Here is a 72089-nt window from a genome sequence, read left to right as displayed (position 1 = left end):
CATTCAGTCGCACAGAGTAAATCTGCAGCCCAAATTACTCTGAAGTGGCTGCCTAGCAGGAGGGACATTTATGTCCATTACACTTTCTTATCCAAGTAATGGCTAAGCACAACTAGGGGATGTGGCACAGTTTTATAGCTTTAGCCTTTAGGAAGGTCATTAGACTGATCAAGGAACACAAAGATGACGAAGAGGGGAGTGTTGGATCCCTTTCAAGCTCATCAAAATATGGCTAATACTGTTATTTCCAGCGGAAACCCCACAAACTGCACAACACCAAGCATTCATAAGCCAGGTGCTAGGAAGGGCTGAGACACCCATGATCGAACTTATAAACAATATTTCCTTCTCAATGCTATTGTCTTGGTCATTGCGTGCATGAGACTTTTAATCTGCTTGCCAGCATATGCTTAATGCAAAACAATCTGAAGGGCTATTTAACCTTGTTGTTTTGCATGCAAATGGAGATTTATGTCTGCAGAACAGGAAATTTGGTATAATGGCAAATGTCTTATGCCATTAAATGTTCTGCTGAACATTACTAAACTTACTTGGAAGGAGGTAAAATCCCTCTGTTGATCACTATGATTTGTTATAATGATTGCTTCCTTCTTGTTTGAATTATTTATTTATTTATTTATTTACCAGAAGAGGGTATTTAGACCTAAAAACCAACAGGTGATGGAAGCTGGAAGTCAGATAATCAAAACAAAGTTGATCCTGATATGCAGAAAATGATTGTGTTTGTAAGTCTGACTTATCCTCAGCAGTAATCTCTAGCTCTAAACCCAAGTACAAAATGCTAGCTGAATGCAAGTACAATTAAATTGAGAGTGAATCATGCATTAAAAGCTAGCCACGTGCTTAAGTATTTGAGTACTGAAGCCGGCAAAACTGGAATGAACACTTCTAGTGGAATTCAGCTTGTATTTGCAACACACACAACCGTCTGAGAGCAGCGCACACACTTGCAATCTGCACTTTCTGAATTCCCCCAGCTGCAAGCGAACAAATGTCATCAGTTTCAACAGACGGCAAATCAGGTAGGCACAACACAGAAACCTTTTTGAAAATCTGCCAAAACAGAATCATCTCGAGATCTAGCTGCCATTTAGCGCACAGACTATTTTGTGTGACAAGGATGCAGACAAAACCATGAAAAGTGAACAGCTTCATCTGGATATATTTCTAATCAATTCATCTGAATCCTCAATTGTAGGTGAAACAATGGTTAGCACAGTTGTCTACAAAACTAAATGTAGATCAATGAACACCTCATAAATTGGTGAAATAAATCTTGCCAGGCAAGATAGATTTATGCTAATCTGGGAGGGCTCCTTATCAAGGATGCTTTCATATTCAGTGCTTCTTTTTTAAGAGTACCTTTTCATAACATGCCTGAGAGGGAAAACTAAGGTTTGCACAGGAGACCTTTTTGTGGGCAGAGTCCTTCCCCTTTGCTCATCCCGCAGGAAGACCTGAGTTACCTTTGCTCCAGCACTTCAGAGCTAAACAATATTTAGAAATGTCACACGCAGTTTCCAAAACCTGTTGACCTTAAGCCCACTGTCTTATTTGGAGATTTGTCCTTTGAAAAGTGTCTCATATATTGACAGCTATGGGTATGTCTAGACAAGAGTTCAGTGTGCCTTCAAAAATATCTTTAGAATATCATTTTAAACCTCTGGTCTAAGCTGAGTAAGTTACCTTTTGATGTGATCATTACGCATACATATTGCACCCTATAAATGATGCCATATAAACAGTAAATACACACAGAAGTAACATATATATTTATAAATATATACATTTTATAGATATGCGATACAGAGAGAGAGAGAGAATATCAATCATTAAAAACAAACCGAAAGCTCTATCAGTTTGGTGCAAGACTTTACAGACACTTTGTGTTTGAAATGCTGCTCAGAGGTTTGAAACTTTGTCACCGTGATTTATTTGAGAAGTAAAACCACACAAATACATAGGGTCAAAACCGTTGTTCATCTCATCCAGCGGGATTTTTCCCTGCTCTACCCCCTCCTCAGTGCTGCCTCTAACCCCAGATAGTCCAGACACAATTTTACAGATCCCTTAACCTTCAAAGCCTAAGTTTATTATGATAATTTCCTTCCTGGCTCACTGCCCTATTCTATGTGCAGCTGAAGAGCCATATTTCATCGATGCTTCTGAGAGTTGTTTTGCAGACAGGGGCACTGGAGAACCCCCATACAGTGTTTTTTTCTTAGTTTTCATCCAGCAGCAGAACATCTGAAATTCCAGCACCTAATCTCAAACCTAGAAATTTCCAGTTCTAAAAGCTGACTGTTTTTTTTTGTTCTCCTTATAGCTGTTGCTAGATGCCTCAATGGGAAGGGAGGAGGAAGTCCTTAATGTTTAACCCAGCCTCTGCGGAGATGTCAGTTCAGCAGTTCAAGCCATGAGACCCTAAAGCTTTATGTTCCTTCCTGGCAGCATTAACTTTAAGTATAACCTCTCTGGATATCCTTTTGCATATGAATGTGCAGTCCCTATCTGAAATTTGCTGCATTCTTGACCTTTGTGATCTTCTCCGGTAACCAAGGTTTTACACTCTGTTTAAGGAGAAAAACACTTTAACCACAATTGTATTAGCACCCCTTGATTTCAATGACTATTTCATAATTTTTATTTTATCAGACAGGGAAGAAATGTTCCTATTCAACTTTATTATTATTATTTATTTTTATGCTATTCATTCTTGCATAGACTGTGATCTTGAGACCTCTTTTTTTTTTCCTCCTTCCAAGCAAACAACCTCAAGCTTTTCAAATTCAAGCATGTAAAGTTACGTTATATAGCCTAAGACCAGCATCTATCTAAACAGTCAAAGACAGAAAATATGAAAAGGAATCCTGAATTTGAGCATACAGCCTGTACCATCTGCCATAAATTGTACAAAGTCAATTAAGAAGTTCTTTAGCCAGTATCAGTAATGTGTAATGGGAGCATTCACTTGATTGCTAATGGCTGGGTTTACATGATGTCTCAAAGCATCAGTTGTAGGAGTTGGCAATAGCACAAAGTTAGGACCGTGATTATCACTATAAATTAAGTTTATGTTGACATAATCATCAGTAGAACGCTAAAGTAATATTCACATTGATCCTAACAAAATCGATGCTGCACCAGTGAAAACATACTTTAAAAGTTAGTACGATGTGTGTCATGGGATTCCAGATGTATGTTTGTTCCAAAAGGTGGAAAAGACCAGATGTTGAGATGGCCCTGGGGCTTCTGTGGGGGCAAAATCTGCTCCTTTGAGTAACTTCTTTAGGTGTGGGAATGGGAAGAGCCCTGGGGAAATCTGACCCTGAAGAGCAGGGTACGATGTTGATGTGTGCTTGCTCTAGTTCTTTGACGTGCTTTTACACAGTGTCAACTACATTGATTTTGGTGTACTAAGGCACAGCCTGTTGTTCACTCTAAGCCTGTTACACAAGGATTGGGAAGATGGGAGCCTGCAGCATTGCCACTGGCTCGGAGCACACAGGAGAAGACAGGATGGCCACGCTCCTGTATCTGGCTCACACCTGTGTTTAATTAGCTTGTCTCCTGAGACAGCTACTTCTTGAAATTGGAGAGCTTGCTATCTGGATTTCTTTACCTCTCCCAGAAAGCCTTCTCTTTGTTCAGCAGGCATCCAAAAATTTGTGCTTTTGGCTCTCTAAAACATCTCGCAAGGCGTCCTTTCACTTTGGTTCATCACCTAATGCTGGCAGCAGTTTACATTTAACTTTAGTTTAATTGCACTGTATAAATAACATTCATACTGCAGGAATACCTGCAAGCCCCGGCTAAGCGGTACAAAGAGCAAGTTAATAATAGCCCTCAGAGCAAACAGCTCCGTGTCTCCATGCCAGTTACCTCAGCTACAAAACCTGGCCAGACAAGTCTCGAGGTACATTTCTCCTGCTCTTTGTAGGACTGAGATGCGCATTATGGGGGAGCTGCAGTGTTGGTAGAAAACCCAGCTGAGCATGCACAGAGCCTCCTGAGCTGCACACTCATCCCTCAGTCCATCAGCTGAAGCACATGCCAGAGCTGCAGGTTGTCTGAGCCACAGGCTGCCCGGGAGGTGTCTGTCCTTTGGATGAGACACCAAGTTTCCTAACTTGAGTACAAAGGAGAGTTGCTAGAGTTGCTATGTAGCAACAGCATCATTTAATTTTTATTTATTTATTTTTGTTTCGGACTGCTATAAACAAGGTGACGTATCAAGAAGAAATTAAAAAAAAAAATAAAAAGACTCACAACACGTACTTATTTTACATTAAAACAGCTAAAAAGCAAAACAACAACAACAACCAGGCTGAGCAAACCCTCCGAATTGGAACAAAAACAGGAAGCTCAGCTCCCTTCTGGCAGGACTCCACTGAAAGCAATGTTTTGCCAGTGAAGAGTTTGGCTCTGAGTTTCCCAACAGCAATAATAAAGCAATAGATTTATTGCCTAAGTAAAAGAGCAGACGCTGCTTTATGTATTCCAGTGTCATGCTCCCAAAGCTTTCCTCCAGGTGAACCAGAGCAGTCACGAGAATTTGCTGCTATTTCCTAAGTAATGTGCCGATGGTGGAGTGAACCAAACCAGCAAAGTAAACTTGAGGCAAAGCAGAAAAGAAATCTGCGAATAAAGTTCCAGGTAATTACATGGCTGTGGAAGTGAGAAAGCTTAGCGTTCCCACTTCTTTTTACTGCATGCAGCACAAGGAAGAGCGTGATTTGGGTGAAGGGACGCCATCCACCACTACCTAACCAGGCCAGAAATAACCACCTTTTCCACAATGTGATAGCACAAAGGCAGTTCAGGTCACACGCAGAGAGGACATGCTAAGCAGAGCGCAGCTCCCATGTTGCACGTTGCTCTGCACATCCTACAGAACGCAATTTCTCTGCCTGCATCTGCTCTTCCACTTGGCTAATAAGCCTGCTGCTTCACTGCTACGCCGCTGCTTGGGGAGCTGGAGGTTCAATCTGGTGCCTCAAGGGTCTTGTGTGGGGGGTGAACTGCCAGCACGTGGGAGAGATCTTTGGAAAAAACAAAGCTTATCCACTCTCGTTTTGCACACTGGGATGATAAGAACCGAGAGAGAGCACAGAGCACGGCTGCCTGTGGGTGCAGGAGGCACAACAAATGCTGATGCACGCCATTGCGACGACCCCAGAGAAGCCCCCCAGCTTCTCAGGGACAGTGAAGGTGGGGTGAGCACGCACCCATGGGATGCGTGGTGCTGGCGGGGGCTGAGATGAGAGCAGACGAGGCACCAGGGGAGGCTGGCTCGGGGCTGTCCTCCCCCAGCTCGTGGCAGCCGCCAGCTTGTCAGAGCAATGAGGCTGCCGGTAACGTTGGGAAATGACGATTTTGGCTGTTTCGAGATCCATAGCGTTTTATTCTCTCTGTTAAAACATAACCAGGGGAGCAATTCTGAGCCTTGTTAATCAGAGAGTGCCTTTTAAAGAGTCGCACTGTCAATATAAAACTTTATGAAACTGCATTATAAATGCCAGCTTTAGACAACTAGCACATTTTAATAATGCTTTAAAGCGTAATCTTACTTTTACCATTGCTAATGAGAGGCAGACCACTGAGGACAGGCAAAGCCATAAACAGATGCAAAGAAGTGACCCCTTTATTTACAGGGGGATGGAGATCCTCCTGCACCAGTGCCCTACCTGTAGCAGGAGGGCTGGCTTTTCACTGGCTGCCAGCCTCTGTGGCTCCTTCAAGAGCAAGACGGGGTAAAGGACTACTTAATGAGCGTATAATCTTCCTGCAAGCAGAGGGATTTGCCAGCATTTAAGAGGGGCTTTTAGATGTTATGGTCAATGCAACTGTTTCTAGGTGGTTCAGGATCCCATGCTGCAATAACTAAGGACATTTCGGATCCCCAGCTAGCAGCTGTCCTCCAGAGCTGGCTGTCACTGGGGCTTTGCCCACCAATATCTGCAGCATTCCCCCAAATCCTGACCCTTACCCGAACTACAATTCAGAAGTCACTGCGCTTCACACAGGGAAACACCACTGAGTGGAAGCATAGGTCCCCAGTGTTTACCTAATTATTTGTACACAATAAATACATGATAAAAGCATTGTGCTGATATGAAAAAATGAGGCTAATCACAAAACACTTCCTGCTTAAGAAGAAGTTGGAAGGAAGTCTGTAAACAGAGACTAATGTGACCCTGGCATCCTCCGCTCTCTGTGCATATCTCAGAGGTGAGATGTGATATGTTCCAGAGATCGAAAATGAGGAGAAGACACAGACAAGGACACACACACACACATGCGTTAATCATGAAGAGAACTGCTGGCATATAGTGTTTTCTACCATTAAAGCGTGGAGGCTAAAATAGGTAAATTTAGGGTTTCTAAATAAGATGCAGCTGAGAAAACTCCCAGCCATGTGCTAAGAATGGGTTCCTGCCTAAATAGGGCTGAACAGAAACCATAGACCGTGCCAAGAAGCTCATCTATGGGGCCACACTTCACGTTTCAGGCTCATCTTTCTTTCCACACATCATCATATGGATGAACAGGGGCCAAAGCAGGAGGAAGGCGCCACGTGAGATCAGGAGGAGTGAATGGTCACATCAGCTCTGCAGTTTAAGGCTCAAAGGGGCAAACCACTGACTGCTTCACGTGGTGCCCCTTTCCTGCAGTTGGAAGGAGGCTCTTGCTGCAGCACAAGTATCTAAGAAGAGGATGTCCATGAATACCTCTCAGGGTTGGTTTGCATCTGGAAACTGACATTGTTCAACTCTGGATTAATTTGACCTTGCGTGGGGACAAGAAAGCCTTTTCCTTCCAAATTACAAATAGGCTACTTTTTTTTAAAAAAAATTTCTCAGACGATCTGGCAGCCTCAGCCTGCTGGAGCTAGCTCTTGGAAACAGAATCATTTCAGACTAGAACAAGTTCTTCTGCAACAGGCTCAAGATGGACACCACTCTATTTTCTGTGAACAGCTTTGCTCCAGACAGGCATCCTTCCACAACTGCAGGCTGCATGGCCATCCTTCAGCCAGTTACCTGACTGTTTCCAAGTTGGGGGACGAGCAGAGGGGCTGCAAGGAGGCTGAAGGGAAGGGCTGGAGGGCTCATATGGGTTTTGCCATCAGTATTTCCACCCCACATCTACCTTTATACAACCCCCCCACACTTCCCAGGAGGGTGAGAGGGCATTTTATAAATACAATTACGAACCTGTTGGGATCAATATCAGGAGGCAGATGGGTAGCTCAGCAGAAACAGATAGATTAGATGGTGAGATAAAATAGGTTAGTCAAATTGATCAGGGGCCAGTGAGACCAGGCCCTGGCGGAGCGGGCGGCGGTGGCGTGTGGGAAGCACACCTCCCTGACCCCACTGCCCACCGTCACCGCTTCACACCATGCTGAGCCACAAGAACAAAACCCAGCAGAAGGAAACACTGCTGGGAGACTCAAAGCTCCCTCCTCTCCACCCCCCTGCCACCAGTAGCAGGAGTTTTTGTTTTTTATTTTTTTCCCCCTAAGTTGCAACCCCAAAGTTTGCGGCTGACAAGAGGAACAAAAGAAGGAGCTGGGAGCTGCAGCTCTGAGCCTGAACAGAACGGTGCTGGATGCCGAGCACTCCGCTTGCCGAGAGGAAGCCTGCTACTAAAATACTGGTTTGAATCATATACTACATCTAGGAGAGTTACACAAATCCCTGTTTTACTCCGAGGCTCGTCGGGGAGGTATGCATTGCGTACACGTATTGCAGGCACACTGATCCTTCATTGTCGTCACAACATGACTGCCCACACGTTCCTCTGCCGAGGTTGTCAATAATGAGCAGTCTACCCCAAACTGCACCTGTCCATCAAAGCCCAAGGAAATAATAGAAAATACTTCTTGCTTATCACATAGCCAATTTACCGTTGCAGAAGGAATCTTACCTTTTGGAACACTTTTGAGTGCTGAATTTCACAATCTCTGTAGATTTATTTTTAAATTCCTCCCACTTCTTTCTTTTCCCCCAAGGAAAAAAGAAGAGAAAATGAAAAATCCAGAGACACACTGTTTTTATAAATGCAGTTCCATCAGCAGCGCTTGTAAATTCTTTTACCCTTGGCTATTTGGCTCACATGACCGACGTGCTGCATGTTACAAAAAAAGCCACTCTTGAGAACAAACACGCTACTTTTTTCCATCCCATACTGCCTCTGCCCTACAGCTTGCACCACCATCAAGGAATAAATGGATGGGTATTTAGTGAGGCCAGAGGGGGAACTGAGCCTTGCTTTATGCCCTCAAGGACTCAGACCTTTGTGTGCAGATCTGGCCAAATGGTCAGGGCCCAATTTATCTATCAGAGTTAATGAAGTGCCCTGTGCTACCCAGCAGTGTTGTTCTACATCAGTCTGGGGAGAGGATGCTGTGGAGAGGGGCAGCTGCATCCCCCCTCCTTCCTCCTCGCTGCTTGTGTCTGCAGGCTGCTGCCTCTTCTCTCTTCTGACCTTCTGGTTTCAGGGGCTCAGCTGGGAGTCAACTAGCTCTGCCCAGAAAGGTGAGGTTTTGCATGCTAGTTTAGCCCTCTGAGATGGCTTGCTGCAGGCTCAGACAGAGCCAGATGGGAAGGAAGGGCAGCTGGGGACAGGAGAGGGAGAAGCAGCAGCAGCAGCAGCAGCAGCGACATTAGCATTGCCCCTCTGAGCAGCTCATGGATGATTAGTTCGGCTTAGCTGTGGCCCTAAACGACACCCTAAGCCTTAAAAAGCCCAAACCAGGCGTCTGGCACAAGGAGATGATAAACTCAATCTTTGGTCTTGCAATGAGGTCTGCTCTGAGAGATCTATCATTGTTCCCTTCTAAAAGAGCACATTCAGATAAAAAGGAAAAGAAAAACCACAACACTAAAGTTTTCTTATGGCTCATTTCTTTACAAAGAAAGATTGAATTTATCAAAGTTTTCCTTTGAAAGGAAATATTGGGCAAGAAATTTCCAAATCAAAATACTTCTATCCAGAAATCTTAGAGCTGCAGAATTTCATGGAGCCCAAGAGTCCCTCGCCCAGAGCCCTGCCCAAGACAGGATCAGCTGTGCTCACAGTCTGCCCCGATAAACATTTATCTGGCCTCCAATACTGAAGATTTTGCCTTAGGAAAGGTAAGCCTTGTGCTTCCTTTTTCCCCCCATAACTTCGATTTCCTGCCCAGACCACATCTCCCTAAATGTATATAGTTTCTGTGAGTAGGGAGAGGAGCTGGTTTCATGACAAACTATCGGTGATGAGCATTACAGCAGACCTAGTACCTAGGGAGAGTTGATGTCCTTCACAGAGAGATTCTCCCTGCAGCAGAGCAGCCCTGCTGAAGTGTATTCAGACTAACGCTGGTCTAAATACTTTTGGATTTTGACACCCAGTTCCAGTTTTCCAGTGTTAGCTGTTTCAGCTGTAGCTGACAGGTAGGCACATGTAGGAAGCCCGTGGCTATCACATGCTGTTACACATACGGATTGCCACAGTCTCCTGCTGGTGGAAGAGTTAATGCAGCGCTCATTTTGGTTGCTGGCTGACGTGAGCAGACGGTAGCCCAGAAGGTATGGAAAGTGGCTCTCGCCCTCGGGCAGAGCAGAAATATGCAACGAGTCTGCACATGACTAGCGGAGGAGCTTCTTGGCTTATGTACACCAGCACAGCAGCATTTTGTTCTCCAAAATTTAAGGCCCATGATATTAAAAATATTATTCATTTCTGGTTATATAATAAATTGAAAGCCTTTCCCCTATACGAATATGTTTTCTGTCTGGTTCAGAGTGGTTAATATATAGAAAAAGTTATGTTAGGAAAAAAAAAAAAAAGAAAGGCTCGTCAGCTGTTTAAAGGTGTGACATCTATGAAAAAAGCCAACTCAGAGAAGTGTAAGTGATTAAAGCAGCCAAGTCAAACAAGATACAATTAAAGCCACTGCTTCCCCACCAGCTCCCCAAAACTTCCAAGTAAGGCTTTATGAATCCTCGGGGACCAAGTTAGCCCTAATTGTATCTTGTTTGACTTGGCCAATTAAACAGTAAACTCTTTTCTGAATTGGCCCTGTCTGCAGATATCACACCTTTTTTGCTTCTGACTTCTTTTCTTCACTTTTTTGAAGCATATATGCTGTATATTTTTATTAGCTCTTGGGAACGTGTTTCCAAAAATGCCCTTTGGTTAATACTGATCACGGCTACATGAACAGTACTTTCAAATGTATGCTGTTTCACTGGAAAAGTGGGAACTGTGACTGTGACCTGTGACACCCTCGCCTGAAGCCTCTTTAAACAGAGGACATTGATGGACTTTTCAGCATGATTTGGGAAAAGACCTGGAACACCTCTTGCCTGAAGTCAACTTTCCCACCAGGATGGGATTGAGTTGAATGCAAGGAAAGCAGGCTGGTGCCACATACATTTAGGACAGACAGAGCAGATACTTTGCAGAGGAGAAAAAGTCTAATACCTGAATAGAAGAAGAGAGGACCTCATTTCCTCTGAGATAAGGGAACAAGAGAGAGACAAATGGCCTCTTCTCCCTATAAATTACTAAAAGATGAAAGGGAAATGAGGAATTTGTTACTGCTTTTAAATAATTAAACTCATCATTTGGAATTTTATATACCTTTACTAATTAATAAAACACACACAATGTGTTTTTAGAGGACAAGCTTGTCCTGTCCATGCAGTAGGATTTTTTGGCTTGTTTTGATCTGTTTTGAAGTGGAGGAAGTGGTCATTGATATATGAATATTTCAGAAAATGATCTGAAGCTTCAGAAGCTCATACAGTGCTTGGTTTTGTTACCAGCCACTCTGTATTTGCATGAGGATTACATGTTGTGCAAAAGACCAGCCTCAAAAAGCCCCCAGGTCAAGTGAAACCCTTACCTGTCTTAAACAAAATAATATACAAAGACAGAGGAACAAAATATCTTTCCTCCTACTTTGGAGAGTAGGGAAATAGGCAAAGTGACTAGAAAAGTCAATGACAGAGGCATGCCAAGTCCCACAGCTGCGTCATATCACCACTATACACTGCAATCCAGCCCACCTTGAGCAACAGGGTCAACATGTCCTGCTCTCAGGCAGGAGGAGAAAAGAAATGGGCGTTCAGGGCTCTAACCCCAGCTCTGCTCAAGACTCATCTCAAACAACTTCTCAAACTTGTTTTCCTGTAAGTGATATGGGGATAAGTTTTCCATACCTCAATGAGGAGTGGCAGCTGATGTTGGCTGATAATGTTGGCTTGCCACCTTGAGAAAGCCAGGTGCCACACATGCATACGGGATGCCAAAAACATAGCAATTTCACTCTCTCAGTACAAAGAAGAGTGTGTGCCTTTGTACAGGGGTGCAGCACCAGCACCGTCAGGCTCCTTGTGAATTATGAGTGATTAGGAAACGCTCTCTTTAGTACTGCTTTGCCTTCCATTTCTTAAAAATCAAACTGCTACTGATAAACTTGATTAAGAGCACATTTGGAAAATGTTTTGATTGCTGTTTGTTGAAGTTTCCTACACATTAGAATGCTAAAGAGTTTTTTTTTTTTTAAATCGCTCATGACAAGATGCCTAAGAAAGTATGCTAAGAAATGCAGAACAATAATAGTGCTCCCAGAGTGCCTGATGAGAGAGCTTTACCCACTTGTACAGGGGAATCACCAGATGGCACTGTAACACACAGTTTTCCAAATTCTTTCTCTAACTAGGCAAGAACTGCTCAGTTAATGAAGAAACAATACCTTCTTGTTGTTATTGTGGATCAGTAGTTTTGGGGATGGTGGTGAGAGGGGTACCTGTGACAGCTGGTTGCTGCTTCTGGTCTATCTTGACCTGAAAACTTGGGTTGACTCATGGTTGGGAACTCATTACCTGCCTGGAGGTTGCTTGGGTATCTCTGGCTTATGTGTACAGTTGGAAAAAGAAGATAGATTAACAAGCAGAGTCTCTAAGTCATCTTATTTTTTTTTTTTTTTTGTGTGTGTGTGTGTGATTTTGAAACCCTCTGTTAGCATAGAGTGGGCATATATACCTATGTACATATGCACATCATTCGAGTTAATCAAAACACAGAGCCTTCCCTAAGGTTACGGAGTGAGACAGTGGCAGAGCAAGAAATGGAAGCCAGGAGAACTCTCTAATAAACAGCTGTAACAGAAGTACCTTATTCGTGCATGAGTCACTAACACATACTTACTCAGATAACAAATAACTCATTCTTGGAGAGATCCTCAGGTTTGATTTATCACAGTTTCAGTAAATATGGAAGAGCTGCCAAATTTGCCTATATAAATCCCAGTGATCTCATATATTTAAATCAGAAGTTTTGGAAAAATAAGAAAAAAGGAGCTTTTTTTTTAGCTTATTAATACAGTGCTCTGGCAAAATGTTGTGTTTTGAACTCTGCTGGAGGAGCGAGCAGTTTAGAGGCCTGCGTATGACAAGATATAATTAATACCAGGGAAGAATTAAAGGAGATTTAGAGAAAAAATATTGTACACATTTGGAGTTAAATAACAATTTGGCCTCATTAAAACAGGTTTCCACTTGTGACTAATTTTATTCCTGGTTACAAAGGCCATCGTTTGTCTGAGCAAAGATGAAAAAGTAGCTGTTAACACAGTGCAAATGAGAGTGAAATTGGAAGGGACATGTATGTTAATGAGCATCTGAGTGTTCTATAGTGTGCAAAAGCAAGCAGAAAAAAAATTCCCCTGATATTGTTGAAAAACTAATGATTATTTGGCATGGCAAGGAATGCCCTGAACCCCCAACATTCTCTACATGAAGATGTAGCTGTTTGCAGGATCAGGGTCTACCTTAGAGCACTTTGAGCATAAGACTAATTTCTTGGGTTACTATTAATAATTCATTTGCAATTTTGGAAATAATTTCATTTCCTTGCAGGGGAAGATCTGGCAAGGAGTGGCCATTAATTGTGCACTTAGAAGCTACCCTGGATCTGCAAGCTCTGGTGCCTGTATATGGCAATGTACTTAGCTAAATCCCTGGATGTATATGCAAGCTGTTGACTCTTTCCCTCAATGCAGCATGTATCACTGAGCTTGTGAACACAGCAGAGAGAGACAGGCACATTGCATGCAGATTTATGCAGTGTGCACACTCGTCAAAACCAGAGGGATCACATCATCCTAAAGCCTGAGCAGAATTTGGCCTAGCAGATTCACACTAAAACTGTATGGTGTTGTTTTGTGTACAGGACTCCAAAATGATTACTGAAACTCTCCATAGACTGAAGAAATCCCACTGAAAGCTCAAACCTCATGTTGCCAACACCCCAAACATTTGGACTTGAAAAAGACCAGAGGAGCTCTGTCTCCCTGACAGTGACTTGAACAGTGAAAGATATGTCCCTTTTGAAAGGACAGCCCATGAACAGGAGGGCAGGAAGGTTTGCAGGCAGGACATCATTTGCTCATCCCAGCAACAAATGGATTTGTTCGGCAAGCACCCAGAGCTCTGCTACGTGTCCCCAGGTGCCACCTGCTGGCACCTGAGCTGGTCCGTGGGCAGGCCTGTGGGTGCCTTACACACCCAGATGAACGAGCTGAGCACTTCAAACACTTCTCTGCCCATAGCAAAGAACAAAACCTCTCAATCGTCTTGGAAAATGCCACAGAAAGTGTGCCTCAAATTGCTGGTAAAGCATGTTTGTGACAGCCTGAATTTGCAATGGATCTCTTGTCTGTCTGCTGCCTGGGCCACAAGCAGAAAGAGCTCTTGGACACACAGCCAACCTACAAAGCACTATTATCTCTAAAGCAATAGTTTTGCCTGGTTGTAGAAAAATCGAGATGGTAATGTCTCAATCCAAACTGCTCTATTGTTTTAAATGTTGCTGTGTTTATTTTACCCCTTCACATTCGTTATGCAAAGAAACACTGTGAGATAAACAAGAAGCATGAACAGTTGTGTGGAGTCTGCCAGAATTCCCAAATATTTCATATTTTGGCCCCCAGGATGAATTCAGTCTCCAGACCACCTAACTAGAGAATGAGCTGGACGTTGTAAATGCTTTTGGCCAAGAACACAAAAACTTTTTGAGCTAAATCATTTCGCACTGCTCTGCTAACAAAATTTCCTCAGCATTCTCCTGCTTTTTTATATCACACCTTGCCAGGGGGTGGTCTTGTGCTTGCACATCAGCCAGCAGCAGAAATCCTGTGGAAATACTGATGTGGTGATGCCTTTTGCAGCCGCATCTGCCAGACGTGGAGCCTGTGGAGAGATCTCCTGCGTACAATGGGAGATAACTGGCAGCCTGTCACCCTGGCAAAGGGCTTGCAGATAGGGAGCCAGGCTCAACAAGGGGTTTAACTAACACCACTCACAAGCCCTTGTGCAACCCAAAGACCTTTCTTTGAGCTTTATCAGCTATCACATGCAATTGTTGAGCAGATAAACATGGCACTGGGAACTGATCTACACAGCAGGGCCCAGGTGACCTGGCCATGTGTTGAGACATGTAGCTCAGCCATGCTAAGTATGAAATAATTGTCCCGAGGACCACATCCGTGGGGTATCTATCTTACCACTGTGGCATTAGATACACTGCCCTGCTGAGATAGATTTTTTTTCCACTTCTTTTTGTATTGTTTCTGATCAGTCTCTAATGCTGCCACCTCCTCTGTACTCTGTGCAGGTGTAGTTTGCCAGGCTGCTTCATCCTTTCCCTGGTGGGAAATAAATTTTTTCAGCAGAGCCAACAGCCTGGTCCCATGCCCGTGAGTTTTTTTTCGCTTTTCTAATTCACTCCTCTCTCCCTTCCCCATCTACTCTTAACAGGCCTGTTTTGGAAAAAGTTTATTCTTTTTGTTTTTGTGTCAGACTTCTTGCACTGGCTAGGAAGAAATACTAGCCACATATTATGAATTTACTCCACATTTTCTGAATTTATGGTGTTTTCTCATATTTTCCCCAGATTTTTTGTGTATGCCAAGGCAATAGACTGCTAAAGTTGATATGCTTAAACACATCGGTTCGTCTTTCTTCCATTCAACTGTCTGCCTGGACACACAGCTCCCCACATCAATAAAGGATTTAAAGTGATGCTGTCAGTCAAATGTCGATGACACATCCTCACAGCAATTGTTTTACTGCGACCAAAGCTGTTGTACACGGTGCCCATTCACAGATGTCGGCATTCACAGATGTTCCACTTCTGTCTCTGCATCGATGTGTGGTTGTTCATCCTTCCTGGCTGGAAAGTGAGAGGAAAGGCTGTGGCCATGCTCCTGCATCAAGCTGCACGAGCACAGCATTTCAAGAGAGCGGAGAGGGAGCCTGCGGCTCCATCCTGGGGAAGGAAGGCGCAAAGATGAACCTCTCACATATTCACTGCTTTTAGCTCTGATTTACCAGCAGCTGGCAAAGGAAGACAAGTCACAGTAGAGGAGTTCAGTAGAAAATAAACTCTTTCATGTGAAGACATTCTTTTCTTCACTGTGAAAATAGTCACTGATACCTCCTCCTGTGGCAGACAGGGACGGCTGTACATCTCAGCAAAGCAGCACCATGCTAGTAGATCTACAAAAGACTTCAGAGAACCTGACCTGTACATCAGCAAGCCTGCAGCCTATAAACTAAACAAAGAGCTGGGTGGAAAAGCAATATAAAGCCTTAAGGAAGAGAGGCAGTGTGATCAGAGGCCATGCTTCCTACCCATCCCGTCTCTGAGAAGCTGAAGCCCCCTCAGTTGCTTCTCATCCAAAGTATTGGAAATCACATCAGGTGTTCCTCTATGCATTAATTGTTGCCTTTCAACTTAGCTTTTTAAGGATAAATATCTGCAGTGCAACTCCTCCTGTGTGCACCTTCACCATCACTGCACGTACAGCAGCTGGAGAGCCCAGCAGGCTTCTTCCCCAGGCAACACGCAGCTCTTGCATCTCTACACCAATGTGCCTCTGTGCTAGCCCCCCACCACACCTTGGGCCTCCCTCCCCTCCTGTATTCACACGTGAATGCACAGGCACAGCCAATGGACCTGATCAGAACAGAAAAAAACCACAGGTTTCACTCCAGCTTTGCTCTGCAATTCATCTTTCAATGCCTGTAGGATGGCAGCGTGCAGAACACCAAGCAGAAGCACCTCCCAGGCGGGATGCACAGCCCCAAATCAACCTCATGGGGAGGAGGAGGGCTTTTGGCTGTGATATTTTGTTCAGGAGTAATCCAATGTTGTTTTTGCTACTAACTTGTCCTAATGAAAGTTGGAGGTGGTTTGCCCTTCACGGCACTCCTTTCCAATGAAGTGGCAACATGTCTGACTCGGGTCCTTGTACGTGGCTTTCCCCGGGCCCCCTCGCCCTTACTTTTTACTGGTTTCCTGCTGATTTACAACAAAACTTTGACATTTGGTCTGCTCCTTAATAAGGGCCTGTGACATTGCCCAGGTATGAAAAAGGGGAATAAAATTATGTGGGTTAAAAATGATATAGCTCTTTGAAGGGGGAGACAGCAGAACAGAGCTTCAAAGTCCAGAGAGAAAACCGATACCCACAGAAGGCTCTTTGTTCAGCAGGCTCCGCTGGCATAAATCTCCCCGCTGCGGCTCTTTGTACCACCTCTAATTATTTGAAACTCATTTATCATTCGAACGTCAAGTAATTAGAACTGGTGTGAAGCAACAGAGAAGAAGAAGAAGGAAGGAGAGGAAAAAGGAAGGAAAGGAACAGATACTGCAGGCCATTCGGTTGGGTGATTTTGAGCAGGAAGACCTTATTTAGTTAGGTTGATAAGGTGATTTGAGTAATTCCTGAGGTTCAAGGAAAAGCACACCAGGTACCTTTATTGCTCATATTACAGGAGTATTCAAAACCCCTGGGCAGCAAAGAAGAGGTCAGCTGCTGGAGAATACAAACTCAGCAAAGAAGATCCAAACTATGCGTCAGAGCTGTGGTAACTCCTTGAAGTTCCCATTTGAAAACGTGCTGCTTGGGAGGGCTGCCTTCAATTCAGCATAGCATTACAGGTCTCTGGTGTCAGAGACCTAAAAAGGAGCATACGTGCTCTTGCACACAGTAAATGCCAGCCTAATTGAGTTCCTGCACTGCAGCATGAGCAATGCAATGATCAGGCACTTTGTTCAAAATTTCCTGAAGGGCTCAAATCCTGCCCTGACTTACCCTTTTGCAAAACCACCAACTTCAAAAAGATTGCAGGAGTTAGCAGGGAAAACAGAGTATTTCTTGCTGGGTGGTACATTATTGGTCTGGCCAGGAGCCAGTGCAAAAGTAACCCCATGTTGTTATTCTTACTCAAACGTCCTAAAGTTCTTCTTCTATAGAATTACATACGGAAATTCACTGCCCTCCGCCTCCATTTCTTTTATTACTTCTCTGCAAAATTTTAATACAAAGTAAAGTTGGGCTGTTATTTGGTGTGTGGAATTATGTGCTGCCCTGGGGTAGAGCAGGATATGGGAAGACAACACGAATTTATGTGGAAAAGGTGTGCCCCTCTAACATGACATCTGCATCTAGACAGGTGGCTACAAGGATTGGGTAAAGAGAAAGGCATCGCTCTGTTTTGACCTATTAAAGTTCAATTAAAAGCAAAGAAAAAGATGAGAGGGAAAATGCATTAAGATGGAGCATAAAGCGTAAGGGGATTGGAAACTGGCTAGGAAACAGAAAGCAAATGAGGATTGAATTTCCAGAGTTATGCGAAGGGATCCCTGTTATCAAGCACAGGGGTCAAGGTGAGATAGCCACAGGTGCCCAAGACACCATGCGAAGATGTCAAACAGCCCCTGGGAGGACGAGGAAGGAGGAACAGCCCCACGTCTGCCAGCAGCAGCTGCTCCCTGCTTCCACCAAGCTCGGCCCCACCGCAGGGAGCTGAAACATGGCTCTGGCCCAGCAGCAGGCCCTTATCTCAGCCCATCAGCCGACCGATGGGTGGCATCCTGCCTTGTTGAGCAACACTGCCTGGCACCTGCAGAGACACTGCTCCCCTTTCTAAGCTGTAATTTGGGGAAGCAAGCGCTGCCTGGTATGACACCGCTGGCCTGGGAAGCTGAGTGAGCTGAGGAAAAAGAGAAAAAACGCTCCGGGTCTGCCTGCGAGGGAGATGGGGGGGAATCAGGACAGAAGGCATGCTGATAGAGAAACGTGTTTTCATTGGATGCCTGCTGGGACCATGAGCATCAGCCCGGGCCAGGGAAAAGATGCTCAGATGCATGCAGCAAATAAGGGAGCAAGCACCCTGCAGTGGAGGTCTAGGCTCATCACCATCTCCTTCCCTCCCTGTGCTAGTCTGGGAGCTCGAGGCCTACAGATGAAGCACAGTGGTGCCCAGCTTGCCTCCCTCCCCTTTACCCCCATCCTCCACGCAGTGACCCCCCGTGCTAAAAATATCCCCACACACCACTTGGTACAATAGATAAGCCTGGCAGAGCGCTTGTGGGAGACGCTGTGGCTTCACATCTGCTTGTTAAAAATATCCCGTATTATTAAAAAAAAAAAAAGAAAAAAGTTTCTTGTGACTAATTTCAACAGCAAACCATATGGTCTTTTTACTTCTCCTGCACTCATAATAATTAAATGGCTAATTTCCCCTCTTAAACTACCTTCGGCCCACTGAAAGAAACAAAGGAAATCACAGCTATTCAGCTACAAAACATCTTGTTAAAGCACAGCAAAGAGTTATGCAATTAACCCCACAAAAGCTGGAATTTCACAGTTATATCTAACACTCTGAGTTAACAAGAACAGGCTTTAAATTGAGCCTTTTTTTTGTTGTTTCTGTTTGCAGGCACAGCAGTCACAGCTAAGGTCAGGTGTCAGACCAGATTTAAGCCATAAATGTCTGTTTCCATGTTTCTGTGAGCTGGAGTCAGCACCGTATTGTGATTTAAATCAGCTGCTGGCTGCTTTGGAGGAGGCTTCCATGAAACCGACAGACAAAGAATATGATTGCTTTTGCGGCACAAATGCCTGCATCGCTCCCCATGTATTGCGAACATTGCCACAAGAGCCCTCGATGCTGTCACACCGCCTGCACAACCGGCACATTTTATAGCTTCATTCTGGGGCTCCTGCCCGCCGGCTGAGCTGCGGCCCCTGCTGCGTGCTTGCACCAAAAACCCAGTTTGCAATTCCTGTCTGAGTCCGTCGGGCCATTGCCTGGGAATGGTGGGACACGAGGGATTCTAGAGAGATCATTAAAGTATCTGAGGAGGTGCTTCAAGCAAAGAAGTGATCCTCCATGCTACAGCCCTAGACCAAGTCAACCTCCAGTGAAGGAGATCACGCTGCCGAGCGATGCTCCTGGGTGATGTGTTGAGCATCGTGTCTTCTCACAGGGCATGCATGGTGGCCATGAAAGGCACAGCAGGGTGAGAGAGGCACTGCTGCTGAGCACCAGTAGCTCTCTGTGATGCTCTCTGCAGTCAGAGCTCCAGACCTGAGAGCTGCCCCCTTAGAGCTGGGTATCAAAAGCTGAGCCAAGGATCTCAGTGCATGGTGTGCAGAGGACTCAGCAGCTGTCCCCTAAGGTGGCAACTTCAGCGCAAAGCCCAAAGCTGTCATGTTATTGTCCAATTATCTTTCATTCCCTCCCCATCCTGATTAAACACCCACAAGGTCTGCAGTGCGGGACCTGCTGGTGGAGCCTGGGGACCCCTGGGAGGTATGGGGTGGCTTTGGGACACTGCACAGGGCCACATCCCCTGTGCCCACCCTACCGATGAGCTCCGCTGGAGGAACAGCAGCTGTTCCTTGGACAGGGACGCTGGTGGCACGGTACAGTGAACTGCAACGTGATTGCATTAACTGGGACAGAACGAGTCAGTCTCGGAGCTCGATGTCTGAAGTGAGGGTGCCCATATACCTATTGTGTTCAAGTGCTCAGATTGGTACTTAGGAGACTGAAATGGGTATTTGGGTGCCTAAATGCCTGTCTGAAAATTAAAATTTAGAACAGGGTGCCTTCATTTAGACAATCAGGATTGAAAATTAGGGTGAGAGATTTCATGTCTGAGTATAATTTAAAGTGCAGGCTCATTATGGATATTTTTATTGTTTAAGAAAATCCTTCCTGACTGAAAATGGGGTAATGACCAGGACTGCAAAGACTGAGGGAAACTATGATGGCACTGCACAATTTTCTTGATAAGATGAGCCACTAGATGACACTTTGCATAATAATATGACGGACTGAATGTTTCCATGCAGCGTTTTAATTTTCTGGCTTGGTAAAGCCTATTATGGGTGGGTGCCAGGCAGCCCACAGACCAAAAAGCTAACTAGGGACTTCATAAAGTACCTGCCTTCCCGACAAGGTGGGTGGCCTTTGGCTGTCCCACACATTCGATCAGCAGAAGGAAAATAACGAGCAGAGAGAAGAAATAAGCGGAGGAAGGCTGACCGTAGAACTACAGAGAGGAAGGGGGGAGCCACAGCCTGGGAGCTGGATGTGGGGGCTGTGGTGAAGAGGAGGCATCGTGCACAAAAGAAGGGCTACATGATGCGACATAAAGAGATGGAGACAGGCGAACAAAGTAGCAGCAGCATCTGAGGAGATGAAGACTGTTGTCAAAAATAAGAGTGGGAATGAGGAAAAAAAAAAGGTAGTAGAGATGAGGAGGATGGAGCAGAGGACACAAATGCCACTTGGGAGGAATGAGAAGCTAATTATCATCTTATAAATTCGCAGCAATATAAAACTCCAGGATATCAGTCAGGAGGAATGCTCCAAATATTTTCCCAAGCAGCAGCCTTCAAAGACAAGACAGAAGAAAGAACAGGGGAGAGCAGACAACATGACTGTGTGTTTCAAGTTGGTTTCTTATATTTCAGACAGTTTATTTATGTATCTAGCATTAAATAAAAAAAGTAATAGATGAACATCTTTTGATTGTGCCATGAGGTACACTTGCCACTGATTAAAGAGCTGACTTTAGAAGGAGATGTTCAAACAGAAAATAGCTGATTTAGATTTCTTACATTACACTATTTATCTATGTCTGTTTAAGAAAACAAATACACACATCCACTGGAATTTTCTTGACCATTTATTGGCATTTCTCTCTGTGATGTGGATCTAAATACTTCATTTTTTTTTTCTGTGCTTTTTGTATTTATGTTCCAGCTGGGAAGTGACCAAGAACGTAAGCATTATCACAAAATACTGCAACGTTCAAGTCACTTGTGCCAGCACAGTTGGGTTTTGTATTTGGTTTTTGTTTGTTTTGTCTTTTAAACTCATTTTCTGAATGACTTGTTGGCTTTTAGTGGAAACAACTAATTCCACTGAAGTTGGGTGTTGTGAAGGGTTTGCAGGAAGCTGCATGATAGTCATGTCCAGTGGAACTGCAAGTGTGGAGGATGTGCAAGATATTTGAAATAGGCAAGGAGCAGAGCAAATACCGAGGAATCCTTTACTTCCTTTGCTAACTGCCTTTTGTTGCTACATTTGCCTAGCATAAGAGAAGCTTAGTTTAATACTACAACTCAAGACAGCGGTCACAGAGGTGCTGTGTTGGTAATGCTTACAAACAACCTCTGACTGACACAGAAAGACAATTGGCCTGAGCACAAAGGGAATTTTTCAGCTTTTCTCTGCTGCTGAGGTGTCCATGTTTCTGCTGTGGCTCTTAGGAATACCCCACTTAGAAACCAGTGCTTCAGAGTCACATAATGATGCCAGAAACACTTGACTTTAGGAGTGGAGTATGAAGAACTGAAGCATTTGTAAATGTGTGCATCCACAGGATAGTGGAAATGCAGCTTCTTACTGTTGCTCAGAAATGCTAACAGGAAATTGCTGGGTGCAAATGGATCTCCAGTTGTAGCCCACTCCTCCTCCACGGGCTAATGTAGAGCCAGCATTACGTTCACAAAACACTTTCACTTTCCTTTAGGGATACCTACTTCTGTTTTGGAAAAAGAAATCACAGTTGCTTGCAATCTAGAACACAGCAAAGTCATAGCAACAGAACAAATTAATCTAATTTACCAATGGGATTGGTCATATTTTAAAGGTGAAAATCAGTTTACAATTTCCATCTGTCCCCATGGAAGTCAAAATATGTTTTGACTTTCACGTCTATGTCTGACAATCACAATCCATAATACGATGGTAATACAATTTCCCTGCCCTATAACAAAAAGGTACCCAGAAACACAGGCATGCATTTATCAGCTCCCTCTCCCACCTAGCCAAATGTCGACATTTAAAGTTAAATACTCCAGTCAGGAACTACGATAAACAGGCCATACAGCACCTAAATGTATTTGCTCTTTAAAATGTGATTTTAGGCTCCCAGTTGCAGGTTCTGAACTTGGAAAACTGTGAACACGTTACTGTTATAAGTTAGCACATTCAGCTTCTTCTCCAAGGGTCAGCATCTGATTTCTATGCAGAAAGTGAGGTGAGTGGCTTCAGATCCTTTCCTCTAAACTGATCCCTGTTTTAGAGCAAATGGAAACCTTGGCTGAAAATATACCTGCAGCCATTCCTAGGGAATGGTGCATCAAAAGAGAGTTACTTGGCTGGAGAAACAGGTACTGAGAACTTACCTTTTTGCAAGAAATAGCAAGCAATCCTTACCTCTTTGCATGAAATAGCAAGACTAAGTGAGATCTTAGTGAAAGACATTACTCAGCCATTTCCCACTGAATTCTAGCATAAAAAAGTGTCAGCAGGAAATCCTGAAATTCCCAAGCTGAATTTTTCTTATCAACTGAAGGCTAACAATTTTATTTTTATATTGATTGTCTCTTGCATTCTGAGGTCCTTGAATGAAGGGCATTTTATAAATGTAAATTTGATGGATGGACTGATACATTTATATTCATGAGAACATAGCCAGAGCTAAGCAGGTTAGTGTTGGTTTACACTCCAATTTTGTCAATAATAATCAGGAAAAGGAGGGATTAATGGCTCACCCTCATAATCTAATCATACCAATGCTATCCAGTAACCTGGGCAATGCAAAAACATATCTGTTATGTCAGCTTGCATAAGCAATGATTTTCCAAATCCACAGTTAACATTTAGATGATGTTGCCTATGTGTTGGCACCCGTGTTTCATCTACCATTTGCTGCAGGAACACTTTTATGTATAGCAATGTGCAAACAATTCAGGGTTAATATCACGGAGGAGATAAACTATGAACATGAACAAAAGAAGGATAAGTTTACACAACTGAGCTGCGGGTGGACAACAGATGTTCATGCCATAGAGAGAAATAAATTTAGAAAAGAGCTTGTGATGCAGATGGGTTCAAGTTAATTTGCCTAGGAAAGGCTTGTAGAAATGAGCATTTACGCAAGTAGCAAAGCTCTACAGTAAGTATGGTAACACCCCACAGGGGCAAAATCCACAGTAAGAGATTTCCATATTGCACAGCTACTCTGGTGGTCCACTGATCACACTTGCCTTAGAAGCACTGACAAATACCATGCATTGATATTTTATCACCCAGGCTCTCAAACCTTGTCTGGTGTCTGGAGCAGAAGCTGCAAATGCAATGGTAACACTGGCAGCTGCTGCTGGCACCCTGTCTGTGGACTGGTCAACATTTACATGGTGGTGGCAGTGGCACAACAACAGGAGGTTTCTCGAGCAGTATTATCCCAGCAGTCTACCTCCAGACTCTCTATTTTCCTTAGTGCAAGTGTTCATAGGGTTGTTCCCCCTCCCCTTTTTTTTTTTCTTTCAATTTTTATACTTTAATTGAACTAGCATTTAACCTAACTTCCCCCGAAGTTGTTGGGTAGAAGACAGGTCTTTTGGCTCTGGCTGGAGATAATACTTTGACCACTGCGGAGAGGAAGTGTGCATTGAGCCTGACATCTGTCTGAGCTTGTAGCCCTCTGTTTGTCTTAGCCAGGAAATACAGCCCAATTTCTATGCTGCTGTGGTCTAACTGACAAGCTGATTTCTCAAGCCCCTTCGTAAGTCTTGATGCTAACATCCTTCTTTCTCAGGGACCTTTCTTACAAATATATGTGATATTGCAATTCTGAGGCTGGTGCTGTAAAACGATAGTAGTTCTTTTTCTGATCTTTTTGTCCCATTTTTTAAAACAACGACAGCAACAGGAATGTGGGCCACAGCATGCATTGCTGCTGCTACTCCTTTTACTGACACAGAAACCAGAAAATGGCTGGAGTTAAATGGCACCATACTCAAAATCTGACCACCCAGATGACCTCAGGCCTCTGAGAACCACTGCCATCCACACATCGAGAGAGGAATTAATGAAGTAGTAGGAAACAAATGCATGCGTACATCATATTGTACTGGATTACATTAGTGCACAAATTGCCCGAGTGACCTCACTGAGCATTCGTGTGATGAGAACACCCTTGTGAAGTTACAGCTGTTTTGAACTATTAAGTGTTCATAAGCCAGACATGATTTTCCTGCAATGCTGCTGCTAAATGAGCGGCTATGTATTGCATTAGCATTCCCAGATGCCCTCCCTCAGCTTAAGAAGCCTGGGGGTAAAAAGACAGGAAGGCTCTGGGATGCACTTCTGTGTCTGAGAACGATGGCGCAAATCACCCTAATTGTTTGTTAGATGAACAATGATCACTAATTAACGTTGTTAAAATGTCATCAATGATCACTAATTAACATTGCTAAAATTTGTTAACAAAGGAAATTTAACAATATCTTAATTAGGAAGGATTTCTAATTTGCGATATAGAGCACATTAGACAAACAAGGCACAACTCTCCCTTTGTTTTTCAGCTCTGCAGCAGGAGAGATTACATGATATGACACAACGCCGTCTGCATTCGCCGTTTATCATTCTACGTCCTCTACGCAACTCTGCTGTATAATTACAGCTGGGGCTAATTTTACCTGTGTTATTGTTTGCCCTGTAATTTAGAGAGAATGGGCCGTGTTGACGCTACGTGATGCAGTCTGGGGCAATCAGCTGGCTCTTTGCCACAGGACTACCATTCACATGCTCCTGCAATGAAGCGTGTGCATTGCGAAATAAAAAGAACCTTTCAGTGTTTTAATTTACTTAATGATATGGTGCAAGGGTAGCAGCTTTCTTCAGGTTTTCTTTTTCTAAGTGTAATTTATCTGCCGCTAACCTTTCAGGACTGTGTTCTGCTTCAAAGCTGCTGCACATTGTTGGGAAAAGTCCCCTCCTATTATCTGTTACTTAATTATTAAAAAGCTTCTACTCTGTTTTCATAAATTATCTATGTATCAGGGAGGTTGGCATATGAGGAAGAAAGACGTGCATACACACATGCATACAGGCTTGGGGAGATTGCAAAGTTAATTATTCCTAATAGAAAATTAACAGCAGTAATAATAAGAAAACCTGAAGAGATTTCATACAATGCTGGAGTCAGACAGCAAAAAGATTTTGAGAACTTTCATAGCAAATTATCTTTAAACGTAGCAGAGTGAAATTGGGACACTTGTCTATGTTATGCTCTGCCTAGCAGATTGTTCCAAGAGACTGACGCCGGCCTCGAAGGGAACACAGTTATCATGTAATGCCCAAATGTACATCTAGGAGACTCCTGATAGCCCATCAGAGGGAACTTTTTTTGCCTATTTGTTTCAGTGGAACTGACATACAAACCCTGCTTATAAGGGAATACAGCCTGGTGGTTAAGGCTCTGCTCATTTTCATATGTAGGAATAAAAGATTTCCTGCTTTAGCACAGACTTGCCAGTCTGGTCTGAGCTCTAATTCCATATGTTGTGTGGCAATCGTCTGCTTGGGGTGATGGATCACCTTTCCTTTTCTCCAATTTTTTTTGTGTTCCTGTGTGTTTTCATCCTCTAGAACTCTTCTTTCTAAGGACTGGAAAGATTGGGGTTTAGGTTTGCATGAAAATGGTCTTTTGGCTCCTGCCTTCTCCCCAAACATACTCAGCTCCTCTTCTTCCCCAAAGCCACCCGACAAGAGCAAGAGATACAACTTTTCTTAAAAGCCACTTCTCACATTCAGATTGACCTGGAAGGCTGGGAAAAAGTGTTCGTTTCCTTGCAGATCCTTCTGCATTCACCCTGGTGTTCATCTTCAGATGCAGGATGTGCCACTGATGCTGAGGGTCACGTGAGATGTTTTGGGGAGGAGAAGGCTCCTTCAGCCCCTCTGCAAACACATGCAGATGTGAGGGTGTCTTGCTTCTTGTGCCAGCAAATGCTTTCACACTCAAAATGCAATAACTCCTTTCCCCTGAGATAAGCTTACAGCCTGATGGTTGGAGCACCTTTGTGGAAAATTACAGATTTCCCCCAGACGCAAGGGAAGTCAAACTTTGGACACTCCCCTTTGCTTTCCTTGCAGGTGTCTGGAGTTGCTTAGAAGGCTTCCTGTCCCATGATTTGTTTTCAGGTTCTGTTTTAGGAAGAGAAAAAAAAGAAAAAAGAAAAAAGAAAAAGAAAAAGAAAAAGAAAAAAAAAAGTTAAAATATGATTCACTGCTATTTTTCTCTTTTAATTCCCTGCTTGCTTAGGGAATAAAAGCATCAAAAGTAATTATTCTCAAGATCTTGTCTTGTCTTCCAAAAGCATTATTTGAAATCCAATAACACACATTTTCTTAGGAATGACATTGTTTGGATTAAATTATGTAGGGATGCTTTGTGCCTTCTATCTATGCTTATTGCACTCTTATGAAGTGCATTGCCTTAGTGCAGTACTTCATGAAGCCATTCTGGTATTTGTTCTCAGTTAGGTTTTCTAAAAAAGACCCTGCCTTTTCTGACCATTGCTAAAGTTGTTAAAGCCTGATGTACTTTTTTTTTCCTGGAAATTTCATTTATTCAGGCTTGGTTGACCATGTAAGTACTGAAAGCAGTATGTATTGGTGCCTTAACTGGGCCTCAGATTTTTTTTTTTTCCCTAAAGAATATAGTTGCAAGCTCTGTTCGTGAATTATCCTGTTTGCCAGCTCATCCTTTTCTGCTTCAGACATCACAATTACATTCTGAAGTTCACCTAAAATGATATTACAACATTTTAAGCTTGCTGTAATTAAAACAGACCTTTACAAATTAGACCACGTGTGTATTGTTTTTAACTCCTAACAGGTTCACCACCCACTAGTGTTTATCTCAGAACACTCTACCTGGTTTCTAAAGCTCTCCTCTAACTCCTTGTATTTTGCTGTGTGACTTCCCGTTTACTTCTGCCTCTTTCACGTGCCCCTCATTGTGTTCAGCAGCTGGGACTGTCACCTCTCTTGTATACATGATGGAAATGCTAATCTCTCCAATTTAACGTGCTGTCTTTATTTAAATAGACTCTAAGATCCTTCATTTCCTCACTATTATTATTATTATTATTATTATTATTATTATTATTAATTATTATTATTATTATTATTATTATTATTATTATTTTCCAAATGGGAGGTGTGTCAGGTGTTAAGCATTCAGGAGAAAGTCCTTCTTTGCCCTTGTGTCATGATCCCGTTTCACCAGTCTGTTCATACCTAGCCTCCCTTGGCTACAGATATCAAAACCAACAGGGAAAAGCTGCTTTGACGAAATAGTCCCACTCTTCTCCTCCAGCTATCCTGTTACCTGTGCCTTAAGCTTGTCATAGAAATGAAGGGAAAATTTAGCAAAAATTGAAACAATTATTTTGTATGAAAAAATATAATATATGAAATATATTATCAGTATAATCTTTGAAGGGATATTTGAAAGTGGTTTGAAATTAGACTTTTCTTGCTACACTTTGAATATATAAATATGTATATAATTAGTATGTCAAATTGAGTTACTTTTTTCCAAAATATTTTATATAAAGTCATTCCAATTCCTGTACATCACAGATGAAGCTTAGTGTTGGCCCTTAATCTGATGCTACATTAACTACAACACACAAATGCACACAGAGGTATCTATGAATGTCATGCTGACTTTTCCAGAAATCTTCTGTAGAGACTGGATGGGTTCACAGTAGCTGCATGATTAACTTTCTGCAATATAGCCTTGCTTTTGGTTTACAAATGAACCATTCTATATCCAGGATATTACTTTCCCTTGAACTTTAGTGACCTAAAATACATCTAAAGTACGTAAGTGCACAAAGCAGCAGTCTCTGAGAGTAGGCATCCTTGGTCTGTTCAGAGGTAAAGAACTGATGCACTACATACACATACCAAGCACTGTTTTATACACCATAATCAAAAGTGCATAAGACAGTTCAGATTCTTAAGGAAATAGGTAAATATATAGAGAGATACATTAATTTAACAAGTAACTACTGTAGCTTTCAGTTTTCTCTGCCCTTGTCCAAACAGGGAGGGAAATGGGAAAACCACAAGGGATCTTTTTTTCTTCCCATATTGCCAGCGTTTCCAGGAATTTCAAATAATTACAGTCTACCAGGAAGAGGTAGGTGAGGGCTCTGGGTAAAGGTGGGTTGTACTCAGTAGGGATGCGATTAGCATACAACAGTCCTTCTTCAGTGCCAGTGCACACCTTCTTAAGAGAACTCCCCAGCAGCAAAACCATCATTAGCAAACTTACTTCTAGAGAAAAAAAATGGGAATATATTTCAGCCCCTTTCACCAAAAACTCTAATACCCCAAAGCATACTTATATGCATAGATACGTATTGAAATAAAAGCTAACATGAAGGCAAAGGTTAATTATGAGATGATGAAACTACATAGAAAAAGTAAAATAGTAATAATACACCTGAAAAAAATAGTTCATGCACAAGTTGCAGACAGATGAGAAAGGTACAACTCAGAATAATGGAAGGTGGTGTAGGTTGGCAATAAAGGATCGTCAGGGTCATCATCAGGCACAGATGGTAAAGGAACAGGGAGGCAAAAGGGATTTTGGTGCAACAGGTTGAAATCCACTTGAAGCAGGAAAAGGAGCAGTGAAAGCCAATGGGTTCTTTAAAAAACAATCACATGAAATTAATGACTTCACTTTTGTTTATACATTTCTTGATGAACTGCAACAACCTTTAGTAAACTTTGTTTTCAAGCTTTAGTTCATGTTCAGGTCTATTTCTAACACAAATGAAATTAGTTATATGCCTTCTCTAGCAATTTAGAAAGATTTTTAACTGTTAACTGTCATTCCACATTTTTATCACCCTCTCTCTTTTTTTCCTCAGGTCTCCTTCAGTGCGTTCAGCTCCATGTAATTCTCTTGAATACTTGTCTCTTTTGTTTTATCAGATGCAGCTCTCCATCAAAGCCTCGCTGTTTGAGCTACATCATCATCATTTTCCTCAGACCCTTTGGAGCTGCGAGCGTACCCCTTCCATACTGCTTTCCAAACACCATTAATTGTCTTGGTAGTTATCAAGTCCCACACAGCAAGAATGTTTTCCAAGACGTGTCAGATGTTGAAACTCTTCCAAAACTCACTCAACCTGTGACTTATTTGCTTTGCCCATCACTCCAAGTAATCGCATCAACGTTTGTCATAAATAAAACATTTTAGAGTTAGCAATTGCTCTTTGGGTGCGTGGTTGTGTAACTGAGGTGGTGGTGGAGAAAAAGCAACTTGGACATTCAGGTGCAGATCAGCTGGGTGAGATGGATGGGCAAATAAGTGTGTTACCAAGGATGGGCAAAGCTTTTAAATGCCAGCTTACTTGCATGACAATACTGTTCAACTTCATGGCTAAAGCTGTTTGCTAACCTGTTTTGGTAACACTGGAAATCTCCTGTGCCTTTTTCTTTGAAAGCTAGTGAGCACATGGCCTTCAAACCCTTGGGTTTTGCGAGTACCTGCAACATCACCCCACATCAGCTGGGCTGTGTTTTGCATCCTTGAATCCTGGTGCTTACTTCTGCCTTGAAGAAATAAAGGTTCTCGGTGATGTATGTTTCCAGGAGGGTTCTCCTTTGGCTGCATTGACTAGCTGCTGCTGTGTGTAGCACTGTTGCGTAAATTTTCAATGATTTCTGCCAAATAGTACCAGAATACAGTGGGACACAGCTCTGATTTCCATCCTCCATCTGCACTGAGCACATTTTTTGATCAACACCTCCTCACATGACCAGTTATCTTCACAGATAAACCACTTGTGTTGTGTGCTGGTTTTAGTGACTCTGCATTTCTGTTTATTGATCTTAGGCTAGATTTATCCACTTCCACTATCTTATCTACTTCCACTATCCAAGAGCTGATGCAGATTCACCATTTGCCCGCGTTCATTGTATTCCCATCTTTGTTTCTAAGGATAATAGCTTTCTTGGACTTTTTAGATATATAAAAGCAGCTGAAACACATTTTTCAGTGCCACTGGACTTTTAGGGTTATTGTATGCTGAAAGACCATGAAGGAAAAGAAATCTCCTAGACTACACAAGCACATGATTTGAACGCCTTCAGCTCTGACAAATTCACATTTTACCCACCATCCATCTTGCACTGCAGCCAAAGTACTTCGTGTAAACTGACATGCTATTGCAATTGTTTGCATTTTCTGTTTTGTTCATTGTTTGGTTGTTTTTCTCCTAAACCACTTCTAAATCCTAGTCAACGCTTGTGAATTTGGTAACAGGGTGGGAAGGGAAAGGAGCTTAAAAAGTAAATTGTGTAGGTGTGAAAACAGCAATGTGGAGGCTTTTCTTTTGGAGGGACTTCTTTAAGAGCTGCAGAGATGTGAGTGAGGCACTGGGTTTGCTGAGCATGCAGCTCCTGTGTGCTGTTAGGATGGGTTGCTGAATGTGCAGGTTAAATCAAGGGACAAAGTGGAGAGGGTGCAAGAGGAAGGGTTACTGTCTCATTTCCCTGGCCAGCTGGAAAGGCCCAGTTGAGTGCTGTGAGCAAGCTGATGGTTGCCTTTCCAGAATGGCATTGCCAGGAGAACACAGTAATTTTGCTATGGCACATTGCAAAACCCTAAGCTGAGGTTGGGGAACTTGCACATTATATTGCATTGTACTCCTGGCCAGGGTTGCTTTGTTGACAGAGCACCCCCTTAATCCCATGGTCTTGTGTCACAACCCTGTAAAATTAAATCCCAAATAGAGCCCTTTCCTGTGTCAAGTCTTCTCCCCAAAACAATCAAGAAATAAACCTAATGGCAAGCTTGTGTGAAGGGGTCGTCTTCTCTACTTGATTCTGATCCCTATAAATCAACTCAAGTTTGACTTCTTAGCGGAAGGTGGAAGCGAACCTTGGAAGATTACTTGATGCTATTAGAAAAAATACCTGAATTCTTAATAACCATAACCAAAACAACCATTTTCTGATGATTCAGCAACCTGTCCACAGGGGACAATTTATAGGTGTTCTTTTGAAAAAAAAAAAGCAAGGTAGAGTCACAGAAGAAATACTACTTAGAAAAATAATATATGTCTCTTGCATTTTACATGTTGAAAAGGTTTGACTGTAAATTCAATTTTTGACATTCATCCCAGAGCCACTTTAAAGGCAACCCACAGATTCAACAGGGAGACAGTAAACACTAAATCATAATTACCTCATAAAAGGGGAGCCTGTTTCTCTGAATGCCTGAGATCCGATTTTGCTTTGCAAAAATAACATAAATCTATTGTTCTACCCGGTTTTATTTAAGGCCAATTAGTGCTTGTATTAAAAAGAAAAAGAAAGAAAAACAGAAACAACACCTTCCAAACTTTACTGTCATTTGTCTAGATATGAAACCCTGATTCTCTGCTCTCATTAAGGAGCTGTTCATTAGAGGACAGCATGTTCCGTGAGAGCTGAGGTCTTACATTAACAGTGAACTATGGAAAATCTCTCCCATTTGGCAGCCCACATTAACATTTCTTCAGCAAAGGGATTTCTTTTTAATGTGATCTAGTGCTGTATGCGTTACTGTACAGAAGAAAAAATATTTTTCAACACAATCTTGACTTGGTTTTAATATCCCACTGGGTGACATCTGACACTGTACTGAGAGAATAACACCTCTCTGGGTAATCTTTCCAACAGAGCCTGAAAATGAGCAGTCTGTGCCATTAATATGGCCAATGTAATTAGCACAGCAGTATGACTGATCTTTTTTTTTTTTTTTTTTAAATCAACATTTCCTAAAACTATTTCTCCAGCTGAAGTGACTCTAGCCTGTGGAGCCAGGGAAAGCTAAACTTCAGTGTGCCTGAATAGGTCGCAGTTTTGAAGCACAGGTAGGGAGATCAAAGATAACGTAGCTGCCTGCCTTGGACATGATTTCTGAATAAAGCTCATTATGCCGTTACCAAGAATTTGAAACAATTGTTTCTAGGTGAAATCAGGTGAAATTAGTCATGCCACAATAATACTTCAAGGCAAAGAAGCTTTTTTTTTTTTTTTAATTAGGAAAAAACTAAAAAGAAATTGATTTGTTGTTCTTTGTCAGCATTGAGCCAAAACTGTGGGGGAAGAGTGTTCTGTATGTTCAGTGTTCATGCTGTACGTTCAAATACGCTGGGACTCCATTTTTGACTAGTTTTGATACAATCACATAATTTTCATACCTCTCTTCATTCTGCTTGTGTAGGAAGGGCTTCTCTCCTTGCAGGTGAGCATGCAGCCAGAGAGACCAGTCACAGCTTTATCTCATCCCCCTGTAGAAGTCACCAGAGACACCTTTGGGAAGGGCTGATACCCACCAACATATGGTACCACTGCAAAGCAGGCAGATGGCCTGAGTTCCTGAGAAGGGTTTGCCAATTGGCAGAGCCAGTGCTAGTGCAGCATCCCCAGAGGGTGGCAGACACCTGGGACCCCAGTGGTGTGCCAGGAAACAGGACAGAGGCAGGCAGGGCAATGACTGCAGCATTTGCATGGACTCTGTTTCCCTTCGTAGGCAGGGCTGTGCTGGAGAGAGGAATTGTTGAGGAAGATGATGGCTGTTGGCCCATGGAGAGCTGAACCTGGCTGGTGCCTGTTCTTACCTCCTGGGAGAATAAAGAACTGGCAGCTGCACATCCTGGGGTGTTGAAACCACACCGGCTCTCTGATAAGAACATAGTCCCATTTTCTTACAAAATCCAGATGTGGTGGTGGTGGTGGTGATCCTCTCCCTTCAAATAATACCCAAGCCCCTGGGGTTTACACTGACCTTCCACGTGCAGTGTAGTTGATTCAGAACTGTTGGGTCTGTATGCAGAAGTACTAAGGCACAAAGTTCTTTTTGAAACATAGCTTACAAGAGACAATGAACTCATCCGAATGAATGCAAATGTCTCAACTCAAAAGTAGCCTATCACTGCAAAAGACACAGGTGCTAAGAAAAACCTGATAAACAGCTGATAACATTGCTCATAGTTACTATATCTTTCAGCTGGCAGAAGTGATCATAAATACACTCTACTTTGTGCGTACCTAGGGCAGAGAGGCAAAAGGGGCAACATCATTAGGACTCTGCTGATCATTAGGTCTCAGCACTGTTCTCCAGGAGTATTATCTCAAGACATCTGATCTAGCTGTACTGAATAACACTGAGGAAAATAAAAGCTCAGAAAAGGAAAACATCAGTGGTTGAAAACAGTTGCTTACAAGATGTATTAAAAAAGTAGGTTGGATTTGTCACTGGCATAATAAAAAGGAAGTTTCAGTGTACCACCGAGAGCAAATAGACAGCAATGAACAAGCCCTTGGCCCTTTGGAGTTAAGGCTCTTATGGCAGCAAGGTCTGCTGGGTCCAGGGTGGGATCAGCAGGAATGAGGTCCTGAGGTATGATGGACTAATCCCAGATGCAAAATCAAGGGAGGTGTTTCCCCTGAATTCCCACCAGTGGGTGGATTTGGATCTAATTCTGGTTCTACTTTTGATTTGGTAGGGAAATCCATTTAACCACTCTGTAAAATGAGTGTTATTCTTGTCACATGCAACCTTTAGACAAGCTTTAATGGAATTCCTCATGTGTTAGCAAGTTCTTCGTCTCATGAAGACAGACTGCACAGACTTTAATCTCCAATCTTCTGTTATGCAAGGTGTGGTTTCTATCCAGTTCTGGATGAAGAGTACAGAAGGAAAACTGTCTGTCTGCTTTGATCCTTGATTATTGCAAATCTTGGCCCAAGATGGTTTCCCAGAAAACAAGCGTATTACAATTAGGCTGAAATTAACTTTTCTATCTATCTGTCAAAAATAAGTAATAATTAAAAAGTTTGTGCAAAGTTTAATTACCTTAATTCAACAATGGCGCAATAAAGCAAGTTACATTTAAGCCATACTAAATGCCATATTCCTAATTTTCCTCCTTTAACACTCCTTAAAAGAGTGCAGCAGGGAGGGAATACTCTTATCATTTTCCTCAGGACCTTTATAAATCTTTATCAGCTAATGTTTTAATGTTTATCAGTTAATTATAGATCTTTATCCATTTAATCTTTAAAAATTAGCCATTACAAATGCAAAAAGTATTACCACATATTCAAACTACTGAGCATTAATATGTAAAATTCCCCCCAAATGTTTATTTTTAACATTTTAATTTTAAAAAAAATAGTATATTAGCAAACACCATCAACATCTTATCTGCTCACATGATGGCATCACGCTGTGATTAAAGCCCTTGATTTGAAACAGCCAAGGGACTGGCAGCAGCCTTAGACCTGTCATCCTGGGACTGAAGGCTTTCATGGGGAGGGAAGGCGAGAAGGAAGGGTGAAGAGTGGAGGAAGTACACGTCTTTGAAGAAAGAAAACAACGTCATCAAGTAAAATAAAAAAGGCTGTGCAAATACGTACTTAGCATCAGAGGAAGAAAACATGCTTTCCTGTATTCATGCATAGGAGATGTGACTGAACAGTGAGTAATGACTTAATGAGCCTAAGCAAAAAAAGTTCCAGACCTGTAAAAAATATTATTCCTAACAAATATGAACAATTGAAATTGACCTGCCCTGGTCACTAAGATACAGGTGAGAAGAAACCCAGACTGCCCACATCCATGTACGTAACACCTTCCTTCAGAAGGCCCTGCACAGGAGAAAATGCCATCAGCATGTTAGCTGGTGGGCAGGTGTTTGCCTACATATAGAGAGAGTGGTCTTTGCTTTTTAACATGAAAAAGCAGATAAAGATCATCAGATTATATGCCAATTCAGGGTGAAAGGAATCCAGGAGATCTCTAGACTAAGCACTTGCTCAAGCAGGGCCAGCTGTGGGATCAGACTGGGCACTGCCTCCTCCTTCCTCCACCTGCCCCTGGAGGACCATCCGGGGGGAAGTATGTTGCCCACCACAGATGATAATACAGGAGTCAGCTTAAAGGCCTGCAAATAACGTCTCAGTAACATTTATTTGGAGGATTCATGCAGTGTGGTTACTGAAGTTTAATCAAAGCGGTAGCTAATTATTTCACTGCTGACCACAGCATAAGCCTCCTGTAAGCCTTATCCATTGAAATTGAGCATCTTATGAACTAGAAGATGCTACCCCCACTGGTGTATCTCTGCTCTCTCTTGATAGATTTTTACAGAATTGTACTTACTTCAAGTTTAAATTATTTCAGCCAATTAAGTTCCATGAGTTGTCTTTCAATGGTAAGTTCTCCCAGAATTAAATTGATTTTTCTATCACTTCAGTTGCTAGAGGTCATAATCAGGATTGATAACCGTTCTACTAGACACTGCACAACTTCCAAGAGTTATCCTGTCTGGAGATCTGTGCAATCCACACTTTTATTTATTTTATCTAACATAAACAGCCATGCTAGAGACCATGAAGAGAGTGCCAGGTACTGAGCAGGTTTGTTGCAAAGCCAGCATGGTACATTGCTTGATTCAGCAGTGTGATGAACACCAGGAGCATCTTCATTTGCTGAGGGAGGACCCCTCTGTACTAATATAGGGCAAAAGAATCACAAGCTGCTGGAGTACAACATACCGATGTAATTAGCTCGCTTGTAGGTGGCCCCTTGATTTCACTAATTGCTGCCAGTGATACCCTCTGGCAGCTCACCCAGAAGGGAGCAGCCACCAAGGCAAATCCCCAGGCCCTGTCCCTGCTGGCCCCAGCCAAGTGGCAGCATCCTGCCCTCCCACTCCTCTGTGGGGCTGGCAGAGCCAGCGTGACCCCCACTGTCCCCACAGCCCCTGCATCCCCTCCCAGCCACGCTGGTCCAGCAGGCATCCTTCCCCCACTCCTTCCCCGTCCCTGGGTGAGGCTGACAGCCCAGGCACGCTGCCAGCAGCCCAGGCACGGTTACGGTCACACATGCTGGAAGTTGAGAGAAAGCTTGTGGGATTTATTTTATTTTGGGAGGTGGGAGAGGGGGGGAGAGGGACTGGAAGGCTTTTAAGCAGTCAAGGCCTCTGACAGAACAGGATTGAAAGCTATGCACCATATTTCTTATAATTCAAGGCTGGACTGCATGCATGTGTTATTAGTTCTCAAAACCATTGTGTACAGCAATTTCTCCATCCCCAGTGAGCTTTTCTGGCTGCGAAGCCAAAGGAATAGTTGGTACCAGGCCAAAGGAGTTTAGGAATTTTTCCTGAAGAAGAGAGGGAGGGAGGGAGGGAGGGAGGAAGTGGGGGGGAATGTGGGGCACAAAGCAAGAAGGGCTCTTCTTTGAGTGCACAACAGCCTCTGCTGATGTTTCCTAAAGTTTCCAGGGTCTTACCCCCCCCAAACTCTCTCGCTTCCCCTCTCTCCAGATCAGGGGCAAATTCCCATGTGGTCTGTGGTGTCCATCCCTTGCCTCCCAGGGACAGCTATTGCATGGCCACAGGACAGCAGCAGCCAGGGATGCTCTGACAGACTCATGGGGTCCTCGCAAATCAGGAGAAATCCGTTACCACAGCTTTGACAGATGTCTTACATTCATCTCTGGAGCTTAGGAGGGAGGTGAGGGAAGAGGAAAAAGGAGGAGGAGGAAAGCTGAAAGCCTTTTCAAAGACTATTGAAACTGAGGCTTTTTTTTTTTTTTGCCTTTTTTTTTTTTAAGCAAGGCAAGAAATTAAGGTGGGGAAAATACTTTAAAAAAAAAAAAGTTTATAAATTTGTAGCTTCAGTTTAACCACAGCTTTATTTCTCTGTCTGTCTCACACCATGTTTCCATTATTGTCAGGAGAATGAACTGCATGCATGCCAAATCAGGTCATTCACAAATATAGAACAAACGTCTGTCATTACAGATTTACCACTCCGACTACAGCATATCCCTTCTGTCTATAAAAATCCCAATCCATTAGCAGGGCAAGCTCTCTGCATGTCAGCCCTTTAACACCCTGTGCACCTCAACAAACAGGAGGTACTGCCTTCCTTCAATAGGCGAGCCTATACATTTGTTTAAAAATTATGGCAGGATGTGTGGGTCACGTCCATCAGCTCTATGACAAAATCAAATTTCTTCACATGGAAATTAACAGCAGGCTGAATCGTGGGTGAGCTCTGCACAAATTCGGGGTAAGGCCCACAGCCAGAGGCACCACCACCCTCTCACCTTCCTTGGAGATGACGTAAGGTCTCCAGACCATCAGGTCTCTCTGCTTTAGCCTCAGAGCAGCTGGTGCGTGGAGCAGCACGTGTCAACCTAGGCATTAGGTGCTTCCCTCTACCCGTTCAGCTTCAAGATGCACTGTCTAAATACAGTCTTGCAAACAGCTCTGCCATCATACAGAACTTCAAAATGACCCCGGGGATTCTTCAAAACGAATCATCACCTCTGTGCAGGAGCTGATGTTCACTGTGAAACACTGGCAGTCAGTCAAGGACCAAATTCATGGTGGACAAAGCAAGATTTTCATGTGGGGAACTTAGGCAGGGAGAGACTAAAGTCCAAATTTCCAGACTTCTTAGGAACTTGACCTGTATCTTGCTGAAATGCCCTTATCTTGATGAATACATGTTTTGTGTTTTTTTTCCAATTCATACAGGAAATCTGAATTGGAGCCCATCTTCCAAGATGTCCTGGTGAATAAACAGGTCTCTCCTCTCTGATCACACCAAATTCTCACAGCGATGCCTTAGTGTAAAGTACTTGCTCTCTATATTGGAGCACACAAATGGTCTTTCAACAAGTACCCTAGTTAGAGAAAACAAATACAGACATTAATAAAAAGGGGCAATGCATTATTTTGTCCAGGAAATAAAATAATTCACACACACAAAAATAATAATCATGATAAAAAATGGATGCGTATACAAACCTGTGCTGCAGAGGCAGTGCTGTGTGTCATACAACACATCTAGTTTGAAATCCGAATTTAAACTTGAAAACCTCCATGGATTTATTTACCATCGTGGAGAGCAATTAGGCTTTCTCCAATGGACAAAGGATTGCTGTTAGACTGTCACAAATGCTAGTATTCACAGTTCAAACAGCACTGTGGATAAAGCACCTGTTTAAAGCACCACAGTTAAACCTTTGTGCATTTGTAGTTTTATTTTTGAGCTTCAAGGGATTTTTCATTTTTAAAAGGAAAAAGAAGAAAGCAAGAAGCCTGGGTAAAGTGTGCATTTACTGATGACAATGCAGCTGACAATGTACAAGATTCCTGCTAAAGCTAAGCCTCTCTACAAATCACTTATAATCTAATAGGCAGACGTGCAGAATACTGAAGGGGAAGGGGGTGAGCAGAGGACTCAAGAATTTACTAAGTTTGTTCCATTTCCTGAGGAAATCGCAGGAGAGCTGACTCTTTAACAGGGATTAAAAAGGAAAGAACAGTAGCATGGCAACTAAGGAGGGAGGCAAATACTGCCCCTGGAGAGAGCATTACAGGAAAAGGCAAGGGGAAGGCAAACAGCCACAGTGTTCCCCGGGTAGTGACACTGTGTACAGCCATGTGTGACATGGCCTGAAAAAGGCCTTTATGTTTCCTTCTCCCCTTTTGTTCCTGAATGTCAGGAATTAACAGCATGGTTGCTCACAGTCGTGCTGCTCTCCCACCAGCTGACTCATAGAGAGCGATGGGTTTCATGGCAGGGCATATTTCATAGGTCCCTACACATGGACACGGTAACCTCCATGAACACAGGCCATGAAGCAGCCACAGCTCTAGATTCAATGCTCAGTGCCGGAGAGAGGAGAGGAGGGCAGAAAAGTTGTAGCAATGTGCCCCAGCAGGATTCATTGTTTTTTCCATCCTGATGCTTGCCAGAGAAGGGAACTCAAATACAAACACTTTGTAGAAATGAAATTAATAAACCTCCTTAAATATAATAAGGTCGTATAATAAAAGACACCTCAACTGAAGAATTCAAAGGCTGCTCTGTGTTCCGGGAGAGAAATACAACTACAAGGTTACGAGTGAAGGACAAAACTGTCAGATGAATCGTTGTAAGTCTTGATTTTGTACTTCCACACCAATGCCACTCTGACATGAAAGGCTTTAGAAAGCCACTAAACTTTAGATTGCTTATCATTATCCAGGTGTGGTTGTCTCACCCTGATGGGCAGCTAAACATCAAAACTGCTTTCTCACTCCCCCTCCTCAAGGAAAATAGGGAGAAAACACAATGGAAAGGGCTCAAGGGTTGAGATAAGAACAGGGAGATCACTCACCAATTATCATCACAGGTGAAACAGACTCAGCAGAGGGAGATTAATGTAATTTATTGCCTATCACTAGCAGATTAGAACATTGAGAAACTAAAAGCAAACTAAGAACACCTTTCCCCCATCCACCTTCTTCTACATTAACACACACAGACACACACACACACCCCTGAGAGGTGCAGGGGAACAGGGAAATGGGGGTCTGCGGTCAGTCCCTGAGGCTTCGTCTCCACCGCTCCCTCACGGTCACTCCCTGCCCCTGCTCCCTGTGGGGTCCCCCCCACGGGATGCCGTCCTTCCCGAACTGAGCCTGCGGGGGCTGCCCACAGGCAGCAGCTCTTCAGGAACTGCTCCCACACGGCTCCGTACCACGGGGTCCATCCCCCAGGAGCAAACTGCTCCAGCACGGGTCCCCCACGGGCGGCAGCTCCCCCCAGGCCCCCTGCTCCTGCGTGGGCTCCTCTCCACGGGCTGCAGCTCCGGCCCGGGGCCTGCTCCTGCGGGGGCTCTCCATGGGCCGCAGCCTCCTCCAGGCCACATCCACCTGCTCCACCGGGGGCTCCTCCACGGGCTGCAGCGTGGAGATCTGCTCCGTGTGGGACCCATGGGCTGCAGGGGGACAGCCTGCTCCACCAGGGGCCTCTCTGCAGGCCGCAGGGGAACTGCTGCTGTGTGCCTGGAGCACCTCCTGCCCTCCTGCTGCGCTGAGCCTGGGGGCTGCAGGGCTGGTTCTCACTCCTCACTATCCCGGCTGCTGTTGTGCAGCAGTTCTTCCTTTTCTTAAATCTGCTCTCACAGAGGCACTACTGGTGTCACTGATTTACTCAGCTCTGGCCCGTTGCAGGTCCCTTTTGGAGCCAGCTGGAGCTGGCTCTCATCTGACATGGGGCAGCTTCTGGACTCTTCCGAGGGCTTCTCTGCAGTCCCCCCTGCCACCCTCCCCCACTACCAACACCTTGCCATCTAAACCCAATACACCCTGTTAAACAACAAAGTAGGGTAAACAATACTAGTAAGCTATTTAAGCCAGCCAGCTGCAGCACTCTTAGGCTTATGAACATAAACAAGCCCGTAAACCAACCGTAGGAGCCGTTCCACCAAGATAAATGGGTGCTGCCTACAGCTCATGACAGATGGTTTTAGAGAAGGTCCAGCATGTGGTATCTATACAGCATCTTGTAGCATAGGAGAGGCAAGTTCTCTTACACGCAGTTTGCTCCAGCTGAAGATTTTATCATCACCACATCATCTTCTGATCCCCAAAGGTGACAACGAATCAGTGTCCCATTTCCTCCTAAGTCGCAGTGACACACTTCCTCAGAAAGACAGGAGTGGATGATGAAAGTCTAAATTCTTTTTCTTTATCAGGCATAGATGTTTTGGTTAACTTCCAAATACCCCTGCCTAAGAGCTGCCTCTCAGTCTAGCATAGTCTCCCACTCTTCATTCTGTCCCTCAGTGATGCCATTAAGGGTCTTTCCCCATGCCCCAAGGCCATGCAAGTAACTTTGGTGCAGGTTACAAATAGAGAGGGGACAAAAGTGGAGAATATGTCTGTATGTTAAACTCACACCACCTGGCCGGTCTTCCTTGACACGGTTCTGAAAGGACAGTTTCTAGCAGTGGGTGTCTTTGCAGCACCCTCAGAGGATGCCCAGAAAAGCAATATTTTGTGCTGGGGCAATGGGATGTGTGTTTGCTAGGGACAGGAGAGAAGATGCCCAGCTCATTTCAGATGCTAATGATGTTCACCCAGTATTAGACCAGGTCAGCAATGAACTTCTGACCTAGAAGGGAAAGACTCTGCAGCCTGTTTTCAATCCCCTGAGCTGCTCAATCCCATGATAATGTCATTTCTGAAACAGCGCCAATGGAGCATAAAGCAGCAGGCAGGACAGAAGGCATCAAATGCTAATAGCCACTCCTTCGCAGAAGAAAGAGACTAAGCCCTGGCTTTGAAAAGCACTCAGCCCCCGCATGCTAAAAAGAGGTATGCCAGAGAGCTCTACCCTAGTGTGTGCCAGAGGACGTGGGATAGCAAATGCACGTGTACCTGTGAATATGCTTTTTCCGAGTGCATGAGGAAACCGTATGTTCCCAGGATTTCAGAGGCACAATTAAACCAGACCTTTATTTCAAGGGCACTGCCAAATAAGTGGCTTGTTTGAACTCGACTCAATCAGGAATTGAAAACAAGGAAAAGAAAACAGGAGTAAGAGACCGGATGAGGCTCTGCAAGAGAATTGAAGTCTGACAGATTTATGGAAACCTTGTTTCCATATGGATCAGTACAGTTGCCTCCAGAACTCCAGAGGCAGCAATCAATGAACACAATGCTAGCTCCGGCGGATGTCTGCATGTTTAAAAAAATACGTATATGTATTTTTACATAGAGGCTAAGTAAATAGAAGTGAAGATCTCCAGTGGCTTCCTTGCTCATTTGCCACGGCAGGCATCCCGTGCTGGGCGACATGGGACCCTGTTCTGATGTACAGCTGTGCTGGTGGGAGGAATCAAAAGACTGGGCTGATTTACTGAGTTATGAGACGGGGACACAGTGTGCATGAAAATGAAAGGAAATGTATCCGGACAGGCAGAGAGCACAAGGCAATGGGGGGCGGGTGGGAAAAGGCAACGTCATTAGGTCTGCAGTTGTACAGTTACAAAGTCAAATGGATTTACACTGCAGGCTAGGAGAACTCTTGTCTTGCTGCTGCATAAGTACCAAACGAGCTGTAACTCTACGGCACTTAAACACCTGGTAGTGATTGGAGTCATGAAACACTACTGTCTCCATAAATCACTCTGCGTGTGTGCATACACACACATATGTACATCTGAGAACTGTTGGTCTTCAGCAAAGAACTGCGATGAGGATAAATTTGAGTGTGGAACAAATTCTGATGACGTCGGTGGTGTAATACTGAGAACAAAGCTGAAAAGAGTCATGGTGTTCTTCTCTGTCAACCACGCTTGGAGGGATAAACTGCAGCCAAAAATGGGCATGGCCTGCACTCTTCCTTCAATTGCCCTTTTCTGAATCCAGCATCTGCACGCATCAAAGAGGAAGGAAATTACATTTCTACTGTCTGGACTGCTGAGTAGAGGAAAAATCTGCAATTGAAGCAGAAGATTAAAAAAAAAAAAAAAGTGGAACTGATAATTTCCAAGTAGTGTAAGAAATCAAGTTTTAGAGAAATGCTTCATCTTTACAGGGAAAAGCCATTTCTCCTTTAGCTGGGTCTTAACCATGCCGCCATTCCCCACCCTTGGCATCTGGCCATCCTGCAGAAGAGGAAGTGCTGTATCTTCCAAGAACACTTCCTCCTCCTGATTAATTCAACAGTTCATCCATGGCTTTCCCTAGAGTTTTTCCACAGAAGCAGCCAAGTTACCCTCGGTGATAACCTACTACAACCCTGCTCCATACAGATTGGAAGTCGGGTATCCACAGCCGAGTTAGACAAGTAAGCAAATCTGACAGTAAACGAAGCACAGGGAATGATGCACATAACACAAAACATACACTAAGTAAGAAGGCACCCGGGCATACATTTGTTTTGCATAATGCATTCAAGCTGTTACAAAATGCAAACCAAACCAAATGAATCTGACCGATCAATATCAATATCCCTGGCCAGTGACGGAGATCTTAAAAACTGTGACCCTTCCCTTGCCCAGTACTGGTGAGCAAATTTCAGTGGCAGCTGAAGGGGAGACAAAGGCTGAGAGGGACATACTGAACACAGTGCTATTCCTCAAGAAAAAAGCAGAGGGTCTAATGCAAGGCCAATGCTTAGAGATGGAGTTATGGCAGCCAACATGAGATACGTTGGTTTCCAAAGGAGGTATTTTACATACTTTAAGGTAACAGATGTCCAACAGATAACAGAGTTTGAGACTTCAGAGAGGTAGGATGAACTTCTTTAGGTATAGGGAAACTATCTAGCACCCACAGACCTTATTTTTTTTTACCATGAGAAAAAATGGGAATAGTTGCAATTCCCTTCCTCAAAAGCATGTCGTGAAAATGATACACTATAAATTGGGATATGATTCTGGTTATGGGGGCCATAATGATAACCAGGAATAAGAGATAGGCAGGCACCCAATATATCTCTCTAGCCTATATAAATGTATCCCTGAGGGCAATGATCATGAATAACTTACGAACTGTCAATTCATTTGCTCTATGAAGAGAAAATACCATGAGTTTGCCTCACCATAACCTTCCAAAGTCTATATTCATGTGCAGCATGGATCTTCCAGTTCCTAATGGAGAAATTAGCTTGTAGGTGCATATATGACAGGGAGAGAATTTAAAGTATGGGGAAAGAAAAATAGAGATTCCCACCTGTATTTCAATTGAAAGAAGAAACTTAGATTCCCTATATTGAATTGCCTTATGTGGTGCTGCAAGATGCAGCATTTTAACTGTTCTGAAAGTGGATCATGCTAAATGTGTGACAGCAACACATGCATATAAACACATATAGTGACAAGAGAAAAATAATCCATATTTTTGAAGTATCTCCCTTCCTTGCCTCCACAAATACATTTACATATGGTGGTTTTGCATCCATCCAACTCAAACATTTGCAAATGGGGTGGACCCTAAGGCTCTAAGATAACCCAAGTGGAACAAAAACATATGAAAGCACATGCAAATGCTATGGTAAGTAGCATATGTTTTAGATACTGCTGAGGTCATATGTTGATATGAACTAACACAAACCTCTGCTTTTTATCATAGACTACACTCGCTACACATAGGTAATCTATATAAAAATATGGTGTGGTTTAGATCCCTATGAAACGCATGTCATTTGCACATGGCAAGTATTCAGAGAGAGCAAAGGTTAAAGACAGAACATACGTGAAATCACTGCTACAAAATTATTTTCTCTTTGTAGCAGCCTCACCTACTTTCCCTTCATCTGACAGAGCACATCAGGTTCTGCTACCCTTGTAATGTTCCAGTTGCTTTTAAAAACGCGTTATTTGCTTACTAACAACTGGCTATAGGGAGACCACATTTTTCCTTGAAGCCTGGGAATGTTAAAGATGGGGGCAAATCACAAAACAGGGAGCTGCAACCCAGTGCTATCTAAGGGAGGGAGGAAATGCAACTTCATGAAAGCAGCATCATTTCCTCGCTCAGGGCTGCAACTCGCCTGCATCACCGTGTGTATGCAGTTCAGTTCAGTCAGTGGAACTTGCTCAGGTCTAACAAACAGAATTTGACAGACTTTTGCTTCAAGAAGGATTTTTTTCTTTGCATGCTGCAGAATATCACCCAAATAACTTGAGTCGATTGCAAGCAGAATTTAGATTCCAGATCCAAACAGCTCCAGCCTCTGTAGATATTTGAGCCTAGCTCCAAATCTTTTATACTAGTCTGTGCTATAGTCAGAGTTGTACAGTGAAATGGAATCACTCGATTTGTATGGAGCCCTATTCCACTGGAAGAAGACATTCTGCAAAATCAAAATGTTTTTAAGAATCAAATAATCATTTGAAATGACAATTAGGAAGAAACACAAGAAAATATGTGACAGCCTCCAAAGAAGCCGTTTAGACATTTTTGAGTAACCTGTGGTCTTCAGACACCCTGAACATTCTTTGTGAAGGACCTTGTGTTTCTTGGGTTTTCTTGCTCTGCAGAACAACACTATACCTCAAAATCCTTAGTGAAACACCATATGCATCTTCTAGCCACTTCTAAGAGAAGAGTGAATAAAATACTGAAATGAACAACTTTGTGTACACTTGTATAATATACAAAACTCTTGGAACTCAGAACAAAATAAATTAATGTGACACTACTGGAATTGAATGAAAGATCTTTCACTGCTTTGAAGTTAGTAAGAGGTTATATGCATTTTTTAGCTGAGGTTATGTTACATGAAGCCATATTTAAGCATTAATTCAAATACTCATTTTTCATTTAGGAGGGATGGACATAGGCCTCCTGAAGCAATATTCAGAACACCAGTTTTCCAAAATATCATGCTCAAATGATTCCAATTGCACTTTGCTAACCCCTACTATTCAAGCAGTCCAGCTTACATACAGATGTGCAGCATAAGTGACAGCATTTTAGACTGCTTTCAAAATCCTTTAAAAAATACACACAGGATTCATCTTAAGCTGTAATGTTTGCTTACTGTTTTCCAATCAGCTCTTCAAAACTGCTTTTTTTTTATTCAATGAATGGGCAGGGACAGATCCTCAGCTAGTGTTAAACAGCACCCTTTTTTTTTGGTCTTCAGTCAGTTTCACTTTTTTGGCACCCCAGAATGGTTCCAGAGGAGGCACAAGCCCATGTATTGGCAATTTAAGCCTATTGACAGTAGAGTCTGCTTTTCTTAGTTGCTTTTTGCAGACTCTTTCGAAGCAGTCCACAGAGCCTCTAGGGACTGACAGACCACAGAGTGAAAACCACATTTCAGTAGAGTAGCACCAATTTACAGCAGATTAAAACCCCAGGTTTTAAAGCTGGCCAATGGCAACCAAATTAAATAGCTGAACAGGAAGCGCTGCAAGAGAATTGCACAGCCAGCATACGGTGGGCTTTGCCCAGCTCAGGTTTATGTTGGAAGGGTGAAATGTTGTTCCACCCCTCTTCTTGCCTGGGGCAATAAAGAGTTCCTGCAAAATTGAAGCTCTAATTTAAAACAAATTTGAGGCATAGCCATTTCTGGCTCTCACTAATGCCTACCAGCTCCAACAGAGTTGCAAAGAACAGCCCAATACAGGTAATGGTCTTAGGTTTATGGCACTTCGTGCTGTGAAGGCAGCCTTTGAAGACATGAGCCAGAGCATGCCACAGTGCTGAGGCTGCACAAGAGCAATGAAATGACAGTGGTGTCCAGAGCAAAGCAGGAGACCCTTTCAGTGCCCTAAAGCTTCAGAAAAGTCATCTGCAGTGTTTGCTGATGAGTTCATGTCTTGTCAGGGACATAGGTATGGGATCCACATTTTGCTCTCCCCTCTGTTTTTCTGTGCTCAGCCTCACAGGCTGAGGTCTAGTCTACCACATCGCTGTTACCTTACAGCTTTTTCTTGTTACCACTTTCGGCAGTCCCCCTCTGATCCTGGCCAAATCCTATGGCCAGGTCTAGTTTCACAGCATCAGTCTCTGTGTCTGTCTTTCTTTTCACAGTGGCAGGGGGGCTAGCAAGGCTAATTCTGTGGGGCTGGCTTCCTAATTATTTGTTTTAACCCTCATCCTTCCTTCTTTATGCCTGGCTCTGGCTCCAGCCTGGCATTTGGGGCTCCAAACTTATGTTTGCTTACACTTGACTGCTTGTGGAGGTGCATGATCAATCTTCGTGGAGGGCCTGAAGTGCCCAAAGGGAAACACAAATGAAAAAGAAGCTATAGCAGAAAAAAATCACAGGAGAAATGGAAAAGGTGAAGCATCTTTGGAGGAGGGAGATTTAGCTGCAAGAAAGGTAAAAGACATTGTTAGAGGGAGTAGAGCAGCAGCTGTTGCAGAATTGAAGCCTGCCCTGTCCAGAAGGGAGAGGTTTGATGGGATGGGGAAGGAGACATTTGGGTAGGGAGGAAGCAGAGAGGTGGGAGAGGTAATCTGACAAGGGACAGAGGGGATCTGTGAGGAATCAGTGCTAATTAATAGGAAATGATGGACAGGGAGGGATGGTGCGTGTGTGTGTGTGGTAGGGGCACATTGTGCTCATGCCTGAGCAAATGGCACATGAGAGGGGAGAAAAGTACAAGGCTGCACATGCCAAAATGTGCAACTGAGGCTGAGCCACCTTGGTGCAGCTCTGCTCATGGGGAAGTCCTATCTATCTCGAGCAGAAGTCAACCACCAGCTTCCCTGAAAAAGCTGACAGCCCTCCCAGCCCTGTGCAGTGGATTTCTTGTAGAAGGATTTCTTAGTAATAGCACAAATTCAGGAGACAAATATCTCACCATTATTCTAGCATTTTTCACACCCAAGAGGATCTTTAGCTGTGGACTGACAGTGGCATGGACTCTCGCTTTTTGATTAATCTTTTATACCATCTGCTCTCCCTCCACCTATCCATCATCTCGCAGCCCTAGTGATGATTACTTCAGAGTGCAAATCACCTAACATCATTCTGGCTGATAAATTATATATGAAGGACAGGACATGGTGAGTAAGACTGAACCCAGCGACATTGGTTTAAGTCTAAGGATAAGTGTGGGTGCTAAGATACCCTAATGCTTGGCACAGTTGAGAACAGGCAGGTTAGATTAGATGGACGGGCTCCAGTGGAGCTAGTCCACGTTTACACAGGTGTAAGTGAGATCAGAATTGGCCTTCAGACTGTGGAAAAACTTCACCAGTTTATGAAAGGAAATTTCATACACACGGAAAACAGCCTATCCTTAATTAATCACATGGAAAATACTAAAAATATGGACAAACCAGCAACATTGGCAGCTTCTCTACGCTAGTATCATCTCTGAGGTATACACCTGCTTGGCAACTACTGGTGTTGGTTAATCAACTGGCTATCTGGGGAAAAAGGATATAATTTGTTTTGTTTTGTTTTTTTCCCTTACCTGCATTAATGACAAAAACGTGTGAAAGGACAGCTTCAGCTGAACCGCACACCGAGGCAGGGAATTGCTGCAACAAGCACTGAGGATGCTCCTCGTACGGCAGTGCACAGACTCCACAGGCATTGTGGGCTTTCGTCTAGAAGGTGATGACAATAACAGGAGATATTTTCCTGTGTTTTTTTATCTGCTTGCCATCACTCAGTTGCCAAACACAGAGGTAAAGGATGGAAGTGGAGGGAACAGACCAGTTGCTCTTCCTCTAGGAGGGCAATCGGAGTCGGGGACTGAAAGAACTTGTTACCACTGCTAATGCCTCTGGTTCTGCACCAAGCCACGGGCAATCTTGACAAAGCCTGCCAGGATGTCTCTCCTCTTGATTTGTGTGTTCTCCACATGTCAAGGTTAACCTTTATTTTGTTTTAAATACTTTCTAACCTTTTTTCCTCCTTTAGAAATAACCTACAGAGAGGAAAACCAATTACGGAGGCAGAGAATTACCATTAAAGGATTCCCCAGAGACATGAAGTAAAGCACACTCCCTCCTGTCTCCACCTGCAGCTGACCCTTGAGGATGGTGGAAGGGCTGACCAAGGGCAGACAACCCATTATACACTGTAGGGAGCCAGGCAACAGCATGACAGTGCAAGGCCACTGCCGGCTTCCAGCCTGCTGTGTGCAGGTGGCTGGGCTGGCCCCTGCGTTGCTGTCTGTGCATGGCTGGCTGAGCCAGTCGGTAATTCAGGAGGTTTTCAGACTCTGTGTTGACTCTATTGTCTTAAGCAGAACCTACAAGTAGGGCAAAGCAACACAGCTTTGCTACCTAACCCATGAACCACAGCCATGTGTTGTAGCTGATCACAAACCTCCTGACCCACTGGAAAAACAGCTTGTGCAAAATGTTACAGCACATTTTCCTACCAACTTCGGCTAGGGGGAGCAACCAAACCCGCCAGCCAGTCTGTAAAGTCACATGCTGTAAAATATCTAATCAAATCTGACGTTAACAAGAGGAGAGAAAAAAAAAAAAGAAAAAAAAAAGAAAGAAAGAAAAAAAAAGGTATAAGGTATATTATATCATTATAAGGTATAATATCCCAGTTTCTTCTCCTCTCTAACCTCAAAGCAAAACCCACCTCTACCCATGCAGCTCTCCCATGGGAGAAAGTATGAAGGGAAGAGCACATCACAGCATCACAGCTGTGGCCACATCATTTAATACATTAGTGGAAGAAGTTCAGACAAAAGAGGGCTCTGAGAAGTACTAGAAATGCATTCTGGAAGAAAGTGACGGTCATACAGTTCATAAGTATAAGCCACTTTTAGGGGGCAGCAGTGGGGGGACAGAAGCTTAAAATTAGGCCAATTATTCAAAACAATATCTCCTTCAGAACTCTAGGGGGATACAGGGAGAGAGGAGGAAGGACACACCAGGGCAACAGAGTTTATTTCTGCGTTTCCTGAAATCAAAGAAACATCCCTGGATGCCTGCACTCTGACATTACACTACCCTGAGAAGGAAAAGAGCGTGTTCAGGGATGCTCTGACGACACTGGGAGTCCATTTTACAGCACTCTGAGAGAACAAGGGAGGCTTTCTGTGCCTAATCACATGGGAGATATCTGTTCCTGCATCCTGAAATGCTTCAAATAGTAGTTGCTTCTAATGGGATACACACTGGGTACAATTAAAGTCTCTGATTGCAACACTTCAGTGACACCTCTCCCCTGCAAGCTCAACTTGTGCCACTTAGAAGAGAGAGCTGTGAATAACAAATAAAAATGAGTAGCTTCTTTCCTTGAATTGTCTTATTTCCACCTTCAGTAAAATGTTGAAACTAAAAATAAGCAAAACATATTGCTATTTGAACATCAGGCTCATATTTTTTTTGAATAACTGAAAGCAGCATATCCAAAAATATTCAAAATAAGTGAAACACATTTCAAATTTTGCAGTAGGTGAAGTTCTCAATCTATTTTTGTTTTAAATACCACTCAGATGGTTTTATTTTTCCTACTGAAGAAAAAAATATGGACTTCATTATTTAAGCTTCTGGTATCCAAAACTACCATAAAGAGTCAGCTGCTAAGGACTTGCATTGCCAGTGGTTTGGGATCTTAGCCAAAATCACAGATTACCAAAACAAATCTAGCCCTGCATAGGACGGAATGGAATGGTTCAGTTTGAGAAACCATGCTGGTCTTTCATTGAATAAAATGATAAAAAAATAAAATAAACTAAAAATCCCTGAACCCCAAGCCCCCTCCAATTACAAAGCGTCTCAAACAGTCTTGCTGTTTATTTTGGGAAACATTGAGACTGGGGGCTTGAACACTCTGTTTGGAGGGAGCGGGTGTTAGTAGATTATGTTACATCAAATACTTGTATCAGACGTAGGTTGCTAGCCCCATTACGTTTAGCATTCTTTCCTCTACTTGTTTGTAGCTATACGTAGGGTAGAGTTTCTCAAAGCCTATGCTTTAATAGGAAAAAGACATATTATATCAGGTTACAGGGCACCAAAGAGAGAGCCTAACTCTGGGGTTTTCCGCCTTACTCTTATCTACAGAGAGTAACTCACAGCATCCTAGTGCTTTCCTCAAAAAAGAATGCAAACACGTCTGTTTTTTTTCCAGCTTTCTGAGAAGGAAGAAGCTCACCTGTGGGATGCTTTGTTTTTGAGAAAAAGAGAAAAAAAGTTACCCTTGCTGCTGAAGAAGAGAGTCAGAGATGTGTTTTACATAAAGCACCAGATCTGGCCAGGGTAGTGATTTGCCTGACTTTGCCTGACCGTGGCCATAGCCTGGCTCACGTAGACAGTCATCTTCTCCTCCTTGCTGACAGCTTTATTCGTCCAGTGAAGCAAAGCTGTCATCGGAAGCCTTTGCCAGGGAAGGAGCAGTGACCTCTCAGGTGGTTGGGATCGACACCAGGCAGAGTTAGACAAGCGCTGCCTGCTTTCCCCTCACATGGGAGCCAGTCCCGGGGGTACCAGGCACTGAATTAGCAGAGACCTCATCTTTCAGTTCATGTTGTCTAATGCAAGACCAGTGGGGCATAAAGTTTCTATTATCTATGTTTTAATAATGGATGAACCTCCCCTCCTCCCGCTCCAAAAAGCCCGGCATTTAACCCTGCTCCAGGCAGATGACGCAGCTGGTCCTTTGTCTGCTCGACTCCTTCCAGATGGGTATCCAGTGCCACCTGAGCTGAGTAGGCTGAGGGAACATTTTGTTACTTGCCTTTGATTTCAGACACCAGAGGCTTCCCCTTCTGAGCTCAACTTTATTTAGGCATTAGTTTTGCGTTTATGTTAGACCTGAGGATGATCAGGGGATAAAAAGTGCTCCTGAGGCTCTGAATTTTCAACTTCGCTTCCTCAGTTATTGCTTACTTATTGACCAACTATCAAGGATGCCAGGGAGTATTATTTTCCTGGGTGACAAAAGTCCATTCAGACAACAGGTCCTCATATTTGGATCTCCAGATCTGGCCTGATCCAAATACCTTCCTGCCAGGTTGCAGAATGACAAACACTGACGCTGTCACCCTTTATGACTGCTTTTATCAGCACAAGGACACTCTTTCCTCTGACAAAGTTAATTTGGAAGTCCAGGTTATTAGCACAGAGTTAGGAAAATGCTAGAAACAGTTGAATGATTCATCGTTATTTCATAAAAAAATATTACACTACTAAAGAAAACTATGTGAAAAATTTTTAAGTGAAACGGGAAAAATAAAACACAAAACGTGCAGATGTGTAGAAAGTTGTAATAGAAGTGTTCAGGTTGGCCTGTGGAGAACAAGGGGGAATGGTGAGGCAGGAAAGCACCAGAAGGAACAACAGAAGGTTTTGCTGGCACTTAGCTCTGCAAGTCATCATAATGACAGCACATCTACGTGCTGCTTCTGAGGAGACCCAGGTGGGGAAAACAATGGACTGCCTAGAACAAGGGATGGCAGTAAAGAGAGGATGATGAAGAAGATGAAGAACAAGGTTGGAGCTCTTAGACACCCAGAGACAGAGATTAGAGACAGTGAGTAAACCCAGGTGACTCACAGAGGTGGGAAAGGATGGAGAGATAAAAGTTCCTCTTCACAGCAAGCTCCTCAAGAGTTTAAAATGCTTGTGAATGTGAGAAGGGGAGTGTGAGCAACTAAAATCAGCTTGTTTTATAACAGAACTACCTTCCTTTTCTGTAAAGGCTAACTCTAAGATGTGCTACAATTGCAATGTTATTAGGCATGTTTAGGGCTTGTTCAGGTGTCTGTGCAGCATAGCTCCAGCCTCCATCACTTAAATTTTTGGCAAAAAAAAAAAAGGCAAAAAAAAACCACAATACATGTGTAAAGCATACATGAATGTTTCAATCTTCAGCTGACAAACAAACCCCATGGAAATCGAAGAGGTGGTCTCTGCTCCCCATGCCAGCCATTGCTGGTGCTGTACCACCCTGCTGGTTAGCGTCAGATGGATAGCTTCATGCAGTGCTAAGAATACCTTCTGCGTGCAGATCAGGGGTAGTACTTCATAATTTATGCTTGATTAAGCTTGATGGGACTGAGCCATAAACTTCAACATTTTGAAGCTCCAAATTCACTTCTTTAGCTTGGGCCATACATCACTTAAACAAAAACACTTTGATGGCTGTCCTAACAGTTGTGGATTTCTAGCTTTTTGCCTAGGGAAAACACCAGAACATTTTCTACTTAACAGTTCATCACAAAAAAAGCACAAATAAAACTAATTTATTTGGTTCAGAACTGTCAGTCAAGAAAAGAATTATAGACCTGTCTTGTTTTCAAATACGATCTGTATGACAGAGGATTAATCAATAACCTACCATTCACAAAGCACATTGCAGAAATCATGTCCAATTTTCTGACTCTCAGACAAAAAAAAAAGTACACAGTCAATTTTAATAGTGAAATGACTATACTTATCTCTTCTAAACAAGATTATATTATCAGAGGAACTCAGGGAAGACAGAAATTCAACTCCTCTCAAGCAAAGCAGGACAGAAGGGAAATGGCACATGGCCAGCAGGAGATGTTACAGCCTTATCCCATCTGCACTCGAGAAAGTGACCTCCTTCCCTTGGACGTTGGATGTGTCCCACAGTGACTGTCAACAGTAAGGTCTAGACAGAAATTCTCCTTGAAAAACACCTTCCTCTTTAATTCCCAGAGTTTCAATTTGCAATGAAGCAACTGTGACAACTATTGGGTAAGAAGTGGTGAGGTGGTTCTACCATAAAGTGCAAACTCACATTGTGCCCCCTACCTTCTGCTGGAAGACCCCACACATCTGTTCAGGGGGAATTAAAAACTTCAGGTGTCCGACACAGAAGTCACAGTACCTTGTATTTCTGGCATATCTTGGTATCTACATTCCACGGTGCTGGAAGAGGTCAGATGCAGTTTGCATCCCTATCAGCAGTGCTAGCACTAAAACGGTGGAAGTACAGAGCCATTTTAATGGAACAATAAGAATCAATAACATGCAAAATGTATCACCATTCCATTCTAGGAGAAACAATGATGCACAGGGAAAGAAGTGTCTTTGCTGGTTCTCAAACCAAATCAACCATGAATACATTTAGAAAAATTAAAATCAAGTCATCCTCCTGCCTCATGCATGCCTCAATCCACATTACATTTCCTTATTTAGTGGTGCAGCTTACTGGGAATTGCATATACATTTTAATTGATTTTCATTTGTGTGCTTTCATGAGAAGAGCCCAAGCTCTGCAGTTGGATATCAATGGCTGGACAAGCTATTTGAACAGCTGAGCAGGTTCCAGTTTTCACTTTGAACAAATAAATGAGGCCAGCTGAAAAATTTTAGAATGACAAATCAGAGCTGGCCTTTCGCTTTTATTTATTTTTCATGCAACAGCAAATGACACATTAAATAAAGGCTTGTCTTATGATTTGTTGTGCTTACAATGTAACATGTTCAGGGGGAAGATGTTATAATTGAAAAGGCTTACTGAAGAAAATTCTTACGGTTTGTCTCCCTGTGAAGAGGTGCTGAGTTAGAAGGCTAATGGAGACTTTCTCACAAGTTAAGAGAAGTTAGTGTTACAGTCAATCATAAACCCAAATTTAACTCTTTTCATCTGAGTGAATGAGCAGGTAGGTTTGATCATTTTTTTATGTCCATGATCAAATTGGTTGAATTTATCTGTGTTTTATAGGAGACATATCTTACTCTAATGTTGCAGAACTAAGTGCCTACAAAATTGACTTAGAAAAATCAGATGCTTGGAAACCATAAATTCTGAGTGTTTATACAAGTCAGAAACTACCAAGGCAAAATTATTAAGTTGGATTTTTTTTTTTCCCCAGATGATTACTCAAGCTCCAGCTCTTCAGGCTTTACCTATGTGGTCTGGCACACCAACGGGTTCAGATGAAAATAAGTGTAATGGATCAGACTTCTTGTGGTGTAACTTAACTCCAAGAACCCCAATATCATCTTACATCTGACATAGCTTTGGCCTTGTTAGTCCAGATGTCTTTCCAGTGCAGGGATGTAGGACAACTACATAGAATATTTTGAGGCCTTTGCCTCTTAAGTTAATGGATATCCTCTTAAGCTGGAACCGTGGTTGGTTCTTTCACTTCTCAGCAGTGCAGGAAAAGGAGGACAGTTTCTCAATGCTCACAGCCTTGCTCGGTACAGTACAACTCTCTAGAAAGTCTATGGGAGTTACAAGTGCGCAATAATTACATGGCTGGGACTTTATGAAGACAGCAATAACATTAGTAAAACAGCATGGCTAATTTGCTATTCAGGGACTTTTTTTTTTTCCTAAGTCATTTTTAATTACTATTCTTGTTTCCTTGCCCACCGCCCTCCCCCCCGCCCCTTCCTCTCTGAAGAGCTGTGGAATTTCGATGCTAAAGGAGAAGCTGATTATGCTGCACACTGGCACCGAGCTGTCCAGGCTGCACACAAAAGATCATGAATAGGCAGGCGTGTACTTGCTCCAAATATAGTTCAGACGCTACTTAGGCATTTAGAATCAAAGATCTGCTACTAGCAACAAGTCCTCCAAAAGCGTGCGATTTGGCATGCCTGGAGCTGTTAAGTGGATGCAGGCAAAAAAATGCTGAAGTTATGGGGAAAGAATATGAAGGGTGCTAATTGCCATCTGCCAATGCCTCAGAAAAAAAAAAAAAAAAGTCTTTGCGATAGACTTTCAGCATGGGAAAATGTAATAGCAGCAACAAAGTGTTTATAGGAGAATACATCTAACAAAGCAAGAAGCGCTCAGACTTAAGGGACACCTGGCAGCAGAGGAAAATGCTTCTGTGCTATAAATCATACATTAATGCTTCTGCTCCAATGTGCATCTGTTGCTCTTTATTCTTGAGAATCCTTAGATATAAGGTCCCCTCTCTGAAATACTAATCAGCAAAATAACAAAATAACAACAAATAATAAATAAATAAAAGGGGCTGGTTTCTACAACATCTTGTGCTGGCATTTCTTCTTCCACAATTGCATTTTTAGTGGACAATCAGATCTGAATACAGTGATGAGTGGCAAGATGCTCTGTGCCTATCACACACCTCAGCTCTGGCAATCCTGTAATGAACTGAACAACCTCCCTGCTTTTGCTCAGTAAAATCAGACTATTTTAAGCTATGTGAAGTATAGTCTTGATAACTGTAACTAACCTTTAAATTAACCAGTAGGGATATTACCCTTTCCATGCAGGACTGTTTTGGTGAGTTCAGCTGGGGAAGCTTGCCAGACCTTTTCCCTCTTTAAAGATTAGAGGGAATCTTGGCTTACTACGTAACAAAATGACCTCAGAAATAGAGGGCTGTCATCTCAACTTTTGCCATGAATCCCAGAAATGTTTGTGTGGCTTTTGTCATATATTACACATAAAGTGGACCTTCAGCTCCAAAAATATGAGGGATTTCCCAGGAGGAAATACGCTCACGATTTTAGTAGCACACACACACAGTGATTCCCATGATTTTGGGGCTGTCAGATTGACACATAAATAAGTGTGATCCTTTTTTCACTGACAGGCTTAGCAGGCGTTTGTCAGGACAGATGGCCCACTCCTAGCTGTGCACCATTTCCAGGCAGAAACCCAGAAGCCTTGTTCTTTCTGGGACTGGCCACTTGAGAAGTTGTGCCTACATTGCAATCTAGCATTGCACGGTCATACCTACATGCATTAAAGCACCTAAAGTCTTCGTGAGCTCCAGCCTTGATTGGAGTGCCAGCCAGCAAGAAAGACAGCAGCTGCCTGCTCTTTGTAGACCATCCAAGGTCCAGCTGAAGCTCTGGAGAAGCTGGCCTGGCCCTTACCCCCGGAGCATGTGAAGTGACCCTGGAGCAAGCCCAGATGTGGCCAACCACGAGAGGGAGACAAGCTCACACGCTTGCCCAAGCACAGCCCTTGCTGTTGGGGAGGTTTCAGGAGGTCCACTTGTGACTGTGAGTGATGGCAAATTTGCGACGGGGTGGAGAAGAGCATGCTGTTACAGCAGGTCTCACAGCCTGCTTGCTGCCACAGTCTCCAGGGTAGCCGAGCCATGCAAGAACTCGTCCAAACGAGATGGAGGACATAAAGATGCTGTCCTTTTTTTCCGAGACCCAGCTTGGAAGGTATTTTTCTCTGTCAAGCTGCTGGACAGGCTGATTACACTGGAATTATCAGGCAAAGCCGGATTTGTTGGTCTTATCTGATGGTTGTCCCAGGTTTTTCTGACTGAAGGAGTGGGACTCATGGGGCAAGAAAGGCAACAAAGGCAGGCTGTTGGGACATTCAAGCACTGTGGGGATAAGCGTGGCATGAAGATAGATCAGATTAGATAAAATAGGCTGGATCACAGACTGTTGGAGAAAAGAAAGGATGTGAGGCAGGTCTGTGAAAACAGCCTAGAAAACACACATTTCAGCCCAGATATGCTCTATCTGCTCAGAAAAGTATTTCACAGAGAAGAAAATTGTCTTGCAATTGTCTTGAATTTATGAAAAATGGGAAGGTCACAGCTGAACCTTTAGAAAATGCTTTAGACAGGCTGAGCTGAAGACAAACAAATGTAGACAAATTTCAAGTCTGACATCCAACTACTTCTCCCTTTCTCATCATTGAGTTTTAATGAATTAGGAAATGCATCCAAGCACATTTGCTATATGAAACCCATGTTTACAACATTTTAAACTCATGTTTTCCTTAGGAGGATATAAACAACTCCAGCTATTAATCATCAGGACCCTCAATTTTGGGAATATTTTAGGTAGGTCCAAACTTTGTGATCTAACTTGTGTGTCTCACTATTAGGAAAATTCCACATTTTCAAATGTTTTCACCACTGGAAAACAGAAAGGTCAAACTATTGAATCAACGTGAAAAACATTCTTTCCTCCAAAACAGCAAAAAAAATGAATTAGATCAGCCGATCTTCTTCTGGTATTAAATGAAGAAAATGATTTCTTTTAGATCAAGCAACAAGCAAAGATGTTAATATTTCAGTAGGGTATAGCTGTAATTTCATTTGACTTTACAGTTGCTTTTCTCCTTTATTTCTGAGAGGCACAGGAGTTTTAGGGATGAAGAAAAACAGGTCTCACCTCCTGTAACGAAAGTGTGATGCACCAGCATGCAGTATCTTCTCAAGGAGAAAAATAACTTAGATTTGGCTACAATGTGTCTTTGAGGAAGATGTACAGGCCTGAAGATGAAGATGAAGGTGGTGCAAAGTGACACCTACCCACTCCATCATCAGAACTCATGATTCTTGACTCCTCTCCAGCTCAGTGAGGCTGAGAGGAAAGGCTGGTGGGAGCACAGAAACAGTTATACCTTGCATATGAAGATGTCACCTACCTCCACCTAATCTCATCTGCAAGATGCAGCAGAAAAACATAGCCAGTACCCATTTTGCATAAGGCTCAAGCCACGCATAACAGAAATGAAATCTATAGCTGGAGAAAGCAACTACTAGGAGATGCTGCAACAGTCCTGTGCGTTTCCTCATGTGAAGGTCTTACACGTCTTTTAAAGTCATGACTCAGGCATTTTTCTGTTCCAACACTGAAGCCTCAGCTCTGGATGAGGTTGCATTTTTACACCTGGCTTGGCAAGCAGGTGTGATCTTTTTTTTTATTGGTCTCATGACAGTTAATCAATGCCTTTATCACCTGCAGATTAAGCTAGTGTAATGCATCATAAAAGGCTGCTAAATTCGGTCATCATTCAGAAATAACTTTTAGCACCTGATACTGGCATCAGGCCTTGCTTCACACGAGAAGCACATTGTACAGTCATGGTCTGAGGGCTCTCTTGGTGTCTGGCAGCTCCCAGGGTAAAAAGGCAGTCCGCTACATCAACATATAAGCAGCTAAGTGATCTGGGACGTGTCTACCAAAGAGCCTGACACTTGCCTTCTCTAAACTTCATTTGCTGCTATAGCAGCTGTCGCATACACCAGTAAATACAAGCCGGCCAGGGACCTGTGTGACACAGCCTGGCCCCACGGGGCCTCTAGGCACCACGCGGAGCTCCTCTGGCACCAGGAGGTAATTACTTTGGTGTCTGTGCGTGGGGAGCGGGATTGCTCAAAAATGTCTGCAGTGCTGGGAGTGTTGCTGCCTCCCAGAACAGGATTTTCACGGCGTGGGTGTACTGCACACAAGGCAGTATGGCATGAAGGCATGTCACAGCAGAGTTTTAGGATGCGAGGCCTCTGAGGACAGCACCAGAGGACACGTGGGGCAGAGGGAGCAAGCCTCACTCATACTGTCTGTGTACATACTGAGGACAGCCCCGGAGCCCTAAACTATGTTTGGGCACTGTACTGTAGAGAGCTACGCCACACAGCCCAAATGTTACTCCTCAGGTCAGCAGCACTGGCCTCACACAGGAGCTTGCAAAGCACAAACAGGTACTGCTCCTTCACTGCACCTCACTGCCCTGAGTGCTTTCCACCCTGCTCTTCATGCTGATCTTATTTATGCTGTGTTTCTCTGAATCACACAAAGACACTTGATCTCCCCCCACACACACACATTAAGTTGCAAACTCCTTAAAGACTTTTGTTAGCGCGAGTGGCATTTTTAGAATTGCAGTGTATGGGTGGTGTGTGCTCCTCCAGTACATGAGCTGCTTATCAATCATTTAATTGGGATGTCTTGGTCTTCACCCAGATGGTCCCTTTCAGCAGATACCATTGTGTTTTAAAACTTTGGATAATTATAGCCCTGTAAATGGAGAGTGCAAGATTTGTTGGCTGCAGCCAGCTCATCTTTCTTCTGTAACAGCCTCATTGTCTAGTCACTGCCTTGTTCACAATGGGAAGAGATCCATGCAAATGGAGACACCCATTTAAAGATGCTCCTCAGCTGGGTAAACAGCAGCAGGAGCCTCGCTGATAGCAAGTCCAGGAAGGATTAAAATCTATCAGTAAGTTTGACTCTGTGGTTTTTCTTTCCTTCCTTCCCTGGGCACACAAGTATCTATGCTGCTCTGTTAGCTGATTTAAAACATTCAAATCCTGTCTACACTGGCCAACAATACCCTGTCAGCACTCAGCTCTTTTTTTTTTTTTTTTAACTTTTAAACAAAGCCAGTTAACCAATTCCTGAGGGAAATGGGCACATCGCCTCTCTGTTGTTGCCCTCCACAACACTCTGGTGAAAATGCAGCTCCGGGCAGAACCTAGGCACTTTTACCAGCACATCCTCTGCTCCCCTCAGATCAGAGGGTCAGCTCCACTGAGGGCCCCCCAGCCGGCTCTGCTGTACCTGGGCAATGCCACCCTGCTCCCCTGGCCTGTGGGCACCAGCAGCTGCTCCTCAGAGCCACGGCTTCTCCGTGTCAGCCCCTGTCCTCTGCATCACATCACAGTGCAGGGGACTGTTTAAAAATCACCTATGTCAAAAGGAAAGATTAACCTCTAAACAAATTGATGGAAGGCAACGGTAAAGAGCTGACACAGCCGATGTCCTTCAGAGACAGTTAATGCATACAAGTCAAAACAGCTGCTGTTGAGATCCTGCGGTGCCCTCCAGCAAGGGAGGTCTAGCATCCTGGCTGTATCCTGGACACAGAGTACCTGGATTTGCTTAAGGACACCTCAGTCAAAGCAAGACCATAACATAGAAATCTCAAAAATAAAATGTCTTGCTCATTGCATTCAAAAAAATCTGAATTCTGCTTTCTTCCATAAGTTTTATAGGCCAGTAAAAAAAAAAAAAAGAAAAAAAAAGAAAAAAAAAAAAAGGATGTGCTGCTTTTTATTACTTTGCAAACCAGATTTTCTGAGTTCCTGTAAGATTCTTCCATGGATGGCTGGAGGACAGGCTGGACCATAAGACTCAGAGGGAAGTCAATTTTTCATCAAAATCCAGATTTGTATATGATATAACTTTTTGGGAAAACACCTATCCATAAAAGCATCCACATAAAAGATTTAACACTCCACTCGATTATAAGACAAGAAAGCCTGAAGCTCACCTCTGCAACCTTAGTGTAAAACCAAAGGATATCAGAATAAACACAGGTATTTTTAAAGTTTACATGAAATATAAACAAACTTTTGGATAAAACATTTACTGTAATTTATCTGTTTGGGAGGATATGCAAAGACTTTGTGAGGAAAGGTTCCTTAATTAAGGAGTTGAGTTATTAGAGAACTTGTAGGTTAAACTATGAGTTAACCACAGTATTTAAGTGACAATAAGGTGTGCTCGGAAATGATGTGTTAGGGCTGGGCATCCTCACAGAACTTTACCAGAGTTTCCTATTCAAATTTCCTTCAGCAAAACCTTCTCAGAAAAGTGACATGCAAAAATTAACAATAGGCGTTTTTTAGGGCAACAATTCAGAAGTTCACCAGAAAGGTACCAACTTCACAAAGGCTTAGGCGTATGAGTAACTCCTCTGAGTCAGAGTCTTGTCATACAATGCAGTGTGTTAAATTTAGGCAGAAACTGAGCTACAGACTTCAGCTTTTCAAGGACTTTCAGTACAATCTGTTTCTGTTGCTACCGTCACAAGAAGTGACCACACTGACTACACCATCTTGCAAGGCTCTGATGAAACCCTAAGAACAAAACTTAAGGGATTGCTCAAATCCATGGGTTCCCGCACAGCATTTATCTGAGCAGCATCTTGGTGCCTCCCACCAGTGTGTTAAGCAACATGCTAACATCTGTCATGTATCTACTCTACCATCTTTTCCCTGGGGTAGGAGTGCGCATAGAAGAGTATTTTGCTTTGGACTACGTGTGCGTGTGCATGAACTCATGCTCATGCATGGGAATAGCTAACCAGGGTTAGAGAGAGAAAACCAAAGAACCTGAAGGGGAATGCAGCATCATTTGTGATTTCTCAGCTATGTCAAGGTTTCAAGGGGAGCAAGCCTGCACGCCTGTTTATTACCGTTCTGACTTCAGTGGGGCTGCTACCGTGCTTTGTGAAATTGCAGCCTTGCTTCTGTACTTTGTGGCTCATGCCTGATTTCTAAAACTGAAAATAATCACAGTGTTATCTTTTGCACAGTATTGTTTCACAATCACAGTATCTTTATTACATATGTTATTTATTTCCACTGATAGCGGAAAAAGGAAAGTTAAGATCCTCCACTATTGTTCTTGATTAAGCTATTTGTTTACACAATGTTGGAAAAGTATAACAAAATCACCTAGAAAAAAACAAGCCACTCCAAATGGGAATGTAACTGCTTCCTACTTAATCTCAGGAATTACATTTAATTTACTTGATTTAAACAGATGTGCTTTACTAGGAGTAACGCAGTGAATTTTGTTCATGGCACATGTTAAATAAAATGGGTTCTCTGTAAGAGAAAAAAAAACATTTCTTTAAAAACAAAGGGTTTTATTATTGTTGCTCGGTCACTTCAAACAGCAGTGAGTTTAAACAAACACAGCATTGACATCACTTGCTACTTATAAAATGTCCAAGTCTGCACTAATAGCCAATTAATAAAATAAAATCCCCGTGTTCTCCTGATCACTCAGGGTTAGTCAGTGCATTCTCAAACTTTTTTCCTCAGTGATTAGGTTGCTCCATAACTAATGGAACTGTTTTATTACATTTTGAACAGAATAATGCTAGACTAATAATGTCAGTAATTGAGAGCAGCAACCGAGGATATTGGATAGTACCATGTAATTATATAACTTTCTAATAAATCAGATTTTTATCAATAGTAGCATATATTTCATTTAATCTTATTCCAATTGTTTTGTATTTCTCCTTAAACATGCAAAACAAGCTTTCAGGAGAGGTTGCTATCATTTTCAGGTTTTAAAGTGCTTTTGTGGACTGCAAATTCATGGACATTCACTAAAACATACAGCTCATTTCTCACCCATATTTTGGTTTGGTTTAGATTCATTCTACATTGATACAGCTCTCACACTCTGTGTCTGAAAGCAAACAGAGATCCTAAGATACCATCACAGTAAACACCCTGGAATAAAAAGAAAACTCAGAGAATTTAGCAAATACTTGCTATTCTCCAGCACTAATGAGGCAGAATCTCTTCCAGATTAATAAGTAACAGTTGGCTGTCTAGAAAACAGAGGATGGAGAAAGGTGGGGGCAGCGGCTGCTTTTCTTAGCCAGGCTGAGCGGAACAAGGCAACCACTATTTTGCAGAGGTGTGTAAAAACTGACAGCTCTGACCTTAACCCCCTCAAGTTTGCAAGACAGCGTTTGCCTGAAGCTTCAGCTACACCCACTCTTCCCCTTCTGATTTAAACATCCCCCCATGTTTTAGTTTAACTTTCAATTTTCTAAATTAAAAATGCTTGAGAAACCTAGAGGCTTTTTAAAGTCTTTTGCCATCAAGTGATCTGCTGGACGTAGCCAGGTTGACCATTAATCCCAGGCAGTCTGCTAGTGGGTACATCTGAGTATTGGGAGGATTTGGGGGTACCACTGCTCTTCTCTACAGCACCAGCAAAGCCCATCAGTATTTCACTGCTCTGGCTCCTCATCACAACCCTGCCCTCAGCTGCCCTCCCTTGACTCACTCGAGCAGGAGGCCCTTGTAAACAGAGATAAGCAAACTTCAAAAAGTCCAGATTCTGTTTGGGTAAGTGGCCAAAAGTTCAGAAACGGGCTTGGAAACACAGTGAGAATCGGCTTTCTTGGGAGATGGCCAAACATTTTCCACTGAGGCTGGGCTATAAACACTTCAAGAATAGCCTCTCTCGTAGTATTTTGGTGGTATTTGTTTCTCATCCTGTCTGGCTGGGAAAGTAAAGCATCATAAAAACAAAAGGGCTCAGGAATAAATCTTCAGGCCTGCTTCTCTCTGGTCTTTCGCCCTAGCCCTGGGTGAACAGGGAGCTGTGACTCCTGCTCCCTTTGCCCATGTCACCTGCAGCATGTGGGGAGCGGATGGCAAGGGCACAGCGCGTCTTACAGCTTAGGCAGCTAAAAGCTGCCTGCTTCCCAGCATGGATCTCCTTCCCCTTCACCTTGCTCTACATCAAAAGCCTACTGAAAATAAAGAGGAAGGGAATATTTTTTTTCCTGGTCATCTTTCCTGCGTCAGCTCACCGTGGAGTTCAGACACGTGCCGGAGTTAGTGCAAGGGTAGGGGCAGGACTTTGCAAGGCTGAGGACAGCAGAGAGGGAGGGGGACCAACCCTGCTCAGCAGCAGCCAGCTATAAATGGGAAACCACAGCCAGAGACCTTGAACATTAAGTTAAAGTCTGTCCTTGTCGTATGGAAACATACTTCTCTGCTTTTAGGAACTGAGATGAGTCACCAAATTCATTCGGCCAGCAGTAGAAACTAGCCCTCCTTTCTGAAGTTCACCCACAGCTCCATCTAGGCCATTGGCTCAGATGGCATGGGCACTGAAGTGGACAAGCATAACCTCCTTGCTCCATCTTGGGGCAAGCCACCCTATAGCCCCTAACCAAGGCACACATCACCAGCAGCAGCGCACGGGGGGGTGGGTCGGAGGGCACAGCTGCCACCATGAATGAGGTCCAAGCAGGATACCAAGGCAAACAGAGCAGATGGAGAAAACAGCAGTCCTGGATAACAACACGAACACTTCCAGGAGAGGGGGAGCGTATGAAACCTGCCTGATGTGTGTCATGATTGGGTGGCACCTGAAGCTGAGCTAGCCACCTGTAAGGAAGCCTCTGCACCTGTGATGTCTGCTGGGCTTCTCAGCAGCCTGAGGTCTCTGCAGCCATCTGGGGAAAGGAGAGCAGGTGTGGGGGCATGTAAGCCTTGTACCCATCTGCCCAAAAGTGGGGGCTGCTCCCCCTCTCCTCCTTCTTCCCTTGTGCCAGACCCAAGGCTCATCTGAGCCAGTCCGACTTGGCAATCCAGAAGAAAAACAAGCCAAAGAAGTCCCAGGAAGTGAGGTGTTCCCTGACAGGTTGAACTTTTGGATCTTGGCCTGCAGACAGGGCACCTCTAGGGCCCTCTTTCAGCCAGGGCACGTTTAGGGCCCTCTTTCCTCTTTCACCCATCTCCACACAACTTCCACTAGCTGCACTGTTTTTGCGCCCTCCAGCTCTTGGCACTGGAGCAATGGCTTCGAGGGCCCCTGCAGGGACATGGAGCAGGGGGACAGAAGGGGACAGGCCACTAATCACACTACCCCCGCCCAGCCATCCCCAACTTTCAGGTGTGACAGCTGCCCTTGCCCCCACCCGGCGGGTGACATGCGTGTGGTTTCACACGGCTGGGCGGGCGGCCGGCGCCAGGAAGCCACAGGGTGGCTTGGGCCCATGGGGTGTAAATCGCCCAGTGGCAGCCGCTCATCACCTCTGCCGGGAGACTCCCTGCTTCACCCCAAGCACCCTCAATCCTTATCCGGCCTGGAGAGCCAGCCCCCCATGCCAGCGTCTCCCCAGGCGAGTGCTGGGGCTCACCGAGGAGAGGAGCTGGCGGTGCAGTTATTTATAGCTGCCGCAGCTTCCGCAACAGCAACCGGCAACAGCGCAAGATGAAACCCGGCCAAGCAAAAGTATTTTTTCATTGAAAAACAGATGACAGCTTGTTTATGCTGTCGTAGGAGACAGGACTGTGAAAATGAGCGGCGGCGGCAGCAGGTTTTGAGGGCAGCATCTTGGGTTGTGCTGCGTACCTGCCTGTGGCCGCCCACCCACCCCCTGATGCCCTCTGACTGTGTCTCCAGGCAGAAGTCTGCTGCCACAGCATGGCCTGCCCCTGCTGCCCCTCCGCTATCGCCAGATGTCATCTACGGTGTCCCCTCCTCCCTCAAGCAAGGTTAATTAGGGTTGCAGTTTTGGGATGCTTTGAGATTTGTGGTTTCAAACACTACGCAGGAATGCAGCGAGGGTTGTTTCATTATTTATTCATGCCTTGATGTAAGAACTTGCTCTTGATTTGAACTTGTGGTGCTCAAAAATGGCTCAAAGGGACATCGGATGAGGGTTATAACAGCTAGCCAGAAGTTGTAGCCTCAGCATTGCTCTCCCTTCCCTCCCTCACACATCGAGGCCATGTGAGAGGAAGCCAGGTTCCTCATTCCCATGCTGGGCTGCATCAGGCTGCCCAGAATTTAACGAATCTCCTGTGATATTCAGCTAATACCACAGTGGGGGGGGGGGGGGGGAGATCTAATTTTCTGTTATGTCGTGGGGCTTGGAGGCCCGGCATGCCAAAACTTCAGCGTGATTAGGTTAGGCCTCTGGAAGAAGCAAGGCTGGTGCCAAAGTCAGGGTGAGAGCAGCTGGAGAGCAACAGCACCTCTTCCTCCCGCTTGGTAGCTGGTGTGTGAAGCGATGACTCTTTTTCAGTGGCTGTTAAGGGAGTTTACAAAAAGGATATGAAAACTGATGAGGAAGCCTTTTTTTTTCTTTCTTTCTTTTCTTTTCCCTATGGCAGTCATCCTTGTTGCATGAGACTGCTTTGAAAATATATTTAGTGTCATACTGCTCCATAAAGTAAGAGATCATTTATTATCCTCACTTTACAGTCAGGAACAGAAGGAAGCAAAATATTAGGTTGCTCCGTCTCACTTTTTTTTTTTTTTTAATTGAATACTTGTTCTGGACAGCTCCATTTCTGAGGTCCTGGCTTCAGCCAACTGTCATGTTACATCTCTCCCCTAAGAGAAAGGAGCTTATCAGAGGCAGGTGGAAGCCCTAACAGATCTGACAGGGGTCCCTCACAGTCACCCACCACCCAGCCTGTGCGAGGGCACCAGACATGGCCAACAACTCTCCAACATCCCTGAGTTCTCTGGAGCTCTTGTGAGGCTGTGTATGGCTGAGATGTAAGAATTTACCCAGAAGGGTTTGATTTCAGCTGGAGTAATGGGAGGGCAGCACAGCTACAGGTCTCACAAGGCACGGTGATGCAGCACATGCTGAGGTCAGCAGGGAACATGCACAACATGGTCTACCAATGCCATAGGACAGACATTCCCAGTCTGTGGCTTATGGCCTGATAGAGGTCTTCATCAGGGACCTGGCTGGACACTTTACAGGTTACGGAGGAACCTAGAAGTGAGGATGTCCCCCCTTGCTCCCAAATCCAAACTCACATGAGAGTGGCTGGGAATGCTGTTCTCAAAACCCCCTCTCATGTTCACACAGCAAGTAAATGCTGTAGCAGCCAGAGAGGAGCTATGTGTTAAAGATCAAGAGTCCTCCTAAGGCTGGCATGATTTATGGCATGTTCAGCCCACACCCCTTCCAGTCCCTTTGACTCCCAGTCCAAACAGCCGGACACCTACATGCCACCAGGTCATCTCCAGAGCTTCAGCTGGAGTCCTCAGCTGGCTGGAACCTCCAACCTAGGCCCTCTGGGTCTTTAAACACTCTGCCACCACACTTCATTTATGGGAGAGGTGGGAAGGTGATGCATGCTTCCTGGAACAAAAAGGGTGAAGGACTCTGAGTCATTCAAAGCCAGTGCATACTGCAAAAGAAGTTTGAAAACCTCCTGACCCCCAGCATTTATTATCCATTACAGTCTCTCATTCACTGCCACTGGGAAAAGCTCTTCTGACATAAAACACTCCTATATTTTGGGTAGACACAAGCAAAACAACAGCTTACCCTGCCCTGAAATTGCTCTTTTTTTTTTTTTTTCTTGCAAGCCCTTATTTCAGAAGCCAGATTTGCCCCCAAAGCAATTGTATTTTCAGAGCAGGTGAGATGTTGGTTTGAATTATTGACTCACACCTTTATGAAGCACACACGACCAGGAGAGCTGCTGGAAGTTTCGTGAACAGAGCTCTGCAGCTCTGCCAGCAGAATGCAGCTCAGGCTTCGTTGTACATGTTCACAGTCTGATGAGTCATTATGGGACAGGGATAACATAAAGTAAAACCACAAAGTGATAAACAGTGGAGTAATATAAGTAACTCTGAAGCAAAAGAAATGCTATATATCACGAGTAAGGCCACCCTAATGAAAGATCCTCTATACAGGAAATGACCTGGGAGCTGGCCCATTAGCCCTGCACATCTGTGCTCTTCAGAAGCACAGGAGAGGCCTAGGATCAGCTCCAGTTTCTCAATTCCCAGGTTAACAAACATCATCTGCACAGACAAACCACAGATGGAAACAGGCCAGGCGATTCTGCAGTTGTCCTTCTGGCTGATATATAAGCTGCAGGAAGAGCCACCGAGCACAGCCGAGTGACAACTGTATCGTTTGCCCTACTGGAATTGCTGTCATATTCAACATTTATCCCACCTTATAAAGCAATGAGAAAAAAAAAAAAAAAACAAGTCAACAAGTGAAAATCTGAGGATGGAGAAGAGGGAAGAAGAGAAGCCTGAGACGCTCAATCAAAATGCTTGGGTGATTTTCAAGTCTTTCCCTTCAAGTTTTATGACCGGACATATTTGTTTTACTGTAAATTAACTTGGAATGTGAAATGAAAAGTAATTTCCAAATTGGAGAAGTAATTTTTAACTTAGTTTTGAAATGAGGTATGTGGTGATTAAAAAAAAAACCCACAACTTTTTCTTTCTCTGCTGTTTTCCCTATGGTAAGGGGAATTCAGGTGGGTGTTGGGGGTAGACCTGGCCTTTTCTTGTGACCAGGCAATTTTTCCAATGAATTTCCGATGACAAATGACTTTCAAGAGATGTTGAGGCCACTACAGTCTGTTGTCTCTGGAAACATGGGCCAGATGGGAACCTTCCATGGACCACCTACGCCTCTCTAAAAATGAGCAAGCAGAGACCTTGGGGTTGGCGCTGCAGATTACCATCAGATCTTTAGAGATGGGCCACTTGCAGCTATTTCTCCAGCTTTAGATGTGGCTGTGATTGCAAAGGTTGCTGTAGGGAGCAGCTTGCACACAGAGAAGAGAACAGGCCTCTGCATGAAAGGGGATGGACTGTCCTGATCCCAGGGTAGGTCTTGGTGGCCGCAGAAAATTGAAAAAGCTTTACACGCAGTTTAGAAATGGAGAAACATGAGATCCAAGTGTGAGGTCAATATCCAACCTTTTGCGTGTGTGTAAGAAACACCCTATCCCATGGAGCTTCCCCGAGCACATGAACCTGTGAACCAGCAACATGCTCCTGTGTAACCTGGCGTGTGTCACGGGGTATCGAGAGGCCTTCCTGTAGCCCAGTCTGTCTTCAGCTGTTATAATTCAGAGTAAAATGTGTGAGACAGCATCCATGTCAAGTTAAAGCTAATCAGAATTACAATCATTTTCAGGGGATTCCAAAATCCTGCCTGGCTGACAGTAGCAGCAACTAACTAGAAAGTACTAACAGCAGCAGTGATTTTGCTGCTAGTATCACTGATGATTTATAAAGAATTAAGCAAAATGATGCTTGTGCTGGGTGGCCTCAGTGCAGAAACAGGAGATAAAACACATCAATGTTTATCCACTACTGCAGGAAGGGGCTGGAGGGGAGAGGAGATATTTTTGCATTGTGGTCATGTGAAAGGCAAATTTCACATGGATTTTCATGCAGACACATAAATCAGTCCATGTTCACTCTAAAAGTTCATGGTCCTTAGCAAACCTCTCAGTGAACCAGGACTGAGCTTAGAGATTGTAAAGAAACCTGAAACCAAGCAAGTTTCAACTAATTTCATATTTTGCCCTGAACATTTTGCTCAGGTCTAACTAGTTTGCTTAGGAGTTTAGGCAAGTACAACCGTGTCCTTTGGGAGAAAAAAAAATGCTCTGAGAAATCAAATACACCACACAAAAAGTAATTACAGAGAATCTTTACCTAAATCTAAATTGTTCTCTGCTCTGTGTTCATTGTATTACTTACAAAGGTTTCAGCTAAGGTGAGGATTCAGCTTTCATTTCAACACCTGATTTTTATTTGTTCATGATTTCTTCCCCTCAGGAAACTCAATGTGTTGGCCTTAGTCTTTGCAGGGTTTGCTTTCTTTTGTTCAGGGAGGCATAATGGTTTCAGCTTGGCGTTAGCCAAGCAATCAGAGGAAAATCTTCTTTCTTCTTGTTGCAGAATAAAAATAAAACTAAAATCTGCTCGATCTTGAAAACATTTTCCTATTCTTTCCCTGTCTGCTTATGCCTACATCACCTTTCTGATCTTAAAATTATCCTGGGAGGTCTTTGAAGTAGGACCTGCTTTAATGGTTTTGCTCCGTGGTGCTTAAAACACAGAAATACCACCCATGCCTACAGCCACTGCCACATCTGAATTTCCAAGGTCACTCGCCATCAGGCTGATGTCCCAGGGGTGTTTGCTTGGGCCTGTGCACAGTGCCATCCCCAATGCCTCCGGGACAATGGGGTGCAGCCCCATGGCACGTGGGACTGCCTGCTGCAGCTGGGGTGCTTTTCCAGCATGCCTGGTGCTGCGTCCAGATCGCAGATGTGTGTTATCCATGTGGCCCTGGCACTGAGGAGGCCTGCAAAAAGATGCTGAAATTGGTATCAAATCTGCAAAATATTTTCCTTCTTTGACAAAGCATAGTCCCTCCCACCGACATACACCCCTGGTCCCCTCTCCTGCCACCAGGGTGCATGCACATCAGATGCCTGCTCCTTGGGGTGCTGAACAGGGAGGATCAGGACTGAGGTACAACAGGTCCCCCTGAACAACCTCACCAACTGGGACCCACCAGCCCAGGCTCGGGGAGGCTTTCCTACCACACAGCCTCCTGCTACCACTGCCCTTTGGATGGCACGTGGGGACAGAGAGTGGCATGACCTGTCAGCCTGGCATCTCTGCTGAGACGCTGCTTTCGTGTGCTGAGCGTGCTGATGGGCGGGTTTCCCCACACCTCCACCAAAGCTGGTTTTGAAAAGGCTGCTTTTCTTAGCCCAGCATTTAAAAGCAGAAGTTATCAGGGCATAAATCATCCTGTGACTTGTTGCAAAGCCTGTGAGATGAGATAAACGCAAGGCAGTTTGACAAACCGTTGGGAGCAGGGAGGAGGGGGCAGAGGGCAAGGGGGGCACGAAAAGGGAGTCGCAGCTCTGACCCTCCTTGGATTATGTCATAGGTCAGCCAAAAGGATGCAAATAAGATCAAGAGGCTGTTTCCAAACTTTCTGAGGCTGGATATGACTCCACATACCCGCTACAGAGCCGGGTGCAATAAATATCACACTCACAGAGAGCATTACATCACATAAAAGGGAAAAGCCAGCAGATGAACTCACACCATAAAACCTTGGCTTGGTATCTCGCCAAGCCCAAGCAGACAGCCCCACTGTTGCAGACACTACAGAGCCCAGCACGTTGCCACAACTTTTACCTTCCACTTCCCACCACCACCACCTTCCCCGGAGCAGCTCCTGCTGAGTTTCCCAATAGCCAGGACTGGCGATGCTGGCGGATAACGTGACAGGAAAAACTGTTGTGGGACTCAGATCCCAGCACCCCTGAGTCCCCCTTTCTGGGGCCTCGGAAATGATACAGAGCTGAGAGGCACAGCAGCACTTCCCCCTAGTACCAGTGCACACAGCAGCAGGCACTGCAGCGCTCAGACTGGTTCAGCCTTGACGTCTTATGGTGCTGTGACACAGCTTTCTCCTGGGGTCTTCCGAGAGCAGATGAAATATCGGGATCAGGATGAGCCAAACTGGCCCGCTGGGGCCTTTTCTCTCTAATATCTTCATTCTGTCAAAATTATACTTGATCGTGTTTCGTTATTGTTGTTTCTAAGTTTCACCTCTGCCTCAGCAATTCCATCTGGTAGGTCGTATTCCTCTCTCTGATTGCTTTTTGGATAAAAGCATGCTCACTGGGGCCTGCTTGGAATTAGTTTTTCTTTTTATTTCCACTAGATGCTCAGTTCAGCCCCACAGTTCCCCTGACTTAACACAGACAAGGTCACCCCACCTTTGCCTTTCTGGCACATGCATTCAAGTACTGATTCCCATGTGCTACAATAACCCCATTACATTTTTAACAATCTCCAAGGGGGAGTCATTTACAGGGACTTGAACTGAAAAGTGCAAGTTTTGTATCATCCTCTTGCATGTGCACTTGTGCAGATATTAAATCAGCAATGATAGGAGGGAAAAAAAAATGTCTTGGCTATGTCCCCAGGACATTCCTCGAAGACTGATGATGTACATCTGCCTTAACTGTCTGGGTCTGAAATAATTAAAGACCACTCTTCTTTCCCTCCCATTAATTTCACTGAGTATCTGGAAACATTTTTTTTTATTATTATTTAGAATTTTATGTCAGCCTTGTAAGAACACCATCCCCAATAACTTTCCTTCCACTTCCTAATTATAGCAACTCGACCACTAAGGTGTAATGAGTGGCTGTACCACTACTCGCTACTGCACAGTTGTCATTTATACCCACTGGCTTTCTGTTATGTCACGACAGGGTAAAACGAAAAGATCTCCCATCTCTAAAAGACTGCCCTTTTTTAAGGGGCAATCTCTGGATTGCACTGCATATGATAGCAATTTTTAAAGGCCTGAAGGCTCTCCAAAGTGTGTACCAGCAGGGCTGCAATGCAAACCTTCCACTGGCCATGAAGATGACAGACTGGTTTAAGGGGGACTTGGGTGGCCAACCAACGTTGATGGGTGAATTACAGGCACTGGTCCGAGCACATTTTGCAGAGCTCCTAAGAAGGTATAGGCAAACAAAACAAAGCAGGAAGTGTCTTA

General features: G+C 43.8%; 1 long non-coding RNA gene across 1 annotated transcript; it reads right to left on the bottom strand.

Annotated features, from left to right (window-relative positions):
* Positions 1-23854: 23854 nt before the first annotated feature.
* Positions 23855-48119, bottom strand: LOC308190092. The gene is made up of 3 exons (XR_013946872.1): positions 47995-48119; positions 37378-37959; positions 23855-26384 (listed from the first exon to the last, which is right to left on the bottom strand). It is a non-coding gene; the product is annotated as an uncharacterized lncRNA (long non-coding RNA).
* Positions 48120-72089: the final 23970 nt, after the last annotated feature.

Source organism: Anser brachyrhynchus, assembly GCF_964034855.1.
Source record: "Anser brachyrhynchus genome assembly, chromosome: 2".
NCBI classification, from domain to species: domain Eukaryota; kingdom Metazoa; phylum Chordata; class Aves; order Anseriformes; family Anatidae; genus Anser; species Anser brachyrhynchus.
The sequence above is the reverse complement of the archived record's forward strand: the minus strand, read 5'-3'. Positions and strand labels throughout refer to the sequence as shown.